The 72,089-nt window shown below is 43.0% G+C and overlaps 2 protein-coding genes across 2 annotated transcripts; one reads left to right on the forward strand and one right to left on the reverse strand.

Moving 5' to 3' along the window:
- The first annotated feature begins 322 nt into the window (after positions 1-322).
- Positions 323-30,781, forward strand: dzip1l (DAZ interacting zinc finger protein 1 like). Its single transcript, XM_036978907.2, has 17 exons — positions 323-583; positions 3,256-3,539; positions 3,769-4,061; positions 10,174-10,258; positions 11,562-11,686; positions 16,299-16,460; positions 17,102-17,236; positions 19,740-19,802; positions 19,887-20,027; positions 20,159-20,189; positions 21,603-21,695; positions 21,786-21,919; positions 25,872-26,094; positions 26,321-26,450; positions 27,660-27,925; positions 28,150-28,292; positions 30,231-30,781. The coding sequence occupies exons 2-17, from the start codon at positions 3,314-3,316 to the stop codon at positions 30,402-30,404; spliced, it is 2,424 nt and encodes an 807-aa protein (XP_036834802.1). The 5' UTR covers positions 323-583; positions 3,256-3,313; the 3' UTR covers positions 30,405-30,781.
- A 2,048-nt stretch (positions 30,782-32,829) lies between these two features.
- On the reverse strand, positions 32,830-46,032 carry LOC110524856 (claudin-18). The gene is made up of 5 exons (XM_021604809.3): positions 45,412-46,032; positions 34,772-34,936; positions 34,442-34,586; positions 33,542-33,661; positions 32,830-33,296 (listed from the first exon to the last, which is right to left on the reverse strand). The coding sequence occupies exons 1-5, from the start codon at positions 45,629-45,631 to the stop codon at positions 33,161-33,163; spliced, it is 786 nt and encodes a 261-aa protein (XP_021460484.1). The 5' UTR covers positions 45,632-46,032; the 3' UTR covers positions 32,830-33,160.
- Positions 46,033-72,089: the final 26,057 nt, after the last annotated feature.

Genomic DNA, 72,089 nt, shown 5'->3' on the forward strand with positions numbered 1-72,089 from the left:
AGGTTGTAGTTATACACGTGCTGCGTTCAATCAGTTAGCAAGTCAAACATTTCTGAGTTTCCTAGTTCCGACTGGTACTTGAACGCGGCATAATGGTACTTGAAACTCGAAAAGTTAAAAAATTCCGAGCTCTAGAAAGACGCGTGAGTTCCCGAGTTGGAATTTCGGGCTGGATGACTGATCTAAATATTTTTTTCCCAGTTGTAGCTCGTTAAAGCCCTAGTTCCCAGTTGTCTTGAACGCGCTGAAATCAGGCCCATAATCCCAAATCGTTCGAGGGACGAGAGTCACGTAGGAGTGACGCCATCTGACGCAAGACAATGGCCCAAAGGGCGTTTCGTTTCCTAGGTAACAGCCGGAGCGTGCCTTGTTACTGCACCTTCCCCTGTAGAAGGCAGCAGGGGGGCAGCCCTCCACCCATCACACCGTTTTTTGGTGCAAACTAGCGAACACCACATGCATTATTCGTGCAAATTAAATTTTTGCAAAGTTATACCTCTAGAAACCTTTTACTGAAATATTGCATATAAATTTACTTCGCAGGAGCAAGCAAGATACCAAAACAGTGCTACGCCAAGGACAGGTAAGCAAGCTAGCTAACTTTGAAACTTTCAATATGCATTTTCCGGTAACTCTTTGCTGTCAGATCTAGATAGCTAGTTACGTCTTGTGCCATTTAGTCCGGTGAGTTTAGCTAACCACAATCCTAGTTGTGTGTATGTGATCCATGCGGGAAATTGAACTCACGACCCCTAATCTAATCTTGATTATTGTCCAGTCGTGTGGTCCAGTGCTGCAAGGACAGACCTATTGAAGCTGCAGTTGGCCCAGAACAGAGCGGGACGTTTTGCTCTTAATTGTAATCAGAGGGCTGATATAAATACTATGCATGCCAGTCTCTCTTGGCTAAGAGTCGAGGAGAGGCTGACTGCATCAATTCTTTATTTTTTCATAAGAAACATTTAATGTGTTGAAAATCCCGAATTGTTTGCATAGTGAATTTAGACATAGCTCTGACACACATACTTATCCCACCAGACATGCCACCAGGGCACTTTTCACAGTCCCCAAATCCAGAACAAATTCAAGAAAACATACAGTATTATATAGAGCCCTTATTGCTTGGAACTTCCATCTCATCTTGCTAAAATAAACAGTAAACCTGGTTTCAAAAAACAGATAAAGCAACACCTCATGCCTCTCCCCTATTTGACCCAGATAGTTTGTGTGTATGCATGCATTGATATGTAGGCTGTGTGCCTTTAAAAAAATGTATGTAGTTCTTTCCTTGAGCTGTTCTTGTCTATTGATGTTCTGTATTATGTTTCATGTTTTGGAAGAGTAGCGGCTGCTTTTGCAACAGCTAATCGAGATCCTAATAAAATACACCCCCCCCCCCCAAAAAAATACCCTTGGCGTTGCTAGCTAGCACCTCCCTCATATCAACTGCCACACACGACCAGTGAAATCCCTCTGGAAAGGAAGGTGGTGTTGTTCTCTCACCTGTTGAAAGGATAGCAACAATCCTGTTTGTTTGTGTTTTGTAAGGTCAGGCTACATTGGAACAATGGATTCTTATGAGCTGATCTGTTTACATCATTAACTCCAAGGAGACAAGTCTATGAAGCTGCACTTGACACCAGTGCTGTGCCGTGTGCAGTCATTCTGCAGTCAGATTAGTGCACCTGTACATAGCCCATCTATAATTTAGCCCAAACAACTACCTCTCCCCCTACTGTATTTATTTATATATTTATTTTTGCTCCTTTGCACCCCCTTATTTATATCTCTACTTTGCACATTCTTCCACAGCAAATCTACCATTCCAGTGTTTTACTTGCTATATTGTATTTACTTTGCCACCATGGCCTTTTTTTGCCTTTACCTCCCTTATCTCACCTCATTTGCTCACATCGTATATAGACTTATTTCTATACTGTATTATTGACTGTATGTTTGTTTTACTCCATGTGTAACTCTGTGTCGTTGTATGTGTCGAACTGCTTTGCTTTATCTTGGCCAGGTCACAGTTGTAAATGAGAACTTGTTCTCAACTAGCCTACCTGGTTAAATAAAGGTGTTCTCAACTAGACTACCTGGTTAAATAAAGGTGTTCTCAACTGGCCTACCTGGTTAAATAAAGGTGAAATAAAAAAATAAAACATTATTCTCCAGGTGTTTATTGATACAAGATGAGTTATTACCCCCAGTTAATGTTTGAGTCCAAGGTGAAGAAGCCTCTATCCAGAGCATCCCAAACATGCTCAATGGGTGACATGTCTGGTGAGTATGCAGGCCATGGAAGAACTGGGACATTTTCAGCTTCCAGGAATTGTGTACAGATCCTTGCGACTTGCATTATCATTCTGAAACATGAGGTGATGGCGGAGGATGATTGGCATGACAATGGGCCTCAGGATCTCGTCACGGTATCTGTGCATTCAAATTGCCATACACTCTGTCTGTCATCTGCCCAGGACAGTTAAAATCGTGATTCATCCATGGAGAACACACTTCTGTGGCCATCGAAGGTGACCATTTGCCCACTGAAGTCGGTTACGACGCCAAACTGCAGTGAGGTCAAGACCTTAGTGAGGACAACGGGCATATGAGCTTCCCAGAGATGGTTTCTGACAGTTAGTGCAGATATTCTTCGGTTGTGAAAACCCACAGTTTCATCAGTTGTCCGGGTGGCTGTTCTTAGACGATCCCACAGATGAAGAAGCCGGTTGTGGAGGTCCTGGGCTGGCATGGTTACACGTGGTCTGCGGTTGTGAGGCCGGGCTGGACGTACTGCCAAATTTTCGAAAATGACCTGGGAGGCAGCTTATGGTAGACATATGAACATTAAATTACCTGGCAACAGCTCTGGTGGGCATCCCTGCAGTCAGCATTCCAATTGCACGCTCCCTCAAAACTTGAGACATCTGTGGTATTGTGTTGTGTGACAAAACGGCGTATTTTAGAGTGACTATTGTCCCCGGCACAAGGTGCACCTGTGTAATGATCATGCTGTTTAATCAACTTGATATGTAACACCTGTCAGATGGATGGAGTATCTTGGCAAAGGAGAAATGCTCACTAACAGGGGATGTAAACAAATTTGTGCACAAAATTTGAGAAATCCGCTTTTTAAGCTTATGGAACATTTCTGGGATATTTTTATTTCAACTCGTGAAACATTGGACCAACACTTTACATGTTGCATTTTATTTTTGTTCAGTGTTAATAGGGTTCTCTTTCTTTCTTTCACAGCAGCATCTCCTCCAAGTGCCACTACCCCACCTCATTCCCTGCCAGAGCCTACACCACCATGCCTGGCCAGTTCAGAACCCCCAGTGACCCTCCTGTGTCCGGCCTCCTCTCTTTCCCCTCCTCCTGGAGCTCTGGCCACCTGCAGCCCCTACGTTTCCGAGCCCGAACTGAATCCATGGACTGGCGGCGCCTCTCTGCCCTGGATGTGGATCACGTGGCCAGGGAGATGGACGTGGTCGTACTGCAGGAGTACATATCTGCTGTCACCTTCTGTGATGTCACAGGTAACAGAGCAGGGTTGGTCCCGGGGTCAATTCCATTTCACTTCAGTCAATTGAAAAGCAATGACTTCAATTGGAACTGTCCTGACTTTTGTCCATTTTTGTGTGTGAACCTCCCATTTAATTAATAATTATTATTATTATATATTTTTTTACTTCATTGCTTATTGGTTTAATGCACCAAACAAGGACTGTTTACATTTAAAATTGACCCCCAACTCCATCCCTGAAGGTGAGAGGTGTCCCTACTGCCGTAGCCCTGCTGACCCGGCCCTTGTCAACCTACTACGTATGTCCCAGCTCAGCACAGAGTACCTGCTGCACTGTCAGGACTACCTGAGCTCCCAGGTGTCTGGGCTAGAGGACCGTCTACAGGGGGTCCTCTCTAAGGCAGACCGAGAGGGAGAGGAGAGGGCCAGGCTGGACTCTGAGCTACAGGCCACTAAACAGGAGAGCAAACTCAGGAAGAAGATGCTAGCCACACAGCAGCTTCTACTACAGGCTAGCTTCAACAACTACCACAAGGTAAACGTTATCTTTGGACCACACCCGGTCCTCCTTTTTACATCTGGACAGACCATCAAATTATATAATTTTATTTCTACCCATCAACTCACTTCTTCTGCGCTTTAATGCTGTCTTGAATTTATTCTTTCCAATTGGCTTGTGATACTTGGGTTTAGTATCAAGTGAGCATATTTCTAAATGTCAGTTTGATGAGCTCACAATGTCGTTAAACCCGTAACTTCCGGCGCCGACAGAGATGGCCGCCTCGCTTCGCGTTCCTAGGAAACTATGCAGTTTTTTGTTTTTTTACGTGTTATTTCTTACATTAGTACCCCAGCTCATCTTAGGTTTCATTACATACAGTCGAGAAGAACTACTGAATATAAGATCAGCGTCAACTCACTATCAGTACGACCAAGAATATGTTTTTAGCGACGCGGATCCTGTGCTCTGCCTTACAAACAGGACAACGGAGTGGATCCCATGCAGCGACCCAAAAAAACGACTCCGAAAAAGAGGGAAACGAGGCGGTCTTCTGGTCAGACTCCGGAGACGGGCACACCGTGCACCATTCCCTAGCATTCTTCTTGCCAATGTCCAGTCTCTTGACAACAAGGTTGATGAAATCCGAGCAAGGGTAGCATTCCAGAGGGACATCAGAGACTGTAACGTTCTTTGCTTCACGGAAACGTGGCTTACTGGAGAGACGCTATCCGAAGCGGTGCAGCCAACAGGTTTCTCCACGCATCGCGCAGACAGAAAAAAACATATTTCTGGTAAGAAGAGGGGCGGCGGCGTATGCCTTATGACTAACGTGACATGGTGTGATGAAAGAAACATACAGGAACTCAAATCCTTCTGTTCACCTGATTTAGAATTCCTCACAATCAAATGTAGACCGCATTATCTACCAAGAGAATTCTCTTCGATTATAATCACAGCCGTATATATATCCCCCCCCAAGCAGACACATCGTTGGCTCTGAATGAACTTTATTTGACTCTTTGCAAACTGGAAACCATTTATCCGGAGGCTGCATTCATTGTAGCTGGGGATTTTAACAAGGCTAATCTAAAAACAAGACTCCCCAAATTTTATCAGCATATCGATTGCGCAACCAGGGGTGGAAAGACCTTGGATCATTGTTACTCTAACTTCCGCGACGCATATAAGGCCCTGCCCCGCCCCCCTTTCGGAAAAGCTGACCACGACTCCATTTTGTTGATCCCTGCCTACAGACAGAAACTAAAACAAGAGGCTCCCACGCTGAGGTCTGTCCAACGCTGGTCCGACCAAGCTGACTCCACACTCCAAGACTGCTTCCATCACGTGGACTGGGACATGTTTCGTATTGCGTCAGACAACAACATTGACGAATACGCTGATTCGGTGTGCGAGTTCATTAGAACGTGCGTTGAAGATGTCGTTCCCATAGCAACGATTAAAACATTCCCTAACCAGAAACCGTGGATTGATGGCAGCATTCGCGTGAAACTGAGGGCGCGAACCACTGCTTTTAATCAGGGCAAGGTGTCTGGTAACATGACCGAATACAAACAGTGCAGCTATTCCCTCCGCAAGGCTATCAAACAAGCTAAGCGTCAGTACAGAGACAAAGTAGAATCTCAATTCAACGGCTCAGACACAAGAGGCATGTGGCAGGGTCTACAGTCAATCACGGACTACAGGAAGAAATCCAGCCCAGTCACGGACCAGGATGTCCTGCTCCCAGGCAGACTAAATAACTTTTTTGCCCGCTTTGAGGACAATACAGTGCCACTGACACGGCCTGCAACGAAAACTTGCGGTCTCTCCTTCACTGCAGCCGAGGTGAGTAAGACATTTAAACGTGATAACCCTCGCAAGGCTGCAGGCCCAGACGGCATCCCCAGCCGCGCCCTCAGAGCATGCGCAGACCAGCTGGCCGGTGTGTTTACGGACATATTCAATCAATCCTTATACCAGTCTGCTGTTCCCACATGCTTCAAGAGGGCCACCATTGTTCCTGTTCCCAAGAAAGCTAAGGTAACTGAGCTAAACGACTACCGCCCCGTAGCACTCACTTCCGTCATCATGAAGTGCTTTGAGAGACTAGTCAAGGACCATATCACCTCCACCCTACCTGACACCCTAGACCCACTCCAATTTGCTTACCGCCCAAATAGGTCCACAGACGATGCAATCTCAACCACACTGCACACTGCCCTAACCCATCTGGACAAGAGGAATACCTATGTGAGAATGCTGTTCATTGACTACAGCTCGGCATTCAACACCATAGTACCCTCCAAGCTCGTCATCAAGCTCGAGACCCTGGGTCTCGACCCCGCCCTGTGCAACTGGGTACTGGACTTCCTGACGGGCCGCCCCCAGGTGGTGGGGGTAGGCAACAACATCTCCTCCCCGCTGATCCTCAACACTGGGGCCCCACAAGGGTGCGTTCTGAGCCCCATCCTGTACTCCCTGTTCACCCACGACTGCGTGGCCACGCACGCCTCCAACTCAATCATCAAGTTTGCGGACGACACGACAGTGGTAGGCTTGATTACCAACAACGACGAGACGGCCTACAGGGAGGAGGTGAGGGCCCTCGGAGTGTGGTGTCAGGAAAATAACCTCACACTCAACGTCAACAAAACTAAGGAGATGATTGTGGACTTCAGGAAACAGCAGAGGGAACACCCCCCTATCCACATCGATGGAACAGTAGTGGAGAGGGTAGCAAGTTTTAAGTTCCTCGGCATACACATCACAGACAAACTGAATTGGTCCACTCACACAGACAGCATTGTGAAGAAGGCGCAGCAGCGCCTCTTCAACCTCAGGAGGCTGAAGAAATTTGGCTTGTCACCAAAAGCACTCACAAACTTCTACAGATGCACAATCGAGAGCATCCTGGCGGGCTGTATCACCGCCTGGTACGGCAACTGCTCCGCCCTCAACCGTAAGGCTCTCCAGAGGGTAGTGAGGTCTGCACAACGCATCACCGGGGGCAAACTACCTGCCCTCCAGGACACCTACACCACCCGATGTCACAGGAAGGCCATAAAGATCATCAAGGACATCAACCACCCGAGCCACTGCCTGTTCACCCCGCTATCATCCAGAAGGCGAGGTCAGTACAGGTGCATCAAAGCTGGGACCGAGAGACTGAAAAACAGCTTCTATCTCAAGGCTATCAGACTGTTAAACAGCCACCACTAACATTGAGTGGCTGCTGCCAACACACTGACACTGACTCAACTCCAGCCACTTTAATAATGGGAATTGATGGGAAATGATGTAAATATATCACTAGCCACTTTAAACAATGCTACCTTATATAATGTTACTTACCCTACATTATTCATCTCATATGCATACGTATATACTGTACTCTATATCATCGACTGTATCCTTATGTAATACATGTATCACTAGCCACTTTAACTATGCCACTTTGTTTACATACTCATCTCATATGTATATACTGTACTCGATACCATCTACTGTATCTGCCTATGCTGCTCTGTACCATCACTCATTCATATATCCTTATGTACATATTCTTTATCCCCTCACACTGTGTACAAGACAGTAGTTTTGGAATTGTTAGTTAGATTACTTGTTGGTTATTACTGCATTGTCGGAACTAGAAGCACAAGCATTTCGCTACACTCGCATTAACATCTGCTAACCATGTGTATGTGACAAATAAAATTTGATTTGATTTGATTTGGTTTGTCCTCCTGACCAATAATTGAATTGCTATTACAGTTGAAGTGGGAAGTTTACATACACTTAGGTTGGAGTCAAATAAAACTCGTTTTTCAACCACTCCCCAAATTTCCTGTGAACAAACTATAGTTTTGGCAAGTCGGTTAGGACATCTATTTTGTGCATGACACAAGTCATTTTTCCAACAATTGTTTACAGACAGATTATTTCACTTATAATTCACTGTATCAACATTCCAGTGGGTCAGAAGTTTACATACACTAAGTTGACTGTGCCTTTAAACAGCTTGGAACATTGCAGAACATTTAGAAGCTTCTGATAGGCTGATTGACATCATTTGAGTCAATTGGAGGTGTACCTGTGGATGTATTTCAAGGCTTACCTTCAAACTTAATGCCTCTTTGCTTGACATCATGGGAAAATCAAAAGAAATCAGCCAAGCCAAAAAATTGTATACCTCCACAAGTCTGGTTCATCCTTGGGAGCAACTTCCAAACGCCTGAAGGTACCACGTTCATCTGTACAAACAATAGTACATATGTATAAACACCATGGGACCACACAGCCGTCATACCGCTCAGAAAGGAGATGCGTTCTGTCTCCTAGAGATGAGCGTACGTTGGTGCGAAAAGTGCAAATCAATCCCAGAACAACAGCAAAGGACCTTGTGAAGATGCTGGAGGAAACAGGTTTAAAAGTATCTATATCCACAGTAAAACGAGTCCTATATCGACATTACCTGAAAGGCTGCTCAGCAAGGAAGAAGCCACTGCTCCAAAACCGCCATAAAAAAGCCAGACTATGGTTTGCAACTGCACATGGGGACAAAGATCGTACTTTTTGGAGAAATGTCCTATTGTCTGATGAAACAAAAATAGAACTGTTTGGCCATAATGGCCATCATTATGTTGGAGGAAAAAGGGGGACGCTTGCAAGCCGAAGAACACCATCCCAACCGTGAAGCACGGAGGTGGCAGCGTCATGTTGTGGGGGTGCTTTGATGCAGGAGGGACTGATGCACTTCACAAAATAGATGACATCATCAGGAAGGAAAATTATGTGGATATATTGAAGCAACATCTCAAGACATCAGTCAGGAAGTTAAAGCTTGGTTGCAAATGGGTCTTCCAAATGGACAATGACCCCAAGCATACTTCCAAAGTTGTGGCAAAATGGCTTAAAGACAACAAAGTCAAGGTATTGGAGTGGCCATCACAAAGCCCTGACCTCAATCCTATAGAACATTTGTGGGCAGAACTGAAAAAGCGTGTGCGAGCAAGGAGGCCTACAAACCTGACTCAGTTACACCAGCTCTGTCAGGAAGAATGGGGCAAAATTCACCCAACTTATTGTGGGAAGCTTGTGGAAGGCTACCTGAAACGTTTGACCGAAGTTAAACAATTTAAAGGCAACGCTACCAAATACTAATTGAGTGTATGTAAACTTCTGACCCACTGGGAATGTGATGAAAGACATGAAAGCTGAAATAAATTATTCTCTCTACTATTATTCTGACATTTCACATTCTTAAAATAAAGTGCTGATCCTAATTGACCGAAGACAGGACATTTCTACTAGGATTAAATGTCAGGAATTGTGAAAAACTGAGTTTAAATGTATTTCACTAAGGTGTATGTAAACTTCTGACTTCAACTGTCAGTGTCATAGTTTCGTTTAAGTAAATGCCCCATGAAATGTTTAAACTCTGCAGTCTGTAAGAATGACAGAAAACACTAAGCCAATATGAAGGCCTGTTCTTCTGACAGCTGACCATCTCTGTACCCTCCACCCTGACCATCTCTATACTGTACCCTCCACCCTGACCATCTCTGTACTGTACCCTCCACCCTGACCATCTCTGTACTGTACCCTCCACCCTGACCATCTCTGTACTGTACCCTCCACCCTGACCATCTCTGTACCCTCCACCCTGACCATCTCTGTACTGTACCCTCCACCCTGACCATCTCTGTACCCTCCACCCTGACCATCTCTGTACTGTACCCTCCACCCTGACCATCTCTGTACCCTCCACCCTGACCATCTCTGTACCCTCCACCCTGACCATCTCTGACTGTACCCTCCACCCTGACCATCTCTGTACCCTCCACCCTGACCATATCTGTACCCTCCACCCTGACCATCTCTGTACCCTCCACCCTGACCATCTCTGTACTGTACCCTCCACCCTGACCATCTCTGTACCCTCCACCCTGACCATCTCTGTACTGTACCCTCCACCCTGACCATCTCTGTACTGTACCCTCCACCCTGACCACCTCTGTACTGTACCCTCCACCCTGACCATCTCTGTACCCTCCACCCTGACCATCTCTGTACCCTCCACCCTGGCCATCTCTGTCCCCTCCACCGTGACCATCTCTGTACCCTCCAAACTATGATATTTTTTCAGTGCCAATGCTGTGAGAAGTCCTTCATCAACTATTCCTACTTACAAGCCCACCTACAGCGCAGGCACCCGGAGCTGACAGACACAGGTCGGTTTCATATCTACACTCCTCAGACTTTTTTTTTTGTACCCGATTTAACTCTTTATTAGTAAGTAGTCAGTCAACACAATGCATTATAAAACACGTTTATCTGGTTAGGAGGTTTGAACAATACTGTGCTATGTGATTTAGAGTACATTTTTCAATCATGATATGTTCATTTAGTAGCCACTTAATCTCTTTTATCCAGAGTGACTTACAGAACTGTGACCATGGAAAGTGGCGCATATGCCCCATGCAGGAATTTAACCTTCGACCTCATGTTGCCTAACTATATCGTGCTCTAATAGTCACTGAGTGGTTGCGTTTCCTACCGTCTGTTGTCCTCTCCTCAGAGTGGCAGATCCCTACTGTCTGTTGTCCTCTCCTCAGAGAGGCAGATCCCTACTGTCTGTTGTCCTCTCCTCAGAGAGGCAGATCCCTACTGTCTGTTGTCCTCTCCTCAGAGAGGCAGATCCCTACTGTCTGTTGTCCTCTCTTCAGAGTGGCAGATCCCTACTGTCTGATGTCCTCTCCCCAGAGTGGCAGATCCCTACTGTCTGTTGTCCTCTCCCCAGAGTGGCAGATCCCTACTGTCTGTTGTCCTCTCAGAGTGGCAGATCCCTACTGTCTGTTGTCCTCTCCTCAGAGGGGCAGATCCCTACTGTCTGTTGTCCTCTCCTCAGAGAGGCAGATCCCTACTGTCTGTTGTCCTCTCCTCAGAGTGGCAGATCCCTACTGTCTGTTGTCCTCTCCTCAGAGAGGCAGATCCCTACTGTCTGTTGTCCTCTCTTCAGAGTGGCAGATCCCTACTGTCTGTTGTCCTCTCTTCAGAGTGGCAGATCCCTACTGTCTGTTGTCCTCTCAGAGTGGCAGATCCCTACTGTCTGTTGTCCTCTCCTCAGAGAGGCAGATCCCTACTGTCTGTTGTCCTCTCCTCAGAGAGGCAGATCCCTACTGTCTGTTGTCCTCTCCTCAGAGAGGCAGATCCCTACTGTCTGTTGTCCTCTCCTCAGAGAGGCAGATCCCTACTGTCTGTTGTCCTCTCCTCAGAGAGGCAGATCCCTACTGTCTGTTGTCCTCTCCTCAGAGAGGCAGATAACCACTGTCTGTTGTCCTCTCCTCAGAGTGGCAGATCCCTACTGTCTGTTGTCCTCTCCTCAGAGGGGCAGATCCCTACTGTCTGTTGTCCTCTCCTCAGAGAGGCAGATAACCACTGTCTGTTGTCCTCTCCTCAGAGTGGCAGATAGCTACTGTCTGTTGTCCTCTCCTCAGAGAGGCAGATAACTACTGTCTGTTGTCCTCTCCTCAGAGCGGCAGAAGAAGAGGCAGGTGGAACAGATGGAGGATGGGATAGAGGAGCTGAGAGAGAGGCTGAAACTGTCCCAGACTAGACTGGACGTAGAGAGGGAAGCAGAGGCCCTTAGGAAACAGCAGGTAACACCGTACACAAGCGTATTGCCTGCCTTGTGAGTGGGAGGGGAAAGAAAATGAATGAAAGGGAGACTTCAGGTGGTTGAAGTCACTCAGTACGATGAGCCATCGTCAGGAAATGAGCTTATCGAGGTGTCAAGCTCATTGAGGAACTCTCCAAGGGCACCTGGTGGGCGATAGATTACAACAATGTTAAGCTTTAGTGGACAAGTGATAGTGACAGCATGGAATTCAAATGAGGAGATGGACGGGTGAGAGAGGAGATGGACAGGTGAGTGAGGAGATGGACAGGTGAGAGAGGAGATGGACAGGTGATTGAGGATACGGACAGGTGAGTGACGATACGGACAGGTGAGTGAGGAGATGGACATTGAGGAACTCTCCAAGGGCACCTGGTGGGCGATAGATTACAACAATGTTAAGCTTTAGTGGACAAGTGATAGTGACAGCATGGAATTCAAATGAGGAGATGGACGGGTGAGAGAGGAGATGGACGGGTGAGAGAGGAGATGGACAGGTGAGTGAGGAGATGGACAGGTGAGAGAGGAGATGGACAGGTGATTGAGGATACGGACAGGTGAGTGAGGATACGGACAGGTGAGTGAGGAGATGGACAGGTGAGAGAGGAGATGGACAGGTGAGTGAGGATATGGACAGGTGAGAGAGGAGATGGACAGGTGGGTGAGGAGATGTACAGGTGTGTGAGGAGATGGACAGGTGGGTGAGGAGATGGACAGGTGAGTGAGGAGATGGAGAGAGAGGAGATGGACAGGTGAGAGAGGAGATGGACAGGTGAGTGAGGAGATGGACAGGTGAGAGAAGAGATAGACAGGTGAGAGAAGAGATGGACAGGTGAGAGAGGAGATGGACAGGTGAGAGAGGAGATGGACAGGTGAGTGAGGAGATGGACAGGTGAGTGAGGAGATGGACAGGTGCATGAGGAGATGGACAGGTGAGTGAGGAGATGGACAGGTGAGAGAGGAGATGGACAGGTGATTGAGGATACGGACAGGTGAGTGAGGATACGGACAGGTGAGTGAGGAGATGGACAGGTGAGTGAGGAGATGGACAGGTGAGAGAGGAGATGGACAGGTGAGTGAGGAGGTGGACAGGTGAGTGAAGAGATGGACAGGTGAGTGAGGAGATAGACAGGGGAGTGAGGAGATGGACAGGTGAGTGAGGAGGTGGACAGGTGAGAGAGGAGATGGACAGGTGAGTGAGGAGATGGACAGGTGAGTGAGGAGATGGACAGGTAAGTGAGGAGATGGACAGGTGAGAGAAGAGATGGACAGGTGAGAGAAGAGATGGACAGGTGAGAGAGGAGATGGACAGGTGAGTGAGGAGATGGACAGGTGCATGAGGAGATGGACAGGTGCGTGAGGAGATGGACAGGTGAGAGAGGAGATGGACAGGTGAGAGAGGAGATGGACAGGTGAGAGAAGAGATGGACAGGTGAGAGAGGAGATGGACAGGTGAGTGAGGAGATGGACAGGTGAGAGAGGAGATGGACAGGTGAGTGAGGAGATGGACAGGTACGTGAGGAGATGGACAGGTGCGTGAGGAGATGGACAGGTGAGTGAGGAGATGGACAGGTGAGTGAGGAGATGGACAGGTGAGAGAGGAGATGGACAGGTGAGTGAGGAGATGGACAGGTGAGTGAGGAGATGGACAGGTGAGTGAGGAGATGGACAGGAGAGAGAAGAGATGGACAGGTGAGAGAAGAGATGGACAGGTGAGAGAGGAGATGGACAGGTGCGTGAGGAGATGGACAGGTGAGAGAGGAGATGGACAGGTGAGAGAGGAGATGGACAGGTGAATGAGGAGATGGACAGGTGAGAGAGGAGATGGACAGGTGAGTGAGGAGATGGACAGGTGAGAGAAGAGATGGACAGGTGAGAGAAGAGATGGACAGGTGAGAGAGGAGATGGACAGGTGAGTGAGGAGATGGACAGGTGAGTGAGGAGATGGACAGGTGAGTGAGGAGATGGACAGGTACATGAGGAGATGGACAGGTGTGTGAGGAGATGGACAGGTGAGAGAGGAGATGGACAGGTGAGAGAGGAGATGGACAGGTGAGAGAGGAGATGGACAGGTGAGTGAGGAGATGGACAGGTGAGTGAGGAGATGGACAGGTGAGTGAGGAGATGGACAGGTGAGTGAGGAGATGGACAGGTACATGAGGAGATGGACAGGTACATGAGGAGATGGACAGGTGCGTGAGGAGATGGACAGGTGGGTGAGGAGATGGACAGGTGAGTGAGGATATGGACAGGTGAGAGAGGAGATGGACAGGTGGGTGAGGAGATGGACAGGTGAGTGAGGAGATGGACAGGTGAGTGAGGAGGTGGACAGGTGAGTGAGGAGATGGACAGGTGACTGAGGAGATGGACAGGTGAGTGAGGAGATGGACAGGTGAGTGAGGAGGTGGACAGGTGAGAGAGGAGATGGACAGGTGAGAGAGGAGATGGACAGGTGAGTGAGGAGATGGACAGGTGAGTGAGGAGATGGACAGGAGAGAGAAGAGATGGACAGGTGAGAGAGGAGATGGACAGGTGAGTGAGGAGATGGACAGGTGAGTGAGGAGATGGACAGGTGAGTGAGGAGATGGACAGGTACATGAGGAGATGGACAGGTGCGTGAGGAGATGGACAGGTGAGAGAGGAGATGGACAGGTGAGAGAGGAGATGGACAGGTGAGTGAGGAGATGGACAGGTGAGTGAGGAGATGGACAGGTGAGTGAGGGAGAAAAGAGAATCTCCACATAGGATACATTAGTAGTCCTGTGTCATCACCTTGACGACCAGATGCTCTCAGACTATGAGAGAAAATGTAGTCAGATGAAGAGAGAGCCGCTGGAGTAGCAGTGTTCTCTGAGGTGATCCATGAGCCTGAGAAGCTGGTTATATTCTCAGAAAAGAAGTGAAACCACTCCCCCTCCAAAACAGGCAGATTCAGGACAGTACTCCCCCTCCAATACAGGCAGATTCAGGACAGTTCTCCCCCTCCAATACAGGCAGATTCAGGACAGTTCTCTCCCTCCAATACAGGCATATTCAGGACTGTACTCCCCCTCCAATACAGGCGGATTCAGGACTGTATTCCTTCTCCAATACAGGCAGATTCAGGACAGTTCTGTCCTGATGTGGGCGTAGATGTGGGTGTAGATGTGGGTGTAGATGTGGGCGTAGATGTGGGTATAGATGTAGATGTGGGTATAGATGTAGATGTGGGTATAGATGTGGATGTAGATGTGGGTGTAGATGTGGGTATAGATGTAGATGTGGGTATAGATATGGGTATAGATGTATATGTGGGTATAGATGTGGGTATAGATATGGGTATAGATATAGGTGTGGGTATAGATGTGGGCATAGATGTGGGTGTAGATGTGGATGTAGATGTGGGCGTAGATGTGGGTATAGATGTGGGTATAGATGTGGGTATAGATGTGGGTATAGATATAGATGTGGGCATAGGTGTGGGTATAGATGTGGGCATAGGTGTGGGCATAGATGTGGGTGTAGGTGTGGGCATAGATGTGGGCGTAGATGTGGGTGTAGATGTGGGTATAGATGTGGGTGTAGGTGTGGGCATAGATGTGGGTGTAGATGTGGGCGTAGATGTGGGCGTAGATGTGGGTGTAGATGTGGGTATAGATGTGGGTGTAGATGTGGGTATAGATGTGAGTATAGATGTAGGTATAGGTGTGGGTGTAGATGTGGGTATAGATGTGAGTATAGATGTAGGTATAGGTGTGGGTGTAGATGTGGGTATAGATGTGGGTATAGATGTGGGCATAGGTGTGGGTATAGATGTGGGCATAGATGTGGGTATAGATGTGGGCATAGATGTGGGCATAGATGTGGGTATAGATGTGGGTATAGATGTGGGCATAGGTGTGGGTATAGATGTGGGCATAGATGTGGGCATAGGTGTGGGTATAGATGTGGGCATAGATGTGGGCATAGGTGTGGGTATAGATGTGGGCATAGATGTGGGCATAGGTGTGGGCATAGATGTGGGTATAGATGTGGGCATAGATGTGGGTATAGATGTGGGCATAGATGTGGACATAGATGTGGGTATAGATGTGGGCATAGATGTGGGCATAGATGTGGGCATAGGTGTGGGTATAGATGTGGGTATAGATGTGGGTATAGATGTGGGTATAGGTGTGGGTATAGGTGTGGGTATAGGTGTGGGTATAGATGTGGGTATAGATGTGGGTATAGATGTGGGTATAGATGTGGGTATAGGTGTGGGTATAGATGTAGATGTGGGCATAGATGTGGTTATAGATGTGGGTATAGATGTGGACATAGATGTGGGTATAGATGTGGGCATAGATGTGGGCATAGATGTGGGCATAGATGTGGGTATAGATGTGGACATAGATGTGGGCATAGATGTGGGCATAGATGTGGGTATAGATGTGGACATAGATGTGGGCATAGATGTGGGTACGTTGCAGACCAACGAGCCGGTGTGGCCACTCATGATGAGTTCAGATTTGTGTTGTTGTTGTGTTCCTCCACCCCCTTCACAGTTACCCATCCCAGATGTATATCTATACTGCTGTGTCTCTCATGAGTGCTTCAATGGGTTTAACCAACAGGAGCTGGAAGATCAGCGAAGGAAAGAGACCTCGGAGAGAGAGAAGATGGAGAGCTGGAAAGAGGAGGAGAGGAAGAAGTTTCATGAGGAAATGAGGGACCTGAAGCAGCTGTTCCTGCAGGAGTTCAGAGATATGGCCAGCAGGAGCTCCTCCATCGAGGCTGTGAGTCCTATTCCCATTTTAAAGGACATGCACGAAAACAGGGGCTTAGTGGCGTGGTGGCGAAAGTGATGTCGAGTCAATCCAAGGTGTAGTGCTTTCCAGCCACTAGATGGCGCCACAGTGTAAAGAAAGAGACGGTTTTCAAAAGCTCAAGCACACACCCCTGCTGCTTGCCTAACACACAAAAACCAGTATCAAGTCATTTTTCCAATGGACTTTGAAGCTATAATCCTTAATGGTGAAACAGTCACATCCGTTTGAGATATTACAACCAACAAGTGAATTACTGCATACAACCAACATGGTTTCTTTGCGCTCTGACATCATCGAACAATCACAATATGTACCGCTATTTAAAATACGCTGCTGTACCCTCCTCTCATCCGTTTCATCATCAAAACAAAAACAAAAACAATAACAAAAACAATAACAGAGCTGCTGAAGCAAACGGTGCCTCTGTTTCCCCCCAAAAAGCAGATGCCATTTTAAAAAAATATATATATATATATTTTTTTTAATTCCTCAATGTATTCTTCTGAAACAAATACTTAATTCCAAACGTGAAAATAAGTTCTGTTTTTTTTTATTTTACTTACTGTGTTGTCTCATGACTTAACAAGATGGGAAAACTCACTTGACAGAAACTACAGGAGCTCCAGACCAGAGAAGAAGTGACTGTTTCTAACCTGGGCTCCTATCAAGAGGAGGAGGAGCTGCAGCAGAGAGAAGAGGCAGAGAAGAGGATGATGATGATGAAGAAGAAGATGTCTGAGCAGGTAAGACAGAAGAACACACCACTACCTGGGCTGTTTTTCCCAGTACTCTTCTGGTAGGTAGGTAGGTAGGTAGGTAGGTAGGTAGGTAGGTAGGTAGGTAGGTAGGTAGGTAAGGTAGGTTAGGTAGGTAGGTAGGTAGGTAGGTTTGTTTGTTTGGTGGCTGACTAAATATTTTTTTGCCCCACTGTACGTACGTACGTTTAGTCAGCCACCAGTATTTAGTCAGCCACCAGTATTTAGTCAGCCACCAGTATTTAGTCAGCCACCAGTATTTAGTCAGCCACCAGTATTTAGTCAGCCACCAGTATTTAGTCAGCCACCAGTATTTAGTCAGCCAGCCACCAGTATTTAGTCAGCCACCAGTATTTAGTCAGCCAGCCACCAGTATTTAGTCAGCCACCAGTATTTAGTCAGCCAGCCACCAGTATTTAGTCAGCCAGCCACCAGTATTTAGTCAGCCAGCCACCAGTATTTAGTCAGCCAGCCACCAGTATTTAGTCAGCCAGCCACCAGTATTTAGTCAGCCACCAGTATTTAGTCAGCCAGCCACCAGTATTTAGTCAGCCACCAACATACATACTGTGGGGCAAAAAAGTATTTAGTCAGCCACCAATTGTGCAAGTTCTCCCACTTAAAAAGATGAGAGAGGTCTGTAATTTTCATCATATGTACACTTCAACTATGACAGATAAAATGAGAAAAAAAATCCAGAAAATCACATTGTAGGATTTTTAATGAATTTATTGCAAATTATGGTGGAAAATAAGTATTTGGTCACCTACAAACAAACAAGATTTCTGGCTCTCACAGACCTGTAACTTCTTCTTTAAGAGGCTCCTCTGTCCTCCACTCGTTACCTGTATTAATGGAACCTGTTTGAACTTGTTATCAGTATAAAAGACACCTGTCCACAACCTCAAACAGTCACACTCCAAACTCCACTATGGCCAAGACCAAAGAGCTGTCAAAGGACACCAGAAACAAAATTGTAGACACCAGGCTGGGAAGACTGGATCTGCAATAGGTAAGCACAGCCAGAAGAGGACTGGCCACCCCACATAGCCTGGTTCCTCTCTAGGTTTCTTCCTAGGTTTTGGCCTTTCTAGGGAGTTTTTCCTAGCCACCGTGCTTCTACACCTGCATTGCTTGCTGTTTGGGGTTTTAGGCTGGGTTTCTGTACAGCACTTTGAGATATCAGCTGATGTACGAAGGGCTATATAAATACATTTGATTTGATTTGATTTAAGCAGCTTGGTTTGAAGAAATCAACTGTGGGAGCAATTATTAGGAAATGGAAGACATACAAGACCACTGATAATCTCCCTCGATCTGGGGCTCCACGCAAGATCTCACCCCGTGGGGTCAAAATGATCACAAGAACGGTGAGCAAAAATCCCAGAACCACACGGGGGGACCTAGTGAATGACCTGCAGAGAGCTGGGACCAAAGTAACAAAGCCTACCATCAGTAACACTACGCCGCCAGGGACTCAAATCCTGCAGTGCCAGACGTGTCCCCCTGCTTAAGCCAGTACATGTCCAGGCCCGTCTGAAGTTTGTCATATGGTCAGATGAAACCAAAATAAAACTTTTTGGTAAAAACTCAACTCGTTGTGTTTGGAGGACAAAGAATGCTGAGTTGCATCCAAAGAACACCATACCTACTGTCAAGCATGGGGGTGGAAACATCATGCTTTGGGGCTGTTTTTCTGCAAAGGGACCATGACGACTGATCCGTGTAAACGAAAGAATGAATGGGGCCATGTATCGTGAGATTTTGAGTGAAATCCTCCTTCCATCAGCAAGGGCATCGAAGATGAAACGTGGCTGGGTCTTTCAGCATGACAATGATCCCAAACACACCGCCCGGGCAACGAAGGAGTGGCTTCGTAAGAAGCATTTCAAGGTCCTGGAGTGGCCTAGCCAGTCTCCAGATCTCAACCCCATAGAAAATCTTTGGAGGGAGTTGAAAGTCCGTGTTGCCCAGCAACAGCCCCAAAACATCACTGCTCTAGAGGAGATCTGCATGGGGGAATGGGCCAAAATACCAGCAACAGTGTGTGAAATCCTTGTGAAGACTTACAGAAAACGTTTGACCTCTGTCATTGCCAACAAAGGGTAAATATCAAAGTATTGAGATAAACTTTTGTTATTGACCAAATACTTATTTTCCAGCATAATTTGCAAATAAATTAATTAAAAAATCCTACAATGTGATTTTCTGGATTTGTTTCTAATTTTGTCTGTCATAGTGTACCTATAATGAAAATTACAGACCTCTCTCATCTTTTTAAGTGGGAGAACTTGCACAATTGGTGGCTGACTAAATACTTTTTTGCCCCACTGTATGTATGTATGTATGCATGTATGTAATCACCAGCTGAGATGTCAGTATGTGGTCCATTAAGACATCTTGCTATGAAATCAGAACAATCGACACAAAGCATAAACTAAAAATCCATGTTGGTACTGGCCTTTTTTCCATCTCTGTCCGTCTCCTTCAGAAGCGTGAGTGGAACAAACGGTTTAAAGAGAGCCAGAACAGGCACGTGTTGGAGAGAGACGAGGTAAGACGCACGTCTGTGCGTGTGTCGGGGGGGGGGTTGGGTTGAATAGCGGACACTAAAGTATTGTCCTCCTGACCTCCTCAGCTTCAGAGTGAGAATGATAGGTTGCAGCTGGCCCTGTCTGTAGAACACAGGTCAGACCGACACAAGCTAGAACAACAGGTCACTACCCTGTCTGCCAGGGTCCAACAGAAAGACCGGCTCATCAGGTCTCAGGAGGATAAGGTATGATCATCAGCTACCAAACGCTATGCTGTTGTTGTTGATGCTGTCCATCTATAATTACTGCAGTACGTTAAGTTGTCGTCTTGGTCAGAGCGTTTTTTATCAGGGTTGTATTACCATCTGTATTACAGATCAACAAGATGTCTAGAAGAACAGTGGCAGGTAATACAATACAAAACACAGGCCTATTTATTCTAGACTTTGTTATTGTATTCAATAAGGGTGGGGGGGGGGGGTGGTCTTGGAGGGTGAGGGTCACAGTTTTTTGGCCTTGTGGGAGATCTGTCGACGTGGCCTTGAGCAGGGCGTTGACCCTGGATGCTTCTGTGTGTCGCTCTGAATGGGAGTCTGTTGTATGACTGGTGTGGTGTAGTTGTTGGATGACTGGTGTGGTGTAGTTGTTGGATGACTGGTGTGGTGTAGTTGTTGGATGACTGGTGTGGTGTAGTTGTTGGATGACTGGTATGGTGTAGTTGTTGGATGACTGATGTGGTGTAGTTGTTGGACGACTGGTATGGTGTAGTTGTTGGACGACTGGTATGGTGTAGTTGTTGGACGACTGGTGTGGTGTAGTTGTTGGATGACTGGTGTGGTGTAGTTGTTGGATGACTGGTGTGGTGTAGTTGTTGGATGACTGGTGTGGTGTAGTTGTTGGATGACTGGTGTGGTGTAGTTGTTGGATGACTGGTGTGGTGTAGTTGTTGGATGACTGGTGTGGTGTAGTTGTTGGATGACTGGTGTGGTGTAGTTGTTGGATGACTGGTATGGTGTAGTTGTTGGATGACTGGTGTGGTGTAGTTGTTGGATGACTGGTGTGGTGTAGTTGTTGGATGACTGGTGTGGTGTAGTTGTTGGATGACTGGTGTGGTGTAGTTGTTGGATGACTGGTGTGGTGTAGTTGTTGGATGACTGATGTGGTGTAGTTGTTGGATGACTGGTGTGGTGTAGTTGTTGGATGACTGGTGTGGTGTAGTTGTTGGATGACTGGTGTGGTGTAGTTGTTGGATGACTGGTGTGGTGTAGTTGTTGGATGACTGATGTGGTGTAGTTGTTGGATGACTGGTGTGGTGTAGTTGTTGGATGACTGGTGTGGTGTAGTTGTTGGATGACTGATGTGGTGTAGTTGTTGGATGACTGATGTGGTGTAGTTGTTGGATGACTGGTGTGGTGTAGTTGTTGGATGACTGGTGTGGTGTAGTTGTTGGATGACTGATGTGGTGTAGTTGTTGGATGACTGGTGTGGTGTAGTTGTTGGATGACTGGTGTGGTGTAGTTGTTGGATGACTGATGTGGTGTAGTTGTTGGATGACTGGTGTGGTGTAGTTGTTGGATGACTGGTGTGGTGTAGTTGTTGGATGACTGGTGTGGTGTAGTTGTTGGATGACTGGTGTGGTGTAGTTGTTGGATGACTGGTATGGTGTAGTTGTTGGATGACTGGTGTGGTGTAGTTGTTGGACGACTGGTATGGTGTAGTTGTTGGATGACTGATGTGGTGTAGTTGTTGGATGACTGATGTGGTGTAGTTGTTGAGATATATATATTATGTTCTATTTTAATGTGATGGTTTTCTGTCAGATACTCCCATCAAACAAACGTTCCAACACTCCACGGAAGAGGAGGAGGAAGAAGAGGAGGAGGAAGAAGAGGAGGAGGAAGAAGAGGAAGAAAGTATGTATGAATCATACTATGAATCATGTATCTTTTTGTTAGTTTTCTTTTTATAGAACAAAACAGTCAACATCCTTCGATATCTCATAGATCTGGAGGATTCTGGTGAGACCAGGAGTAGACTGTTGGAGTCCCTCCGGAGGAACCCCGCCTTGGTGAAGGAGTTCAGACCCATACTAGAGGAAACGCTGGAGGAGAGGCTGGAGAAGATGGGTCTCAGAAAGGTACATGTATTGAATCAATCACTCTAGTCAATTAAGTCAGCAGTTGTCACAAAGTGAAATACAGTGCATTCGGAAATGATTCAGACCCTTTGACTTTTTCCACATTTTGTTACATTACAGCCTTATTCTAAAATTGATTAAATAGTTTTTTTCCCCCCCTCATCAATCGTGGCCAAAAGTTTTGAGAATGACACAAATATTCATTTTCACAAAGTCTGCTGCCTCAGTTTGTATGATGACAATTTGCATATACTCCAGAATGTTATGTAGAGTGATCAGATGAATTGCAATTAATTGCAAAGTCCCTCTTTGCCATGCAAATGAACTGAATCCCACAAAAAAAACATTTCCGCTGTATTTCAGCCCTGCCACAAAAGGACCAGCTGACATCATGTCAGCGATTCTCTCGTTAACACAGGTGTGAGTGTTGACGAGGACAAGGCTGGAAATCACTCTGTCATGCTGATTGAGTTCGAATAAGAGACTAGAAGCTTCAAATGGAGGGTGGTGCTTGGAATCATTGTCCTTCCTCTGTCAACCATGGTTACCTGCAAGGAAACACATGCCGTCATCATTGCTTTGCACAAGAAGGGCTTCACAGGCAAGGATATTGCTGCCAGTAAGATTGCACCTAAATCAACCATATATCGGATCATCAAGAACTTCAAGGAGGGCGGTTCAATTGTTGTGAAAAGGCTTCAGGGCGCCCAACAAAGTCCAGGAAGCTCCAGGACCGTCTCCTAAAGTTGATTCAGCTGTGGGATCGGGGCACCACCAGTACAGAGCTTGCTCAGGAATAGCAGCAAGCAGGTGTGAGTCCATCTGCACACACAGTGAGGTGAAGACTTTTGGATGACAGACTGATATTCAGCAAAAGGTACAGGGATTGGACTGCTGAGGACCTGGGTAAAGTCATTTTCTCTGATGAATCCCCTTTCCGATTGTTTGGGGCATCTGGAAAAAAGCTTGTCCGGAGAAGACAAGGTGTGCGTTACCATAAGTCCTGTGTCATGCCAACAGTAAAGCATCCTGAGACCATTCATGTGTGGGGTTGCTTCTCAGCCAAGGGAGTGGGCTCATTCACAATTTTAAGAAGAACACAGCCATGAATAAAGAATGGTACCAACACATCCTCCGAGAGCAACTTCTCCCAAGCATCCAGGAACAGTTTGGTGACGAACAATGCCTTTTCCAGCATGATGGAGGACCTTGCCATGAGGCAAAAGTGATAACTATGTGGCTCGGGGAATAAAAAAAATGATATTTTGGTTCCATGGAAACTCCCCAGACCTTAATCCCATTTGAGAACGTGTGGTCAATCCAGAGATGCTCGATCGGGTTCAAGTCCAGGTTTTGTCTGGGCTACTCAAGGACATTCAGAGACTTGTCCCGAAGCCACTCCTAAGTTTATCTTGGCTGTGTGCTTAGGGTGTTTCTCCTGTTGGAAGGTGAACCTACACCCCAGTTTGAGGTCTTGAGCTTTCTGGAGCAGGTTTTCATCAAGGATCTCTCTGTACTTTGCTCTGTTCATCTTTCCCTCGATCCTGACTAGTCTCTTGGAAACCCTGCCTATTGAAAAACATTCCCACAGCATGATGCCGCCACCACCATGCTTCACCATAGATGGTGCCAGGTTTCCTCCAGACGTGACGCTTGGCATCCAGGCGAAATAGTTAAATATTGGTTTTATCAGACCAGAGGATCTTGTTTCTCGTGGTCTGAGAGTCCTTTAGGTGCCTTTTTGGCAAACTCCAAGTGGGCTGTCATGTGGCTTTTACTGAGGAGTGGGTTCCATCTGGCCACTCTACCATAAAGGCCTGATTGGAGTGCTGCAGAGATGGTTGTCCTTCTGGAAGGTTCTCCAATCTCCACAGAGGAACTTTGGAGCTCTGTCAGGGTGACCATCGGGTTCTTGGTCACCTCCCTGACCAAGGCCCTTCTCCCCCGATTGCTCAGTTTGGCCAGGTGGCCAGCTCTAGGAAGAGTCTTAGTGGTTCCAAACTTCTTCCATTTAAGAATGACAAAGGCCACTGTGTTCTTGGGGACCTTCAATGCTGCAGATATTTTTTTGGTACCCTTCCCCAGATCTGTGCCTCGACACAATCCTGTCTCGGAGCTCTACGGACAATTCCTTTGACCTCATGGTTTGGTTTTTGCTCTGACATGCACTGTCAACTGTGGGACCTTTATATAGACAGGTGTGTGCCTTTCCAAATTATGTCCAATCAATTAAATTTACCACAGGTGGACTCCAATCAAGTTGTAGAAACATCTCAAGGATGATCGATGGGAAACAGGATGCACCTGAGATCAATTTCGAGTTTCATCACAAAGGGTCTGAATACTTATGTAAATAAGGTATTTCTGTTTTTTTATTTAGACAAAAAAAAATCTTTAAAAAAACTGTTTTCACTTTGTCATTACGGGGTGTTGCGTGTAGATTGAGGATTTTTTTCAAATTGATTCCATTTTAGGATAAGGCTGTATTGTAAACAAAATGTTGGAAAAAGTCAAGGTTTCGGAATGCGCTGTATATAGGGTGTTCTCTCAGTGCTCTAGAATGTAGTGAAATATAAATGTCTAAATGGCATTTTATTTAGCCTATTGTCATCACAAATGACATACAATCAATCATTAGATTGTTCTCTACAATATTATAACCTAAGTATGCTATTACTGAACAGTGTTGATTTAAATATGTTTGTTAGTTTAGACCGCCGAGCTCTTGGTTGTATATCTGTAACCGATGTGAAATGGCTAGCTAGTTAGCGGGGTACGCGCTAATAGCGTTTCAATCGGTAACATCCCTCGCTCCGAGACCTTGAAGTAGTAGTTCCCCTTGCTCTGCAAAGGGCCGTGGCTTTTGTGGAGCGATGGGTAACGATGCTTCGTGGGTGTCAGTTTTTGATGTGTGCAGGTTCGAGCCCAGGTAGGGGCGAGGAGAGGGACGGAAGCTATACTGTTTATACCTCTTTCATATTTCGTCACTGGGAGGTGGTAACAGGTGTTTCTGCACTTTGGACCAATCAAAATCAACTTGATACCGCCGCCATTTATCTTCTGTAGATCTGCGTTTTTTTCCTTCTCTCTAACCCTGGTCAGTCAATGTTGAGGGGCCGTTTCCATGGTGATTTAAAGGGAAAGACTCAGAAGTACATCATTATATATATATTTTTAATGTCAGAGGGAGGATATTTAAATTAATTTTATATTTATATTTAGATATATATATATATATATATATATATATATATATATATATATATATATATATATATATATATATATATATATATATATATATATATATATATAGGCTCAATTTTGATTTGTGTTCCGCCGATTTCGTTTAGAAAAAAGCCCATGTTTTCGCACACCAACCTGCAGCTACTAGCTAGCTTGTGAGTTGACGTTCAAAGTTAACGCCATTCTGCCCACAGAGCAGTGACAGCGTTCTGTTGAGCGCGGCCCATCACTCTAATCATGCTAAATTCTCAAGAGGAAGATTGTCTGTAACTTTTGAACCGTATATGGTAGAGACATATGGGTTGAACTAATGTTTTTCTGATTTAATTCTCTATTGAATGAACATATTTCATTAACATTTAATTAAATAATAATTTTATGTGTGAACACCCTACATGCAAGGAAGTACAAATATGCAAGACTCTTTAAAAAAATAAAATAATCATATATATATATTTTTTACCTGTATTTAACTAGGAAAGTCAGTTAAGAACAAATTCTTATTTTCAATGACGGCCTAGGAACAGTGGGTTAACTGCCTGTTCAGGGGCAGAACGACAGATTTGTACCTTGTCAGCTCGGGGGTTTGAACTTGCAACCTTTCTAGTCCAACACTCTATCTGAAGTAGAAATCTGTCATTTTATTATAACAAATGACCAATGGGAGAAGTGATTTATATCTAAAATCCCTTATGTAACATTCCAGGGAACCAAGGGTATATCCAAGAAGACCTTTAAGAGCCTGAGCACGTTGGTATCTGGTCAGCGACATCAGATGTCCAGACAGAAAGCAGACCTCCTGGAGCTCAGGGAGAGCCTGGCCAGAGAGCTGACGCGCAGAGTGCACGCCCTGCAGAGGAGCCAGGGGATCACCGTACCTAATTTACCCAGACAGGTTACCATACCCAGTACCACCCCTCAGTCCCACAGTAAGAACCAACACCCAGCTCCGTATTGTACCTAACCCTCAGGTCCAAGAACCATGTAACACAGCCTCACCTCCACGGGGATGTGCTTCTCAGTCTCTGCATTCTCACATATACACTCCTGCTCTTAGTACAAAGGTTGGGCTCAATTATATTTCAATTTACTCAATTCAGGAAGTAAACTGAAATCCCCCAGATCTGCTTAGCACACTATCACGTTTGTCTTTAGAGAAGAGGAGTCCTAGCCGGGAGAAGAGTCCAAAAAGCAGACAGACACCAGTGAAGGTGAAGGTCTCCTTGAGGAAAAAGAAGGCTCCACGACCTCAACAGACACCAAGCACTCATAGAAAAAAGAACAGGTATGCCCACAGTATCTACTGAAATACCCCACTGTCATGTTTACAGTATCTACTGAAATACCCCACTGTCATGTTTACAGTATCTACTGAACATACCCCACTGTCATGTTTACAGTATCTACTGAACATACCCCACTGCCATGTTTACAGTATCTACTGAAATACCCCACTGTCATGCCCACAGTATCTACTGAAATACCCCACTGTCATGTTTACAGTATCTACTGAAATACCCCACTTCACTGCCATGTTTACAGTATCTACTGAAATACCCCACTGCCATGTTTACAGTATCTACTGAAATACCCCACTGCCATGTTTACAGTATCTACTGAAATACCCCACTGTCATGCCCACAGTATATACTGAAATACCCCACTGTCATGTTTACAGTATCTACTGAAATACCCCACTGCCATGTTTACAGTATCTACTGAAATACCCCACTGTCGTGCCCACAGTATCTACTGAAATACCCCACTGCCATGTTTACAGTATCTACTGAACATACCCCACTGTCATGTTTACAGTATCTACTGAAATACCCCACTGTCGTGCCCACAGTATCTACTGAAATACCCCACTGTCATGTTTACAGTATCTACTGAAATACCCCACTGTCATGCCCACAGTATCTACTGTACATACCCCACTGCCATGTTTACAGTATCTACTGAAATACCCCACTGCCATGTTTACAGTATCTACTGAAATACCCCACTGCCATGTTTACAGTATCTACTGAAATACCCCACTCTTCTCCTGTACTGTTTTGTACTGTACTTTACTTTCCTGTCCTCTCCTTTCCTGTCCTCTACTTTCCTCTCCTTTCCTGTCCTCTACTTTTCTCTCCTTTCCTGTCCTCTACTTTCCTGTCCTTTCCTGTCCTCTACTTTCCTGTCCTTTCCTGTCCTCTACTTTCCTGTCCTGCCCTCTCCTTTCTTGTCCTCTCCTGTCCTCTCCTTTCCTGTCCTCTCCTGTCCTCCTCTCCTGTCATGTACTGTATTGTACTTACTTTAACCTCCCGAGGAGCCTAACCTAATATGCATTTCTCTTTCAGCACCTCTCCCTAGCTTGGGATTTGTTTTGTAAGAATGTGTTTTGAATAGGTTTCATTTTTATAATTGTGTCTGTTTAATGTTTTATGTTTATATTTCCCACCCCTCTTTAAATGTGTGTTAATGTCAGAAACATGTCTTTCTCTTTCAGCACCCCTCCCTTCAGTTCTGAGGATGAGGCGTCAGGAGAAGACATTCCGTCTGTCACCAGCCCTGACAGTAGATCTGGTGTCTCTGTCACCAGCCCTGGCAGTGGGTATGGCCCCTCTGTGAGGGTGGTGCGGTCTGGATCCAGCTCAAGGCAGAAGTACCCCATGTCTGGTTCTACCCAGGGAGAGGACTGGTCTGGGACAGACACAGAGCTCTCAGAAGGGCCTACAAGTCTAACAGCCCACCGTGGAGCACAAAATCAGACTGGTTTGTTTATTTGGATCTATTTTAGCCCACGATAAGGGCCAATCTTCCTTGAATCCAAAAATGTATCATCTCACTATGTAAACCTTACAGTTCTACAAATTGTATTGTCATTGCATTGCTATACAGTACGTTTTCATTTTGCCCAGGGCTCTAATAATGAGTATTGAAGAAGTATCAGGATTATTTCAGCTGGGTCCCTTGTTTTGTGTTGTCTGGGTCTGTAGTTAAAACCCTGACCAGAAGCTTGGAGAGACAGTTGAGTTCTCCAATGAACAAGCCAGTAGGAGGAACCCGAGTGGTGATGCCACCAGTAGCAGCCAAGGTCTTACCCAAACCCAAACCCAGGACAGCGTTAAAAACCCTACAGGTAAGAAATACAGCTCCTTCAGAAAGGATTCGCACTCTCTTGACTTTTTCCACATTTTGTTGTGTTAACAGTCTCAATTTCAAAATGGACACCTTTTGTTGTGTTAACAGTCTGAATTTCAAAATGGACACCTTTTGTTGTGTTACCAGTCTGAATTCAAAATGGACACCTTTTGTTGTGTTAACAGTCTGAATTTCAAAATGGACACCTTCTGTTGTGTTAACAGTCTGAATTTAAAATGGACACCTTTTGTTGTGTTAACAGTCTGAATTTCAAAATGGACACCTTCTGTTGTGTTAACAGTCTGAATTTAAAATGGACACATTTGTATTTTTTGTCACTGGCCAAAACCCCATAATGTCAAAGTAGAACTATGTTTTTTTTATTTTTAAATGTATGTTTACAAATTAAAAATTGAAAAACTGAAATGTCTTGAGTCAATAATTATTCAACCACTTTGTTATGGCAAGCCCACATACTGTAGTTCAGGAGTCATAATATGCTTAACAAGTCACATAATAAGTTGCGTGGACTCGCACTGTTTGCAAATATTAGTGTTTAACATGATTTTTGAGTAACTACCTCATCTCTGTACCCCACACATACAATACCCCCACACATACAATTATCTGTACAGTCAAGCAGTGAATTTCAAACACAGATTCAAACAACAGGGAGGTTTTCCAACGCCTTGCAAAAGACACATATTGGTAGATGGGTAAACAAAAAAAACAGACATTGAATATCCCTTTGAGGATGGTGAAGTTATTAATTACATTCTGGATGGTGTATCAATACACCCAGTCACTACAAAGATACAGGCGACCTTCCTAACTCAGTTGCCGGAGAGGAAGGAAACTGCACAAGGATTTCACCACGAAGCCAATGGTGACTTTAAAACAATGACAGAGAAAAGAAGGAAGCCTGTACAGAATACAAATATTCTAAAACCTGCATTGTGTTTGCAACAAGGCACTAAAGTAATACTGAACCAATTGCGGAGCCTCCGGGGGGGCATGCAGAGGCCAAATTGAGCTCTGCAAATTGAGCTCCCAAATTTTGTAACAATGTGGAGGGCTCCGTATAGCTCCGCATTGACATGATTGGTTGACGGTAGGTGGGGACGGTACATCCTGTACAGCTCTACGCTGCTCCGCAAAGTACAAGAAGTATGAATGCCCTGACTTCTGCAGAGGTCGTTTCACCGTAATGGCTGCACGGCAAATGCAGACGTCGGATTGGCAATGCAGCACCTGACAGCTCTAGATTGCTACCAAAGGTGCTTCTACAAAGTATTGACTCGTGTGTGTGTGTGTGTGTGTGTGTGTGTGTGTGTGTGAATACTTATGTGAATTTGATATTTCTGTATTTCATTTTCAATACATTTACTAACATTTCTAAAAACATGTTTTCACTTTGTCATTATGGGTTATTGTGTGTAGATGGGTGAATAATTATTATTTTTTTAATCAATTTTGAATTCAGGCTGTAACACAACACAATGTAGAATAAGTTGGCCTCCCGGGTGGCGCAGTGGTTAAGGGCGCTGTACTGCAGCGCCAGCTGTGCCATCAGAGTCCCTGGCATGACTTTCAACCTTCGTCTCTCCCGAGCCCGTACGGGAGTTGTAGCGATGAGACAATATAGTAGCTACTACAACAATTGGACACCACGAAATTGGGGAGAAAAAAGAGGGTAAAAAAATGTAGAATAAGTCAAGGGGTATGAATACTTTCTGAAGGCTCTGTATACTCTAACACTTAAGGTTGTAGATATAATTATTTATCATTTGTTGTAAGCCTTTTATAATGTGTATCAATATACTTGTATTTGTATATTTCCTCTCTCAATACTTCTAGAGCATAGAGCTGTTTCTGTTTCTTGGTGTGATACCTACACGAGTGATTCAATATTCATACATGTTCCATTTTGTCCCAGTTATCGGACGAAGAAAGCGACCTAGAACTGTCTTCCATTGAGGAGCTCCTGTCCCTGCCGGTAGGGGGCCAGTCTCAGTCCCTAGGGGGGCGAGGGAGCACCGAGGTGGGCCTGGGAGGAACTTCAGGAACCAGCGTGTGGAGCTCCTCAACCAGCAGAGCAGGAGGGCTTTAATGCACTTTTCCTGTTTTTTACATTTAGTTAGTGCTATGTATCCTTTATTTATCCAGATGAGTGCCTTTTTTGAGATGGAAATCTATTTTTCAATGGGCGTATGTGATATATGAATGACTATTTTCCAAGTTTTAAAACAATTAGCAGAAGATGCATTCCAACGTGATGAGGAGCTGGCATGTAATACCAGTTATAAAACAATTACAGAATCAAATAACCTTTAGGTTTTATTCCCCAAAAAAATCCAGAATCAAGCTATACTCAGCAAAAAATAGAAACGCAACATGTAAAGTGTTGGTCCAATGTGTCATGAGCTGAAATAAAAGATGACAGAAATGTTCCATATGCGCAATAAAAAGCATATTTCTCAAAAAAAAGTGTATTTCTATCAAATTTTTGGCACTAATTTATTTATCCCTGTTAGCGAGCATTTCTCCTTTGCCAAGATAATCTATCCACCTGACAGGTGTGGCATATCAAGAAGCTGATGAAACAGTATGATCATTACACAGGTGCACCTTGGTCTGGGGACACTCCTAAAATGTGCAGTTTTGTCACACAACACAATCCTACAGATGTCTCAAGTTTTCAGGGAGCTGCAATTGGCATGCTGACTGCACTGCAGGAATGTCCACAAAAGATGTTACCAGAGAATTGAATGTTCATTTCTCTACCATAAGCCGCCTCCAACATCGTTTTAGATCATTTGGCAGTACGTCCAACTGGCCTCACAACCGCAGACCACGTGTAACCACGCCAGCCAAGGACCTCCACATCAGGCTTCTTCACCTACAGGATTGTCTGAGACCAGCCACCCGGACAGCTTTCTGTCAGCAATAAAGACCTTTTGTGGGGAAAAACTCATTCTGATTGTCTGGGCCTTGCTCCCAAGTGGGTGGGCCTATGCCCTCCCAGGCCCAACCATGGCTGCTCCCCTGCCCAGTCATTTGAAATCCATAGATTAGGGCCTAATGATTTTTTTCTCTCAATTTACTGATTTCCTTATATGAACTGTAACTCAGTAACAGTTGGAAAAAGGTTCATGTTGCGTTAATATTTTTGTTCCGTGTATATATAGGTACTTTCTTGGTAGGACTCGAACTATGTTGGTACTTTGAATGTGGTAATGACTTTTAAAAAAAATATATAATCAGGAGATATAGTGCCTTCAGAAAGTTATGGCAAGCCTTAAATAAGTTCAGGAGTAAAGATGTGCTTAACAATTATCACATTATACGTTACATGGACAATAACAGTGTTTAACACGATGCAGGTTTGGGAATATTTGTATTCTGTACAGGCTTCCTTCTTTTCTCTGTCATTGTTTTAAAGTCACCATTGGCCTCGTGGTGAAATCCTTGAGCAGTTTCCTTCCTCTCCGGCAACTGAGTTAGGAAGGACGCCTGTTTCTTTGTAGTGAGTGGGTGTATTGATATACCATCCAAAGTGTAATTAATATCTTCACCATCCTCAAAAGGATATTTAATGTCTGCTTTTTTTTATTTTTTTACCCATCTACCAATAGGTGCTCTTCTTTGCGTGGGGCGGCAGGGTAGCCTAGTGGTTAGAGCGTTGGACTAGTAACCGGAAGGTTGCGAGTTCAAACCCCCGAGCTGACAAGGTACAAATCTGTCGTTCTGCCCCTGAACAGGCAGTTAACCCACTGTTCCCAGGCCGTCATTGAAAATAAGAATTTGTTCTTAACTGACTTGCCTGGTTAAATAAAGGTAAAATAAAAAAAATAAAAAATTTGCGAGGCATTGGAAAACCTCCCTGGTCTTTGTGGTTGAATCTGTGTTTGAAATTCCCTGCTCGACTGAGGGACCTTACAGATAATTGTGTGGGGTACAGAGATGAGGTAGTCATTCAAAAATCATGTTAAACACTATTATTGCAGACAGTGAATCCCATGCAACTTATTATGTGACTTGTTAAGCACATTTTTACTCCTGAACCTAATTAGGCTTGACATAACAAAGGGGTTGAAAACTTATTGACAGTTTGAGCTCTTCATTTTTTAATGAATCTGTAAAAACGTCTAAAAACATAATTCCACTTTGACAATATGGGGCGGTGTGTGTGTGTGTGTGTGTGTGTGTGTGTAGGCCAGTAACAAAATATCAATTTAATCAATTTTCATTGCAAGTGGTGAATACTTCCTGCCACTGTAGGGATTGTATGTTGTTTTGTTTTTAATGATTTTGATATAGCTACTGTTAATATATTTGTATTTTCTAATTTGAAAGGAAATGACCAATATTCATATTTATAACATATTTCCCACTATTTCCACTGTGAATAAATAATGAATAAATAGTTAAATATTTCTACAATTCGATGTGTGAAGAAATGGATTGTTCATTAACCTTTTTTTAAAAATATATTTTATGCTGCGTTTGAAAACAAAAAACAAACAAACATGAAGTTCTGGAAATGTGATTCTTTTAATATAGATGCATTAGAAAATTACAATATTGTCCCCTTAAATGCAGAATAACAAAAACACAGAAATATAAGAGAGCTCCAAGTACAAAAATAATGAATCAAACCTGAATAAGTACTTCCTTCAAAGTTACCCTCTATAGCAACCCTCGATGAAACCTCTATTGCAACCCTCTATGAAACCTCTATAGCAACCCTCTATGAAATCTTCTAAGCCCTTCAGAGCTACATGAGATTGGCATCGATACATTAAAACAGTTTTGCTCCGTTTTCAGAGAACCTCTAAAACCTAACAGTACATAATATTATATTCTTCACACATATTGCTGGTTGGATTGTCTTCCATCCATACTCTGGGCTCTGAAAGAATCGTCATAGGCCGTTCTGGGTCTGGTGTTCGCTTTGTAAACTGTTGTGTGTTGGGAAGCAGGCTTGTAGGCCATCCCATAACTGAGGTAGAAAGTAAAAACAAAATGATTATGGATTCTATTTGTGATTAAGAATTAACACGGGAATATTCAGGAATTACTTGGAAAGTTTGGTCACACTATAACTTTAATGTATAAGACCGTGTGTGAGGCATGTGTTTCATGATTTGAAAGTTCTTTTATGCTTGTTTTTTCTTGAGAATGATGTGATTTTATCGAGGGAATGTTTCTCTGACTCGTGATCTGGTGGAGAAAAATGCAACCTACTTTGGTCTCTTCTCCTCTGGTGGAACCATCCCCCGACAGGCCATGCACATCATAACCCCTCCCACGACCAGCACGGCTCCGCCTATCCACCCCACAAAGAGGGCGGAGCCAAAGGTGTACCTGAGAAACCAAGGAGATACATTGACACGTAAAAAAAAAATTACAAATTGCCATCATCACCTTATAATTGATACCAACTTATGTACCAAGGCTTGCCACCCAAATGCCACACTCTTCCCTACATAGTGTACTACTTTTGACCAGGGCCCACATATTCATTTTATACCACTTGTTCATGTCCACTAATAGAAACAAATGCCGTATCTTATCCCATAAGACACTGGTCAATAGTTGTGCACTATATATGTAATAAGGTGCCATTTTGGACACAACATAAGTGCATTCTTCTCATGCTGCAGTTAAAGGGCCAGTACAGTTTTTATTTTAACTTGATTTTGCCATTTGTTTTGATGATATTTCCACACTATGAGGTTGAAAATAACCCTCCAAAAAATTCTGTAAGAGCTGTTTGAAAAATAATGCCTGGAATTTTTGGCCCAGATCATGACATCACAATCTGATCTGATTTTTTTTTTGACCAATGACCAGTCATCTTTTATTTGCATATGTATCCTCCTACTTTAAAGGGGCAAGCTGGGTAGGCTCTAGAGTCCAGACGATCCTATCCACCAATCAGGGCTGTGTACGTAAATATATTTACATTTGTATTGACACGCCCACAAGATTAGACCGAGCGTTTTCAATTACACAAATGATACAAAAATATATTTGGAGTTAATCTATTAAAAAAATAAAAAAAATAAACACACACACTGATTTATTAGACTACAGTGACAATTAAAACAATGAATAAAAGACTGTTTGAGGGCTTTAATGTACCTGGGAGTGAGAGATCCTCCCATTCCTCCTAATCCTCCCCCCAGTACTCCTCCTCCTCCATATCCACCATCTGCATAGGTGGTGAACCGGAAGCTGCTAACGATTAGGTTGGCAAAGACCGACACTCCAGCAATGCCACAAACACCTAAGGAGGATGGAAATTACATTGTCATTTTCAGATCACAGAAATGTGTCTTTTTGGCTTTAAACCCAAATTAGAATCAGAAAGATTTTGCTTGCCAGTTATGAACATCAATACCAAAACATCACCAAAACATTACCACAACATCACCACAACATCACCACAACATTACCACAACATCACCTCACCTCCGAGCAGAAACATGACCCCAGAGGTCAACGTCATGGTAGCCTTGACGCTGTCCTCCATGTTCCCCATCTTCAGACACTTGAGGGCAAAGATGGCGACCAGACAACCGATGGCTCCCAGGACCATCCCCACTATCATCAGGGCCCGCACAGCTTGGAGCATAGCTGCAGGTCAAACCAAAACACACAGTCAGATAGACTAGTCTACAGGTCAAACTAAAACACACAGTCAGATATAGACTAGTCTACAAGTCAAACTAAAACACACAGTCAGATAGACTAGTCTACAGGTCAAACCAAAACACACAGTCAGATAGACTAGTCTACAGGTCAAACCAAAACACACAGTCAGATAGACTAGTCTACAGGTCAAACTAAAACACACAGTCAGATAGACTAGTCTACAGGTCAAACCAAAACACACAGTCAGATAGACTAGTCTACAGGTCAAACTAAAACACACAGTCAGATAGACTAGTCTACAGGTCAAACTAAAACACACAGTCAGATAGACTAGTCTACAGGTCAAACCAAAACACACAGTCAGATAGACTAGTCTACAGGTCAAACCAAAACACACAGTCAGATAGACTAGTCTACAGGTCAAACTAAAACACACAGTCAGATAGACTAGTCTACAGGTCAAACCAAAACACACAGTCAGATAGACTAGTCTACAAGTCAAACTAAAACACACAGTCAGATAGACTAGTCTACAGGTCAAACCAAAACACACAGTCAGATAGACTAGTCTACAGGTCAAACCAAAACACACAGTCAGATAGACTAGTCTACAGGTCAAACCAAAACACACAGTCAGATAGACTAGTCTACAAGTCAAACTAAAACACACAGTCAGATAGACTAGTCTACAGGTCAAACTAAAACACACAGTCAGATAGACTAGTCTACAGGTCAAACCAAAACACACAGTCAGATATACTAGTCTACAGGTCAAACTAAAACACACAGTCAGATAGACTAGTCTACAGGTCAAACCAAAACACACAGTCAGATAGACTAGTCTACAGGTCAAACTAAAACACACAGTCAGATAGACTAGTCTACAGGTCAAACCAAAACACACAGTCAGATAGACTAGTCTACAGGTCAAACTAAAACACACAGTCAGATAGACTAGTCTACAAGTCAAACTAAAACACACAGTCAGATAAACTAGTCTACAGGTCAAACCAAAACACACAGTCAGATAGACTAGATAAACTAGTCTACAAGTCAAACTAAAACACACAGTCAGATAAACTAGTCTACAGGTCAAACCAAAACACACAGTCAGATAGACTAGATAAACTAGTCTACAAGTCAAACTAAAACACACAGTCAGATAGACTAGTCTACAGGTCAAACCAAAACACACAGTCAGATAGACTAGATAAACTAGTCTACAAGTCAAACTAAAACACACAGTCAGATAGACTAGTCTACAGGTCAAACCAAAACACACAGTCAGATATACTAGTCTACAGGTCAAACTAAAACACACAGTCAGATAGACTAGTCTACAGGTCAAACTAAAACACACAGTCAGATAGACTAGTCTACAAGTCAAACTAAAACACACAGTCAGATAGACTAGTCTACAGGTCAAACTAAAACACACAGTCAGATAGACTAGTCTACAGGTCAAACTAAAACACACAGTCAGATAGACTAGTCTACAGGTCAAACCAAAACACACAGTCAGATAGACTAGTCTACAGGTCAAACTAAAACACACAGTCAGATAGACTAGTCTACAAGTCAAACTAAAACACACAGTCAGATAGACTAGTCTACAGGTCAAACCAAAACACACAGTCAGATAGACTAGTCTACAGGTCAAACCAAAACACACAGTCAGATAGACTAGTCTACAGGTCAAACTAAAACACACAGTCAGATAGACTAGTCTACAAGTCAAACTAAAACACACAGTCAGATAGACTAGTCTACAGGTCAAACTAAAACACACAGTCAGATAGACTAGTCTACAAGTCAAACTAAAACACACAGTCAGATAAACTAGTCTACAGGTCAAACCAAAACACACAGTCAGATAGACTAGATAAACTAGTCTACAAGTCAAACTAAAACACACAGTCAGATAAACTAGTCTACAGGTCAAACCAAAACACACAGTCAGATAGACTAGATAAACTAGTCTACAAGTCAAACTAAAACACACAGTCAGATAGACTAGTCTACAAGTCAAACCAAAACATACAGCCAGATAGACTAGTCTACAGGTCAAACCAAAACACACAGTCAGATAGACTAGTCTACAGGTCAAACTAAAACACACAGTCAGATAGACTAGTCTACAGGTCAAACCAAAACACACAGTCAGATAGACTAGTCTACAGGTCAAACCAAAACACACAGTCAGATAGACTAGTCTACAGGTCAAACTAAAACACACAGTCAGATAGACTAGTCTACAGGTCAAACCAAAACATACAGTCAGATAGACTAGTCTACAAGTCAAACTAAAACACACAGTCAGATAGACTAGTCTACAGGTCAAACTAAAACACACAGTCAGATAGACTAGTCTACAGGTCAAACTAAAACACACAGTCAGATAGACTAGTCTACAGGTCAAACTAAAACACACAGTCAGATAGACTAGTCTACAAGTCAAACCAAAACACACAGTCAGATAGACTAGTCTACAGGTCAAACCAAAACACACAGTCAGATAGACTAGTCTACAGGTCAAACCAAAACACACAGTCAGATAGACTAGTCTACAAGTCAAACTAAAACACACAGTCAGATAGACTAGTCTACAAGTCAAACTAAAACACACAGTCAGATAGACTAGTCTACAGGTCAAACTAAAACACACAGTCAGATAGACTAGTCTACAGGTCAAACTAAAACACACAGTCAGATAGACTAGTCTACAGGTCAAACTAAAACACACAGTCAGATAGACTAGTCTACAGGTCAAACTAAAACACACAGTCAGATAGACTAGTCTACAGGTCAAACTAAAACACACAGTCAGATAGACTAGTCTACAGGTCAAACTAAAACACACAGTCAGATAGACTAGTCTACAGGTCAAACTAAAACACACAGTCAGATAGACTAGTCTACAGGTCAAACTAAAACACACAGTCAGATAGACTAGTCTACAGGTCAAACTAAAACACACAGTCAGATAGACTAGTCTACAGGTCAAACTAAAACACACAGTCAGATAGACTAGTCTACAAGTCAAACCAAAACACACAGTCAGATAGACTAGTCTACAGGTCAAACCAAAACATACAGCCAGATAGACTAGTCTACAGGTCAAACCAAAACACACAGTCAGATAGACTAGTCTACAGGTCAAACTAAAACACACAGTCAGATAGACTAGTCTACAAGTCAAACCAAAACATACAGTCAGATAGACTAGTCTACAGGTCAAACTAAAACACACAGTCAGATAGACTAGTCTACAAGTCAAACCAAAACATACAGTCAGATAGACTAGTCTACAGGTCAAACTAAAACACACAGTCAGATAGACTAGTCTACAGGTCAAACTAAAACACACAGTCAGATAAACTAGTCTACAGGTCAAACCAAAACACACAGTCAGATAGACTAGTCTACAAGTCAAACTAAAACACACAGTCAGATAGACTAGTCTACAAGTCAAACTAAAACACACAGTCAGATAGACTAGATAAACTAGTCTACAGGTCAAACCAAAACACACAGTCAGATAGACTAGATAAACTAGTCTACAGGTCAAACCAAAACACACAGTCAGATAGACTAGTCTACAGGTCAAACCAAAACATACAGCCAGATAGACTAGTCTACAGGTCAAACCAAAACATACAGTCAGATAGACTAGTCTACAGGTCAAACCAAAACACACAGTCAGATAGACTAGATAAACTAGTCTACAGGTCAAACCAAAACACACAGTCAGATAGACTAGATAAACTAGTCTACAGGTCAAACCAAAACACACAGTCAGATAGACTAGTCTACAGGTCAAACCAAAACATACAGCCAGATAGACTAGTCTACAGGTCAAACCAAAACACACAGTCAGATAAACTAGTCTACAGGTCAAACCAAAACACACAGTCAGATAGACTAGATAAACTAGTCTACAGGTCAAACCAAAACACACAGTCAGATAGACTAGTCTACAGGTCAAACCAAAACATACAGTCAGATAGACTAGTCTACAGGTCAAACCAAAACACACAGTCAGATAGACTAGTCTACAGGTCAAACCAAAACACACAGTCAGATAAACTAGTCTACAGGTCAAACTAAAACACACAGTCAGATAGACTAGTCTACAGGTCAAACCAAAACACACAGTCAGATAGACTAGTCTACAGGTCAAACCAAAACACACAGTCAGATAAACTAGTCTACAGGTCAAACTAAAACACACAGTCAGATAGACTAGTCTACAAGTCAAACTAAAACACACAGTCAGATAGACTAGTCTACAGGTCAAACCAAAACACACAGTCAGATAGACTAGTCTACAGGTCAAACCAAAACACACAGTCAGATAGACTAGTCTACAGGTCAAACTAAAACACACAGTCAGATAGACTAGTCTACAGGTCAAACTAAAACACACAGTCAGATAGACTAGTCTACAAGTCAAACTAAAACACACAGTCAGATAAACTAGTCTACAGGTCAAACTAAAACACACAGTCAGATAGACTAGTCTACAAGTCAAACTAAAACACACAGTCAGATAAACTAGTCTACAGGTCAAACTAAAACACACAGTCAGATAGACTAGTCTACAGGTCAAACCAAAACACACAGTCAGATAGACTAGTCTACAAGTCAAACCAAAACATACAGTCAGATAGACTAGTCTACAGGTCAAACTAAAACACACAGTCAGATAGACTAGTCTACAGGTCAAACTAAAACACACAGTCAGATAGACTAGTCTACAGGTCAAACTAAAACACACAGTCAGATAGACTAGTCTACAGGTCAAACCAAAACATACAGTCAGATATACTAGTCTACAAGTCAAACCAAAACATACAGTCAGATAGACTAGTCTACAGGTCAAACTAAAACACACAGTCAGATAGACTAGTCTACAGGTCAAACCAAAACACACAGTCAGATAGACTAGCCTACAGGTCAAACTAAAACACACAGTCAGATAGACTAGTCTACAAGTCAAACCAAAACACACAGTCAGATAAACTAGTCTACAGGTCAAACTAAAACACACAGTCAGATAGACTAGTCTACAGGTCAAACTAAAACACACAGTCAGATAGACTAGTCTACAGGTCAAACTAAAACACACAGTCAGATAGACTAGTCTACAAGTCAAACTAAAACACACAGTCAGATAGACTAGTCTACAGGTCAAACCAAAACACACAGTCAGATAGACTAGTCTACAGGTCAAACTAAAACACACAGTCAGATAGACTAGTCTACAAGTCAAACTAAAACACACAGTCAGATAGACTAGTCTACAGGTCAAACCAAAACACACAGTCAGATAGACTAGTCTACAGGTCAAACTAAAACACACAGTCAGATAGACTAGCCTACAGGTCAAACCAAAACACACAGTCAGATAGACTAGTCTACAGGTCAAACTAAAACACACAGTCAGATAGACTAGTCTACAGGTCAAACTAAAACATACAGTCAGATAGACTAGTCTACAGGTCAAACCAAAACACACAGTCAGATAGACTAGTCTACAGGTCAAACTAAAACATACAGTCAGATAGACTAGTCTACAGGTCAAACCAAAACACACAGTCAGATAGACTAGTCTACAGGTCAAACTAAAACACACAGTCAGATAGACTAGATAAACTAGTCTACAGGTCAAACCAAAACACACAGTCAGATAGACTAGTCTACAGGTCAAACTAAAACACACAGTCAGATAGACTAGTCTACAGGTCAAACTAAAACACACAGTCAGATAGACTAGTCTACAGGTCAAACCAAAACACACAGTCAGATAGACTAGTCTACAGGTCAAACTAAAACACACAGTCAGATAGACTAGTCTACAGGTCAAACTAAAACACACAGTCAGATAAACTAGTCTACAAGTCAAACTAAAACACACAGTCAGATAGACTAGTCTACAAGTCAAACCAAAACACACAGTCAGATAGACTAGTCTACAGGTCAAACTAAAACACACAGTCAGATAGACTAGTCTACAGGTCAAACTAAAACATACAGTCAGATAGACTAGCCTACAGGTCAAACCAAAACACACAGTCAGATAGACTAGTCTACAGGTCAAACCAAAACACACAGTCAGATATACTAGTCTACAGGTCAAACCAAAACATACAGTCAGATATACTTGTCTTTATTTGGTACTTACTGTAGGTGACTCGTTATTGTGTGTATCCTATAAGTACTGCTTTCCTTTGTTTCTACTAAGCTAACATTTGGAATGGTTTTAAGAAGGTCATACCATGGCTCATTTAGCTCTTTTAGGACCCCTGTAGGTCTCTGTACGTCCCCTGTAGGTCTCTGTACGTCCCCTGTAGGTCCCCCCTGTAGGTCTCTGTACTTACCCTGTAGGTCCCCCCTGTAGGTCCCCCCTGTAGGTCTCTGTACGTCCCCTGTAGGTCTCTGTACGTCCCCTGTAGGTCTCCCCTGTAGGTCCCCCCTGTAGGTCTCTGTACGTCCCCTGTAGGTCTCCCCTGTAGGTCCCCCCTGTAGGTCTCTGTACGTCCCCTGTAGGTCTCTGTACGTCCCCTGTAGGTCTCTGTATGTCCCCTGTAGGTCCCCCCTGTAGGTCTCTGTAGGTCTCTGTACGTCCCCTGTAGGTCCCCCCTGTAGGTCTCTGTACGTCCCCTGTAGGTCCCCCCTGTAGGTCCCCCCTGTAGGTCTCTGCACGTCCCCTGTAGGTCCCCCCTGTAGGTCTCTGTACGTCCCCTGTAGGTCCCCCCTGTAGGTCCCCTGTAGGTCTCTGTACGACCCCTGTAGGTCTCTGTACGTCCCCTGTAGGTCTCTGTACGACCCCTGTAGGTCTCTATACGACCCCTGTAGGTCTCTGTACGTCCCCTGTAGGTCTCTGTAGGTCCCCTGTAGGTCTCAATTGATAAAAATATATAATTTTCTGATCAAATATAGAATATGGCCTTTACTGCTATAGCCCATAGAAATGTATGAAATAACACATTCATTAATTGCAAAACAGACATTCAAAAAAATAAATCACAAGGAATAAAGTTTGGAAGTGTCTGTCCTATATCTAGGAGATATTTTTTTTAAAAAGTTCAGGAGAAAAATGTTAGTGTTGTTTGGAAACATATTTATTAACCCATATTATTTTTGAGGAAAACTACTTCCATAAAAAATTGTTTTAACCGGTAACGGGTTACCTTCAGACAAGTCCCATGACACTTGTGGGGACTGTAGAACACCATCGTGTTTGTGAGAGTCTCCTCTTTCCATGGTGGGGGGGTCATATTCGTTGTTAGGCCAAATCGTTCGGACGCTACAGACATTTTCGCGAGAAGACGCGAATTTCAGGATGTCTCGTGACAAACAGAGCTGTAGCTCTGCCACAGTCCACTGCAGATGTGAGAAGACCCGAGTTTCAGGATGTCTCCTGACAAACAGAGCTGTAGCTCTGCCACAGTCCACTGCAGATGTGAGAAGACCCGAGTTTCAGGATGTCTCCTGACAAACAGAGCTGTAGCTCTGCCACAGTCCACTGCAGATGTGAGAAGACCCGAGTTTCAGGATGTCTCGTGACAAACAGAGCTGTAGCTCTGCCACAGTCCACTGCAGATGTGAGAAGACCCGAGTTTCAGGATGTCTCGTGACAAACAGAGCTGTAGCTCTGCCACAGTCCACTGCAGATGTGAGAAGACCCGAGTTTCAGGATGTCTCGTGACAAACAGAGCTGTAGCTCTGCCACAGTCCACTGCAGATGTGAGAAGACCCGAGTTTCAGGATGTCTCGTGACAAACAGAGCTGTAGGTCTGCCACAGTCCACTGCAGATGTGAGAAGACCCGAGTTTCAGGATGTCTCGTGACAAACAGAGCTGTAGGTCTGCCACAGTCCACTGCGGATTTGAGAAGACCCGAGTTTCAGGATGTCTCGTGACAAACAGAGCTGTAGGTCTGCCACAGTCCACTGCAGATGTGAGAAGACCCGAGTTTCAGGATGTCTCGTGACAAACAGAGCTGTAGCTCTGCCACAGTCCACTGCAGATGTGAGAAGACCCGAGTTTCAGGATGTCTCGTGACAAACAGAGCTGTAGCTCTGCCACAGTCCACTGCAGTTGTGAGAAGACCCGAGTTTCAGGATGTCTCGTGACAAACAGAGCTGTAGGTCTGCCACAGTCCACTGCAGTTGTGAGAAGACCCGAGTTTCAGAATGTCTCGTGACAAACAGAGCTGTAGGTCTGCCACAGTCCACTGCAGATGTGAGAAGACCCGAGTTCCAGGATGTCTCGTGACAAACAGAGCTGTAGCTCTGCCACAGTCCACTGCAGATGTGAGAAGACCCGAGTTTCAGGATGTCTCGTGACAAACAGAGCTGTAGCTCTGCCACAGTCCACTGCAGTTGTGAGAAGACCCGAGTTTCAGGATGTCTCGTGACAAACAGAGCTGTAGGTCTGCCACAGTCCACTGCAGTTGTGAGAAGACCCGAGTTTCAGGATGTCTCCTGACAAACAGAGCTGTAGCTCTGCCACAGTCCACTGCGGATTTGAGAAGACCCGAGTTTCAGGATGTCTCCTGACAAACAGAGCTGTAGCTCTGCCACAGTCCACTGCAGATGTGAGAAGACCCGAGTTCCAGGATGTCTCGTGACAAACAGAGCTGTAGCTCTGCCACAGTCCACTGCAGATGTGAGAAGACCCGAGTTCCAGGATGTCTCGTGACAAACAGAGCTGTAGCTCTGCCACAGTCCACTGCAGATGTGAGAAGACCCGAGTTTCAGGATGTCTCCTGACAAACAGAGCTGTAGCTCTGCCACAGTTCACTGCGGATTTGAGAAGAATTACATAGACGGATGTGGTGGATTAAAACGCAGCCCGTGCTTAAACAAATATCTCTGGTGCGTCTATCAACTCTAGGGTATTTTTTTTTTAAAAGATTGAACTGATCTAGTAAAGTTGTTTAAATCAACACAACTAGATTTTGTGAAACAAAAACAAATATCTCTGGTGCGTCTATCAAAATCTAAATTTTGTGAGGAAAAAAAAACAAACAAATTTGACCATTTATTGATCATGGCCTTTTCATCATGGCCTCTATTCTTTAAAATGAACCACCTTATTACTAAACTATATTTTGTTTCGCAGGAAGATAATCTCCCTTCCTGTTTTTAACAAGCACTGTTAAAGATCAAACACTGCTGAAGAAACTAGATTAGAAATGCTCAAAATGGTTGGTTTCAAAGTCAAGTGAAAGAAACAAATGTTTGTTTTATTCCATTAATGAATGTGTACTTAGAAAAACAAATGTAATATATTGTTTAGACAGAGCCACACCTTTGAGATGTACTCAACATATAAAACTTAATCGAGATGAGAAATAATGGTTCTGTAAACCCCAGATGGCTGTGGCAGCAGATATCAAAAACTGGCCCAATGCAACCAGCATAAAGCCGATAAAATAATCTTTGTGGCGGCCATTTTAGGTTCCTTTTTTGTTCGATGTCAAACCCCTCCTTGTCTTCATGATGTAAATGAAGTCATGAAATGGCTGTCTATCCTCTGGTTCTTATCACTATGTACTCTTGAACAGGGAACGAACCTTATCAGGTGTTTGCAAATCATTTTCATGAGTTGCTGTCACAGTTTCGGGCAACGGTTGTACTTTCAGTAAGAGTTTCCACGCTTACGTGACTAACGAAGGGTGTGCCTCGCTTGACCTTCTTTTCATATGTGGTTCTCGGGGAACAAAATTCAAACTATTTAGCCATTTCCCCAATCACTACAAACCCTACAATATTAACCTACTTCTTATTTATGATCCTGAGTCTATCCCCACAGTGGTGTGACTCTTACTGATCCATCAATATTACCATCTATTCATACGTTGTGTAAATTAACCTAGCATAAACTAATATCCTACTTTTCCTGGCTTTCTTGGCTTTTTTTGTGTGTGTAATAAAATGGAAATTTGTCCAGCATTCAATGAACTATTGAACTGGATCCATAGTAAACTAAACTATCACAGTAAATCGACGAGTTACTATTTACATGTTGAGTCAAAGAGCTTGTGTCATGTCAACTTGTTGCTCTGGTCACTACAGAGGCTGCCGCAACTGTATGAGGACAATGGCGTTCGTCGTACCTGGTTGACAATGGTGAACGTTTTTTTTTTTTAAATATGGAAAACTCTAGCACGTCAGTGATCTTGATGCCAACCATTTAATGGATCTAATTCTCCGTTTTGGTCTCAGTCAACCTTTAATCAGAATATTTGGTATAGTGTTTATTTATTGATTTTACTAGGCAAGTCAGTTAAGAACAAATTCTTATTTTTGATGACAGTCTAGGAACAGTGGGTTAACTGCCTGTTCAGGGGCAGAACAACAGATTTGTACCTTGTCAGCTCGGGGGTTTGAACTTGCAACCTTCTGGTTACTAGTCCAACGCTCTAACCACTAGGCTACCCTGTCGTACCTGGTAGCCCCAGGATGGTGAAGTAGGGTCGGCACTCTGTGAATCCGGAGCTCTGCCGGACACAGGATCTCCAGAGTCCTGAGTAGGAGAAGATGGCGGTCACAGGGTTGTCGTACAGGTCCTCCGTTGCCCACTGGTCCATCCCAGTGGCGGCTATAATCCCACCCACACCCAGTAGGCTCAGCACAAAGCCCATCACCTGGCACAGGGTCGCCGCCATGATGCAGAATGCCTCTCTCTCTCTCTCTCTTCTGTCTCGGTGGGAAACCAACTCCTACCTCTCTGTCTCTCTGGTGAAGCTAACGTTCAACGCTATCACAACCTTCTTCTTTCTTCTCTCGGTAGGCAAAAAAATAACAAAAAAAAAGAAGGAACCTTAGCTACTGCAGAGTCTCTCAGCTTCTGATTGTTTCTAATGCCACAGTGCCAACACCGAGACGGGGCTTTTTGACTCGCTGTGTTTGAAGTGAATCGGATACTGGCAGGCTTGACCTCATGAAAGACTGTTACATCTGTCCTTCTGTGTTTGCCCACTGCTGCCAAGTCATCGCCTACGTCCCGAATGCCACCCAATTCCCTTATATGGTGCACTTCATTTGACCATGATCTCTGGGCAAAAGTAGTTCACTATATAGCAAATAGGGTGGCATTTGGGACGTACCCCTTACAGTTGGGAGGGGCGTAGGAGGTTACGGGAGGTGTAACGGTCACACAGGAAGCTAAGAGGTTGACCAATACTTTGATAACAAGACTACGTATTCCATTTCTGAATTGATACTCCACATTTAGCCCAGGGGGGGTCCACTCATTACATCAGTGTGGGGTGGGTCCACTCATTACATCAGTGTGGGGGGGTTTCCTCTCATTACATCAGTGTGTGTGTGTGTGGGAGGGGGGGGGGGGGGGTCCTCTCATTACATCAGTGTGTGTGTGTGTGTGGGGGGGGGGGGGTCCTCTCATTACATCAGTGTGGGGGGGGTCCTCTCATTACTTCAGTGTGTGTGTGTGGGGGGGGGGGGGTCCTCTCATTACATCAATGTGGGGGGGGGGGTTTCCTCTCATTACATCAGTATGTGTGTGTGTGTGGGGGGGGTCCTCTCATTACATCAGTGTGTGTGTGTGTGTGTGTGGGGGGGGGGGGGGGGGGTCCTCTCATTACAGGAGTTTCTCAAACTGATCTGAGAACCTAGAAGTCAAATGAACACTCAACCTACAGTATTTAACATGTTGCATATTTGATGTCTATACTTTGTAGCTAGCAGCATGAAGTCAGATATTTCTCTATACAAGCAGTTTTTATTAATTTTTTAGATTCATGCCTTAAACTTAAGGATACACAGTAAGTATCTAACGCATCCTCGATGCGGATAGAAAAGCATTTGCTACTTTGGTTCTGTGTTTTGTGTCTGTTTCTGTCCCTTTTTAATAATGATACCCGATGACTCTATTGACACACAGTAGTTCTGTATCACCACCAGCCAGCCAGCCAGCCAGCCAGTCAGTCAGCCAGTCAAGCTAAGGTAAATAGAAAATACTGATATGATTGTATCGTTGTGGAGAACTGAAACCAATTTGACAAAGGCTGATATCTTGAAAAGAAATGTCAGGCACCTGCGTTCGAGAGAGACACAAAATATCGGTAATTTCAGGTCATTTAATATAACATCCAAAAGATGAAATGGATTTATTCAACGGAATATGCCGGTTCCTGACAGAAAAATATCTGTTATAGTAGCACAAATTCAATTTTGAAAAATATTTTTTTAACTTTGCTAGAAGTACGTTATATATTTAATATGATAGAAAGTGACAGAAAGAATGATGGCTATACCTGAAAGCTATACCGGCTCATTCTAACAAACAGAAAGGCCAATGTCTCTTTGTAGTTTATGAAAATGTGAGAGTCAACAGAGATATGCTGTGAGACTGTATTGTAGTGGAATGGCCTTCTCAGGTCGTTAGAACTCTAATCAGTTAGATAAAAAGATTAGATGGGGGGTTCGCCCAGAGAAATGGAGCAGATATGGTGCCTGTAGTAGACCACCTCAACGGTCTGATAAGACATGAAGAGAACACAAGCATTTTTCTCATTCCTGGGAACAGGGTTCAATAAATACTAAGCTATAATATTTAATAAAAGTTGTTTTATAGTTTTAGAATAATGGAATTTAGGTGTCATGGATCCCTCTGGGAACTTTCATTACATACACCTGGCTCCTATTGTCACGACTTCCACCGAAGGTGGTTCCTCTCCATGTTCGGGCGGTGCTCGGGCGGTGCTCGGGCGGTGCTCGGCAGTCGTAGTCGCCGGCCTACTAGCCATCACCGATCCATTTTTCTTTTTCCATTTGTTTTGTCTTTGTTTCTCTCACACCTGGTTTTCATTTGCTTTAATTCCTGTTTCCCCGCTTAGTCTTGTGTGGGATTATTTTCATGTTGCTTGTGGAGGCTTTCCTCAGTTCATTCACGTGTGTTTATTATAGTAAGTAGCGTTGTTTTTTTTCTCCTTCCGTGAGTAACTGTGAGTTCCCATTGTCTTGGGTGGTTTTTTTTTGTGTTTGTACCTGTACCTATTAAAAAACGCTAGATTGACATCTCTGCTGTCCTGCGCTTGACTCCTTACCTACCTTCAGTACGAAAGCACAACACCTATTCCCACTGATTGTATTTGTATACAGTGAGGGAAAAAAGTATTTGATCCCCTGCTGATTTTGTACGTTTGCCCACTGACAAAGAAATGATCAGTCTATAATTTTAATGGTAGGTTTATTTGAACAGTGAGAGACAGAATAACAACAACAAAAAAATCCAGAAAAACGCATGTCAAAAAAGTTCAAAATTGATTTGCATTTTAATGAGGGAAATAAGTATTTGACCCCTCTGCAAAACATGACTTAGTACTTGGTGGCAAAACCCTTGTTGGCAATCACAGAGGTCAGACGTTTCTTGTAGTTGGCCACCAGGTTTGCACACATCTCAGGAGGAATTTTGTCCCACTCTTTGCAGATCTTCTCCAAGTCATTAAGGTTTCAAGGCTGACGTTTGTCAACTCGAACCTACAGCTCCCTCCACAGATTTTCTATGGGCTTAAGGTCTGGAGAATGGCTAGGCCACTCCAGGACCTTAATGTGCTTTTTCTTGAGCCACTCCTTTGTTGCCTTGGTCATGTGTTTTGGCTCATTGTCATGCTGGAATACCCATCCACGACCCATTTTCAATGCACTGGCTGAGGGAAGGAGATTCTCACCCAAGATTTGACGGTACATGCCCCCGTCCATCGTCCCTTTGATGCGGTGAAGATGTCCTGTCCCCTTAGCAGGAAAAACACCCCCAAAGCATAATGGATCCACCTCCAAGTTTGATGGTAGGGATGGTGTTCTTGGGGTCATAGGCAGCATTCCTCCTCCTCCAAACACGGCGAGTTGAGTTGATGCCAAAGAGCTCCATTTTGGTCTCATCTGACCACAACACGTTCATCCAGTTGTCCTCTGAATCATTCAGATGTTCATTGGCAAACTTCAGACGGCCATGTATATGTGCTTTCTTGAGCAGGGGGACCTTGCGGGCGCTGCAGGATTTCAGTCCTTCACGGCGTAGTGTGTTACCAATTGTTTTCATGGTGACTATGGTCCCAGCTGCCTTAAGATCATTGACAAGATCCCCCCCGTGTAGTTCTGGGCTGATTCCTCACCGTTCTCATGATCATTGCAACTCCATTAGGTGAGATCTTGCATGGAGCCCCAGGCCGAGGGAGATGGACAGTTCTTTTGTTTTTCTTCCATTTGCAAATAATCGCACCGACTGTTGTCACCTTCTCACCAAGCTGCTTGGCGATGGTCTTGTAGCCCATTCCAGCCTTGTGTAGGTCTACAGTCTTGTCCCTGACATCCTTGGGGAGCTCTTTGGTCTTGGCCATGGTGGAGAGTTTGGAATCTGATTGATTGATTGCTTCTGTGGACAGGTGTCTTTTATACAGGTAACAAACTGAGATTAGGAGCACTCCCTTTAAGAGTGTGCTCCTAAACTCAGTTTGTTACCTGTATAAAAGACACCTGGGAGCCAGAAATCTTTCTGATTGAGAGGGGGTCAAATACCTATTTCCCTCATTAAAATGCAAATCAATTTATAACATTTTTGACATGCGTTTTTCTGGATTTTTTTGTTGTTATTCTGTCTCTCACTGTTCAAATAAACCTACCATTAAAATTATAGACTGATCATTTCTTTGTCAGTGGGCAAACGTACAAAATCAGCAGGGGATCAAATACTTTTTTCCCCTCACTGTATATGAGCCCTTTGGTTTCCATTGGGAGGTTGATTATTGTTACAATGTCCGTTGGTGCGTTTGAGTACCTGTGCTGTGTGTTTTGGGCTTTCGTGGCCTTGTGGATTGCGCAGATGATTACGGTGTTATTTATTCGAGATACTCCTCACTCTTTTGTTTGGGGTTTCAACCCTGTGTTTTCGTTACGTGTTTGTTTGGTCTTCGTCCCCATGCCTTTACACGGCTCGCCGTAATTTGGGTTTAATTAATAAAAAATCCTATTACGCATTCCTGCTTCTGTCTCCCGATCTTTCACACCAACGTGACATTAGGCCGTATTCAAGTAGTATACCAGTAGTAGTATTTTGTACATATTCACACAGCAACCTTACTACTTAGTGTTATCACTGTCCGTAGAGTGGCACTGTAGTTCTTGCAGCAGAGTAGACTATGGCTTTATCCCAAATGCACTCTATTCCCTACAGATGTAGGATCGTCTCTTAAAACTTGTAGTGCATTTGAGGTTTAAAAAGGCCTATGATCATAATCCATATGATAATTCACTTTTCCCAGTTGCTGCAGGATTATTTTCTTGTTGTAGCACACACAAATTATGATCCTACATCTGTAGATAGTGTACTACTTTTGACAAGGGCCAACAAGATCTCACTTTTTTTTTTTTTTTTACCAATTTCACTTCAGATTCTGACGTCCAAACATCACATTTCCAAGTGTGACACCCTCAAATCAAATCGGTTGCTCCTGCTGCTCCTCATCATTCTGTTCTGAAGTTAAGGTTTTGGATAGGGTTACAACCTTAAGTTGAGTGAAGGGTTAAGGTTTGGGATAGGATTAAGTTTTAAAAAAAATGTGTCTACCACTGATATTGAAGACACGACCTTCGGTTCTGGAGTCATGTGATTACAACCATCCATCCACCACTGTCTACAATACCCTAGCAAACCCATGCCTAGTCGATGGTAATTGCGCTCACTGCTGCCCCTAGTGGTCGGGTTTTGAAAGCATTTCCAGACGTCCTGAGGACATGGACAGACGTCCAATTTCGAAGTCATCTGGCGGCTTTATCAGCCCACTGTCATTTTACAAGTGCTGTTGTAGAAAAGTTTTCAGGGCTGTAACTTTTTAGGGGGCATTTTTACCTTTACGCCGAGTTTCCATTTCATTAGTGAATTTTGACTTCCATTAGTGAGGCCACAGAGAAAAGGAAGGAACACAAAAACACACCTCTCTCTTGTTGAAAATGATGAAAGGCTGCCCTGGGAAATGGTGGTAAAATAGGTGCATTTATTTACTTCAAACTACCCTCCTTTTACCGTCAGATGCCTGCCTTGACCTCCTCGACTGAGTTCTAAATGGCACCCTATTCCCTTTTTAACATGGGCCCCCCGGGGTATAACATGGACCCTGGTCAAAAGTAGTGCACTTTATATGGAATAGGGTGTCATTTGGGGAAAGCAGAACTCCTTCTCAAATGGCTTCTTGTTCTGACAGCAATCACTTTACTACCAGCCTTTCACCACTAGAGGGCAGAGCTGGAGCAGGCTGTCTCCAACCAGGCTGTCTCTCCACCGTCACAGCAGGGGAGACGTTTGCAGAGAGCGTGATAAGAACGCCTTCATTCACGCAAAGAGGCCTTGAGCGGAAATGTGCCATTTGCATTTCTCAACGGGCCTCAGGAACTTTTAGAGAATGTGAACAGGTCAGAAGGAGGACAATTAGGATTTCAGAACACATTTGACAATTCTGTCAAATAGAGGCCATAAAGAGAGAGGGAGAGAGAGAGAGAGAGAGAGATAGAAGGAGAGAGAGAGAGAGAGAGAGAGAGAGAGAGAGAGAAGGAGAGGAACGGAGTCTCACACCTCACCGTTCTGTTCCATTTTGAAGAATGACTGAAAACTTCTAAAATCCCTGAGCAATTAACCAATCGGAGTCTAGCAGGACGGTGTGACAGAGTGCACACATCATTGGCCGACAGGCGTGCATCCGTTATGCATTCAGTGGGGCGAGATCTAAATTAGAGAGTCAATTAACCAGGCTAATAGCCCTCTCCAATTTAATCCGAGAGACAATGAGGATTGAAGAAGATGCTTCATTAAAGACAATGCAATATCATCTATTCTGCCACGATTCCGAGGGCCGCCGCTCGTCTCCTTGTTGCCACTTCAATTAGCCCACTGCTTTCTATGATTAAGTGCCTATAATTATTTTTCAATTACGGCTTTGATCTGGTATGTACTGTATACAGCTACTTGGCGCCGCTGAAAGAATGAGGATGAGGCAGTAAATTAGTTCCCGTCTGTTTTGGCGTTGAGGGGGGGGGGGGGTGCATGAGAGATTAAGTTTGCTGGACCTCCGGGACAGAGAGACGGTAGCCACTCTACCTCGGCTGAAACTTGCTAAAACAAAACTGTTCTGGAAAAAAAAAAGAACTGGGCTTCTGTTAGTTCTTTCCCTGCTTGGTAGGAGGGTTAGAATCTGTCAGGTTTCTGTGCACCAGGCACGCAATATCAGCACGATACACATTGACTTGCTCCGAGTAGGCCTAGATCTTGGTTTAGCATGCAGACATACCTAGCAACAGAGACTTACAATAGCCTACATGTCGGCCTTTTCGGGGACCTGGCTATTGTTGACAGATAATCCTCTACAAAGAGTGTAACTGACTATGGCTTTGTAAGATGTCTACTATCGTTTAAAAGTTTGGGGTCACTTAGAAATGTCCATGTTTTTTTTTAAAGAAAAACACTTCTTTTTTTGTCCATTAAAATAACATAAAATTTATCACAAATACAGCGTAGACATTGTTAATGTTGTAAAGGACTACTGTAGCTTCATTTACAACATTAACAATGTCAACACTTTATTTCTGATCAATTTGATGTTATTTTTTTTGCTTTTCTTTAAAAAACATGGACATTTCTAAGTGACCCCATACTTTTGAACGGTAGTGTAGTTCTGGTACCTAACAAAAACAGAGGAGGAGCTCAACAACAACAACATGTCAGCAGCAACGGAACAGAGTTCCTGATCTGTTTGTGCACGACAAGATACTTAGCAGTACTTAATTCCACTATTTACCTGAGCTGAGGTTGATCAGAAGAGTAAGGGGGATGTAGAGGTGTCAGGCTAAACCACAGTCAACCAGCCTGGGTTAATTATGTCTATACAGCTGCAGGTTTAGAGACAGGTGGGGAGGAGGAGGAGGCGGAGGATGTGGAGAGAAGAGGATGTGGAAGTGGAGAGGTAGAGATGAGGAGAGGTGGAGAGGAGATGGGAGGAGGAGGGAAGAGAGGAGTGGAGAAGAGAGGAGATGGATAGGAGGTGGAGAGGAGGAGGAGAGGGGGAGGCGGAAAGGAGAAGTCGAGAGGAGAGGAGGTGGAGAGAAAATGAGGAGGTGGAGAGGAGAACATGAGGGGGAGAGGAGAGGAGGAGGTGGAGAGGAGGAGAGGAGGAGGTGGAGAGGAGGGAGAGAGGAGGGAGAGAGGAGGAGAGGAGGAGGTGGAGAGGAGAGGAGATAGAGAGGAGGGAGAGAGGAGGAGAGGAGGTGAGGGTGGAGGTTGAGAGGAGATAGAGAGGAGGAGGAGAGGAGTTAGAGAGGGGGAGAGGAGGTGAAGAGGGGAGGTGGAGAGGGGGTGGAGAGGAGGTGGAGAGGAGGTGGAGAGGAGAGGAGAGGTGGAGAGGAGGAGAGGAGGTGGGGGTGGAGGTTGAGAGGAGGAGAGGAGGAGGAGAGGAGTTAGAGAAGGTGAGAGGAGGTGGGGGTGGAGAGGAGGTGGAGAGAGCAGGAGAGGAGGAGGAGAGGGGGAGGTCGAGAGGAGGTAGAGAGGGGGAGGTGGAGAGGAGGTGGTAGAGAGGAGGGAGAGGAAGCGAAGAGGGGTGGTAGAGAAGTGGTGGGGGTGGAGAGGATAGGTGGAGAGGAGGAGAGGAGACGTGACAGCCCTGCTTTGTGTTGGAAGCTTTAAGTACTAGGCTGCACCATGCCCTTTGGGCCCTATCTGACACACACAGAGACTCACGGACTACCTGTCCTGCACTGCTGTCCTCACAACCAGGACACACAGTCTACCTGTCCTGCACCGCTGTCCTCACAACCAGGATGCAGTATGCCACTTCAGGGCTTATCTGACAGACTTCATCTACCTGCAGTCTTGTGCTCACAAACCATGGAGGGAGGAAGTGTAGAGTACTTTCCTGTTTTACCTTTCTGTGCAAGGGACTGTGAGTGAGTGACAGCCCAGGGCAGATTATTGCCCTGAGTGGAGTCCTGCTGTGCTAGATAGCAGAGAACAAATGTAACCTCCGTGGTTGACAGGAGAATATGGTAGGTCAGCATTCTACATCCAAGCAGTCCTTTACAAAACCCTGCTTTGGGAGAACCTTGTTGTAAAGCTCTTCGTATTCTTGCCAAGGATATGAGCGTTTTACATAAGCTTTCACAAATGTCAAAATATCAACAAAATATGTATTTTAAAAACTTGCTAGCTCACTTTATATATATATATATATATATATATATATATATATATATATATAAACATAGAAATACAAAACCTAGACATACAAACATAGAATGCCCACCCACATCACACCCTGACCAAACAAAAAAATAGAAACATACAAAGCAATCTATGGTCAGGGCGTGACAGAAGGGATTAATAAACAATCAAATTAAATAAAAAAATACATATATATATATATATATTTACAGTGCCTTGCGAAAGTATTCGGCCCCCTTGAACTTTGCGACCTTTTGCCACATTTCAGGCTTCAAACATAAAGATATAAAACTGTATTGTTTTGTGAAGAATCAACAACAAGTGGGACACAATCATGAAGTGCAACGACATTTATTGGATATTTCAAACTTTTTTTAAAAATCAAAAACTGAAAAATTGGGCGTGCAAAATTATTCAGCCCCCTTAAGTAAATACTTTGTAGCGCCACCTTTTGCTGCGATTACAGCTGTAAGTCGCTTGGGGTATGTCTCTATCAGTTTTGCACATCGAGAGACTGACATTTTTTCCCATTCCTCCTTGCATAAAGATCGAGCTCAATGAGGTTGGATGGAGAGCATTTGTGAACAGCAGTTTTCAGTTCTTTCCACAGATTCTCGATTGGATTCAGCTCTGGACTTTGACTTGGCCATTCTAACACCTGGATATGTTTATTTTTGAACCATTCCATTGTAGATTTTGCTTTATGTTTTGGATCATTGTCTTGTTGGAAGACAAATCTCCGTCCCAGTCTCAGGTCTTTTGCAGACTCCATCAGGTTTTCTTCCAGAATGGTCCTGTATTTGGCTCCATCCATCTTCCCATCAATTTTAACCATCTTCCCTGTCCCTGCTGAAGAAAAGCAGGCCCAAACCATGATGCTGCCACCACCATGTTTGACAGTGGGGGTGGTGTGTCCAGCTGTGTTGCTTTTACGCCAAACATAACGTTTTGCATTGTTGCCAAAAAGTTCAATTTTGGTTTCATCTGACCAGAGCACCTTCTTCCACATGTTTGGTGTGTCTCCCAGGTGGCTTGTGGCAAACTTTAAATTACACTTTTTATGGATATCTTTAAGAAATTGCTTTTTTCTTGCCACTCTTCCATAAAGGCCAGATTTGTGCAATATACGACTGATTGTTGTCCTATGGACAGAGTCTCCCACCTCAGCTGTAGATCTCTGCAGTTCATCCAGAGTGATCATGGGCCTCTTGGCTGCATCTCTGATCAGTCTTCTCCTTGTATGAGCTGAAAGTTTAGAGGGACGGCCAGGTCTTGGTAGATTTGCAGTGGTCTGATACTCCTTCCATTTCAATATTATCGCTTGCACAGTGCTCCTTGGGATGTTTAAAGCTTGGGAAATCTTTTTGTATCGAAATCCGGCTTTAAACTTCTTCACAACAGTATCTCGGACCTGCCTTTTGTGTTCCTTGTTCTTCATGATGCTCTCTGCGCTTTTAACGGACCTCTGAGACTATCACAGTGCAGGTGCATTTATACGGAGACTTGATTACACACAGGTGGATTGTATTTATCATCATTAGTCATTTAGGTCAACATTGGATCATTCAGAGATCCTCACTGAACTTCTGGAGAGAGTTTGCTGCACTGAAAGTAAAGGGGCTGAATAATTTTGCACGCCCAATTTTTCAGTTTTTGATTTGTTAAAAAAAGTTTGAAATATCCAATAAATGCCGTTCCACTTCATGATTGTGTCCCACTTGTTGTTGATTCTTCACAAAAAAATACAGTTTTATATCTTTATGTTTGAAGCCTGAAATGTGGCAAAAGGTCGCAAAGTTCAAGGGGGCCGAATACTTTTGCAAGGCACTATTGTATTGTATGTAGGCTTATATATGTATATAAAAATAAAAATAAATAAAAATACATATATATATATAAATGTAAATACATATAAAAAAAATACATATATATATATATATATATAACTATTTATTTTATTTAATTGTATTGTTTATTAATCCCTTCTGTCACGCCCTGACCATAGATTGCTTTGTATGTTTCTATTTTTTTGTTTGGTCAGGGTGTGATGTGGGTGGGCATTCTATGTTTGTATGTCTAGGTTTTGTATTTCTATGTTTTGGCCTGGTATCAAATCAAATGGTGTGGTTCCCAATCAGAGGCAGCTGTCGATCGTTGTCTCTGATTGAGAACCGTACTTAGGCAGCCTGTTTTCCCACTGTTAGTTGTGGGTGGTTATTCTCTGTTTAGTGTTTGTTGCACCTGTCAGAACTGTTTCGGCTATTCTTTTTGTTATTTTGTATTCAGTGTTCAGTCAGAATAAATAATAGGAACACGTACCACGCTGCACCTTGGTCTTCACCTTCTTCTAATGAATGTCGTTACACCTTCACCACCCACCGCTCTTCGGAGGACAATTATCTTTTAGGTTTTTTTTTACAGCTTTTCTGCTGCATAGACATACATTTGACATACATTTTACATACACATTTTACACATACATTTGACATACATTTTACACATACATTTGACATACATTTTACACATACATTTTACACATACATTTTACACATACATTTGACATACATTTTACACATACATTTGACATACATTTTACACATACATTTTACACATACATTTTACATACACATTTTACACATACATTTGACATACATTTTACACATACATTTTACACATACATTTTACACATACATTTATACATACATTTTACATATACATTTTACACATACATTTATACATGCATTTTACATATACATTTTACATACACATTTTACACATACATTTATACATACATTTTACATATACATTTTAAACATACATTTATACATGCATTTTACATATACATTTTACATATACATTTTACATACACATTTTACACATACATTTATACATACATTTTACATATACATTTTAAACATACATTTATACATGCATTTTACATATACATTTTACATATACATTTTACATACACATTTTACACATACATTTATACATACATTTTACACATACATTTTACATATACATTTTACATACACATTTTACACATACATTTTATATATACATTTTACACATACATTTTACATATACATTTTACATATACATTTTACACATACATTTTACACATACATTTATACATACATTTTACACATACATTTTACATATACATTTTACATACACATTTTACACATACATTTATACATACATTTTACACATACATTTTACATATACATTTTACACATACATTTTACACATACATTTTATATATACATTTTACACATACATTTTACATATACATTTTACATATACATTTTACACATACATTTTACACATACATTTATACATACATTTTACACATACATTTTACATATACATTTTACATACACATTTTACACATACATTTATACATACATTTTACACATACATTTTACATATACATTTTACATATACATTTTACATATACATTTTACACATACATTTTACATATACATTTTACACATACATTTTACATATACATTTTACACATACATTTTACATATACATTTTACACATACATTTATACATACATTTTACACATGCATTTTACATATACATTTTACATATACATTTTACATATATATTTTACACATACATTCTACATATACATTTTACACATACATTTTACACATACATTTTACATACATTTTACACATGCATTTTACATATACATTTTACATATACATTTTACATATATATTTTACACATACATTCTACATATACATTTTACACATACATTTTACATATACATTTTATATATACATTTTACATATACATTTTACACATACATTTTATATATACATTTATACATACATTTTACACATACATTTTACACATACATTTTATATATACATTTATACATGCATTTTACACATACATTTTACATATACATTTTATATATACATTTTACATATACATTTTACACATACATTTCATATATACATTTATACATACATTTTACACATACATTTTACACATACATTTTACATATACATTTTACATATACATTTTACACATTTGAAACATTTTACAGATCGCCCGGGCAACGAAGGAGTGGCTTCGTAAGAAGCATTTCAAGGTCCTGGAGTGGCCTAGCCAGTCTCCAGATCTCAACCCCATAGAAAATCTTTGGAGGGAGTTGAAAGTCCGTGTTGCCCAGCAACAGCCCCAAAACATCACTGCTCTAGAGGAGATCTGCATGGAGGAATGGGCCAAAATACCAGCAACAGCGTGTGAAAACCTTGTGAAGACTTACAGAAAACGTTTGACCTCTGTCATTGCCAACAAAGGGTATATTACAAAGTATTGAGATAAACTTTTGTTATTGACCAAATACTTATTTTCCACCATAATTTGCAAATAAATTCATAAAAAATCCTACAATGTTATTTTCTGGATTTTTTCCCCTCATTTTGTCTGTCATAGTTGAAGTGTACCTATGATGAAAATTCCAGGCCTCTCTCATCTTTTTAAGTGGGAGAACTTGCACAGTTGGTGGCTGACTAAATACTTTTTTGCCCCACTGTACATTTTACACATGCATTTTACATATACAGTGAGGGGAAAACAGTATTTGATCCCCTGCTGATTTTGTACATTTTTCCACGGACAAAGAAATGATCCGTCTATCATTTTAATGGCAGGTTTATTTGAACAGTGAGAGACAGAATAACGACAAAAGAATACAGAAAAACGCATGTCAAAAATGTTATAAATTGATTTGCATTTTGATGAGGGAAATAAGTATTTTCTAGGGTGGGCTCCAAAATGACTGGAAACCCTGACTGGCAATGCGCAAATAATGCTTAAACAAATATAAACAATATAATTATAGAAATAAACTCTAAATACCAACATGTGAGAATTACGATACTTTATTGATGTTTCAATGGAACCAACCAAAATAATTGATTGATTTACTTTAAAAATCAATGTCCTCCATATCAAGGTTTCACAATTAATGGCACCCTTAAAGATTATTGTAAATAACATCTACCAAAATTAAACCACAAATTAAATTCCACTTAAGTTTATTTAAGTCTTAAGGAACTATATTGAGCCATTACATCACTTCCTGTTTCACTAGGGTATAAAAATGAGGTAACACACATGCAATATCCCGCTGTCATCCAACATCATGAAGAAAACAAAAGAACTGGCTGTTCAAAAGAGACAGATGGTCGTAGACCTTCATAAATCTGGTCATGGCTACAAGAAGATCCACAAACGATTGAATATAACACTGAGCCCTGTCAGGGCAATTATTAGAAAATTCAAAAGATATGGAACAGTTGAAAACCTCATGGGTAGAGGACGCAAATGCATTTTGCCCCCCAGGATAGGGAGGAGGATCGTGAGAGGCACAACAAAATCCCCAAGAATCAGTGTGAAAGAATTGCAGGCCTTGGTGGCGTCTTGGGGTCACCAGGTCTAAAAAAGCACCATCAGACACCAACTCCACATCCGCAGGCTCTTTGGAAGGGTTGCCAGAAGAAAGCCCTTAATGACCCCAAAACACAGACGCAAACGCTTGGAGTTTGCCAAACGTCATTTAAATTATGTTTGGAAGAAGGTGCTCTGGTCAGATGAGACCAAAATGGAACGTTTTGGTCAGATACAGCATCGGCATGTTTGGCATCGAAACAGAGATACAAGGAGAGGCACCTCATACCCATGGTGAAACAGCGATGCATACAAGGAGAGGAACCTCATACCCACGGTGAAACAGAGATACCAGGAGAGGCACCTCATACCCACGGTGAAACAGAGATACAAGGAGAGGAACCTCATACCCACGGTGAAACAGAGATGTATACCAGGAGAGGCACCTCATACCCATGGTGAAACAGAGATACAAGGAGAGGCACCTCATACCCACGGTGAAACAGAGATACAAGGAGAGGAACCTCATACCCACGGTAAAACAGAGATACAAGGAGAGGAATCTCATACCCACGGTGAAACAGAGATACAAGGAGAGGCACCTCATACCCACAGTGAAACAGAGATACAAGGAGAGGCACCTCATACCCATGGTGAAACAGAGATACAAGGAGAGGCACCTCATACCCATGGTGAAACAGAGATACAAGGAGAGGCACCTCATACCCATGGTGAAACAGAGATACAAGGAGAGGCACCTCATACCCATGGTGAAACAGAGATACGAGGAGAGGCACCTCATACCCACGGTGAAACAGAGATACAAGGAGAGGCACCTCATACCCATGGTGAAACAGAGATACAAGGAGAGGCACCTCATACCCACGGTGAAACAGAGATGCATACAAGGAGAGGCACCTCATACCCACGGTGAAACAGAGATGCATACCAGGAGAGGCACCTCATACCCACGGTGAAACAGAGATAAAGGGAGAGGCACCTCATACCCACGGTGAAACAGAGATGCATACAAGGAGAGGAACCTCATACCCACGGTGAAACAGAGATACAAGGAGAGGAAACTCATACCCACGGTGAAACAGAGATACAAGGAGAGGCACCTCATACCCACGGTGAAACAGAGATGCAAGGAGAGGCACCTCATACCCACAGTGAAACAGAGATACAAGGAGAGGCACTTCATACCCACGGTGAAACAGAGATTCGTACAAGGAGAGGCACCTCATACCCACGGTGAAACAGAGATGCAAGGAGAGGCACCTCATACCCACGGTGAAACAGAGATACAAGGAGAGGCACCTCATACCCACGGTGAAACAGAGATACAAGGAGAGGCACCTCATACCCACGGTGAAACAGAGATGCAAGGAGAGGCACCTCATACCCACGGTGAAACAGAGATACAAGGAGAGGCACCTCATACCCACAGTGAAACAGAGATGCAAGGAGAGGCACCTCATACCCACGGTGAAACAGAGATACAAGGAGAGGCACCTCATACCCACGGTGAAACAGAGATGCAAGGAGAGGCACCTCATACCCACGGTGAAACAGAGATACAAGGAGAGGAACCTCATACCCACGGTGAAACAGAGATACAAGGAGAGGCACCTCATACCCACGGTGAAACAGAGATGCAAACAAGGAGAGGCACCTCATACCCATGGTGAAACAGCGATGCATACAAGGAGAGGAACCTCATACCCACGGTGAAACAGAGATACCAGGAGAGGCACCTCATACCCACGGTGAAACAGAGATACAAGGAGAGGAACCTCATACCCACGGTGAAACAGAGATGTATACCAGGAGAGGCACCTCATACCCATGGTGAAACAGAGATACAAGGAGAGGCACCTCATACCCACGGTGAAACAGAGATACAAGGAGAGGAACCTCATACCCACGGTAAAACAGAGATACAAGGAGAGGAATCTCATACCCACGGTGAAACAGAGATACAAGGAGAGGCACCTCATACCCACAGTGAAACAGAGATACAAGGAGAGGCACCTCATACCCATGGTGAAACAGAGATACAAGGAGAGGCACCTCATACCCATGGTGAAACAGAGATACAAGGAGAGGCACCTCATACCCATGGTGAAACAGAGATACAAGGAGAGGCACCTCATACCCATGGTGAAACAGAGATACGAGGAGAGGCACCTCATACCCACGGTGAAACAGAGATACAAGGAGAGGCACCTCATACCCATGGTGAAACAGAGATACAAGGAGAGGCACCTCATACCCACGGTGAAACAGAGATGCATACAAGGAGAGGCACCTCATACCCACGGTGAAACAGAGATGCATACCAGGAGAGGCACCTCATACCCACGGTGAAACAGAGATAAAGGGAGAGGCACCTCATACCCACGGTGAAACAGAGATGCATACAAGGAGAGGAACCTCATACCCACGGTGAAACAGAGATACAAGGAGAGGAAACTCATACCCACGGTGAAACAGAGATACAAGGAGAGGCACCTCATACCCACGGTGAAACAGAGATGCAAGGAGAGGCACCTCATACCCACAGTGAAACAGAGATACAAGGAGAGGCACTTCATACCCACGGTGAAACAGAGATTCGTACAAGGAGAGGCACCTCATACCCACGGTGAAACAGAGATGCAAGGAGAGGCACCTCATACCCACGGTGAAACAGAGATACAAGGAGAGGCACCTCATACCCACGGTGAAACAGAGATACAAGGAGAGGCACCTCATACCCACGGTGAAACAGAGATGCAAGGAGAGGCACCTCATACCCACGGTGAAACAGAGATACAAGGAGAGGCACCTCATACCCACAGTGAAACAGAGATGCAAGGAGAGGCACCTCATACCCACGGTGAAACAGAGATACAAGGAGAGGCACCTCATACCCACGGTGAAACAGAGATGCAAGGAGAGGCACCTCATACCCACGGTGAAACAGAGATACAAGGAGAGGAACCTCATACCCACGGTGAAACAGAGATACAAGGAGAGGCACCTCATACCCACGGTGAAACAGAGATGCAAACAAGGAGAGGCACCTCATACCCATGGTGAAACAGAGGTTCAAGGAGAGGCACCTCATACCCACGGTGAAACAGAGATTCGTACAAGGAGAGGCACCTCATACCCACAGTGAAACAGAGATTTGTACAAGGAGAGGCACCTCATACCCACGGTGAAACAGAGATGCAAACAAGGAGAGGCACCTCATACCCACGGTGAAACAGAGATGCAAGGAGAGGAACCTCATACCCACGGTGAAACAGAGATACAAGGAGAGGCACCTCATACCCACGGTGAAACAGAGATACAAGGAGAGGCACCTCATACCCACGGTGAAACAGAGATACAAGGAAAGGCACCTCATACCCACGGTGAAACAGAAATACAAGGAGAGGCACCTCATACCCACGGTGAAACAGAGATTCATACAAGGACAGGCACCTCATACCCACGGTGAAACATGATGGTGGGTCACCTCATACCCACGGTAAAACAAAAATGCATACAAGGAGAGGCACCTCATACCCCCGGTGAAACAGAGATGCATACAAGGAGAGGTACCTCATACCCACGGTGAAATATGGTGGTGGGTCAGGGATGTTTTGGGGCTGTTTTAATTCCAGAGGTTCAGGGGCACCTCATACCCACGGTGAAATATGGAGGGGGGTCAGTGATGTTTTGGGGCTGTTTTAATTCCAGAGGTTCAGGGGCACTGGTTAAGATTGGTGGCATAATGAATTCCACCAAGTATCAGGCAATTTTGGCTGACAATCTGGTTGCCTCTGCCAGAAGGCTGGGACTTGGCCGTATGTGGACTTTCCAACAAGACAGTGACCCAAAACATACCTCAAAATCCACACAGAAATGTTTCTGTGACAACAAAATCAATGTTCTGCCATGGCCATCTCAGTCGCCAGACCTCAATCCAATGGAAAACCTGTGGGCTGAGTTGAAGAGGGCAGTTGATAAGCGCAAACCCCAAGAATGTGAAGGATCTTGAAAGGATCTGCATAGAGGAATGGTCCAAAATCCCTCCAAATGTGTTCCTTAACCTTGTCAAACATTACAGGAAAAGACCATGCTGTTATCTTTGCCAGAGGTGGATGCACTAAGTACTAAATGACGAGTGCCAATAATTATGAAACCTTGATTTTGGTGAAATGTATTTTGTATTAAATAATTGTATGATTTTGGTTGGTTCCACTGAAACATTAATAAAGTCCAGTATTTCTCACATGTTGGTATTTTGAGTTCATCTCTATACTTATATTGTTTATATTATTTTAAGTATTGTTTGTGCGGTGCCAGTCAGGGGTGCCAGTAATTTTGGAGCCCACTGTATATACATTTTACATATTCATGATATATACATTTTAGATACACATTTTATATATACATTTTACACATACATTTCACATATACATTTTATATATACATTTCACATATACATTTTATATATACATTTTACATATACATTTTACAAATACATTTTACGAGCTCACTTTTTGCTTTAGGAGCAGGGGAATGAGATGTTTTTATGTACTGGGTACAAGTCAAAGGGCCAATCTGCAGTTCCTACAAACATTTTAGGATTTCTAAAAATAAATGATGTATACCCATTGATTCTTGAAGAATATAACTTATTAATGCCTTGTGAGCTTAGTTCAACTGTTGTACCCCATCAGAACCCAAAACATAAACTTGTTTTACTCCAATGTCTGTAAACAAAGTGAACAAACATGGTTAAATATCATGGATGATCAGTCCTTGGTCTGTATAGGTTAGAATTATAATGGAAGGTCAGTCCCTGGTCTGTATAGGTTAGAATTATAATGGATGGTCAGTCCCTGGTCTGTATAGGTTAGAATTATAATGGATGGTCAGTCCCTGGTCTGTATAGGTTAGAATTAGAATGGATGGTCAGTCCATGGTCTGTATAGGTTAGAATTATAATGGATGGTCAGTCCCTGGTCTGTATAGGTTAGAATTATAATGGATGGTCAGTCCCTGGTCTGTATAGGTTAGAATTATAATGGATGGTCAGTCCCTGGTCTGTATAGGTTAGAGTTATAATTGATGGTCAGTCCCTGGTCTGTATAGGTTAGAGTTATAATGGATGGTCAGTCCCTGGTCTGTATAGGTTAGAATTATAATGGATGGTCAGTCCCTGGTCTGTATAGGTTAGAATTATAATGGATGGTCAGTCCCTGGTCTGTATAGGTTAGAATTATAATGGATGTTCAGTCCCTGGTCTGTATAGGTTAGAATTATAATGGATGGTCAGTCCCTGTTCTGTATAGGTTAGAATTATAATGAATGGTCAGTCCCTGGTCTGTATAGGTTAGAATTATAATGGATGATCAGTCCCTGGCCTGTATAGGTTAGAATTATAATGGATGGTCAGTTCCTGGTCTGTATAGGTTAGAATTATAATGGATGGTCAGTCCCTGGTCTGTATAGGTTAGAATTATAATGGATGGTCAGTCCCTGGTCTGTATAGGTTAGAGTTATAATGGATGGTCAGTCCCTGGTCTGTATAGGTTAGAATTATAATGGGTGGTCAGTCCCTGGTCTGTATAGGTTAGAATTATAATGGATGGTCAGTCCCTGGTCTGTATAGGTTAGAATTATAATGGATGGTCAGTTCCTGGTATGTATAGGTTAGAATTATAATGGATGGTCAGTCCCTGGTCTGTATAGGTTAGAATTATAATGGATGGTCAGTCCCTGGTCTGTATAGGTTAGAGTTATAATGGATGGTCAGTCCCTGGTCTGTAAAGGTTAGAATTATAATGGATGGTCAGTCCCTGGTCTGTATAGGTCAGAATTATAATGGATGGTCAGTCCCTGGTCTGTATAGGTTAGAATTATAATGGATGGTCAGTCCCTGGTCTGTATAGGTTAGAATTATAATGGATGATCAGTCCCTGGTCTGTATTGGTTAGAATTATAATGGATGGTCAGTCCCTGTTCTGTATAGGTTAGAATTATAATGGATGGTCAGTCCCTGGTCTGTATAGGTTAGAGTTATAATGGATGGTCAGTCCCTGGTCTGTATAGGTTAGAATTATAATGGATGGTCCGTCCCTGGTCTGTATAGGTTAGAATTATAATGGATGGTCAGTCCCTGGTCTGTATAGGTTAGAATTATAATGGATGGTCAGTCCCTGGTCTGTATAGGTTAGAATTATAATGGATGATCAGTCCCTGGTCTGTATTGGTTAGAATTATAATGAATGGTCAGTCCCTGGTCTGTATAGGTTAGAATTATAATGGATGGTCAGTCCCTGGTCTGTGTAGGTTAGAATTATAATGGATGGTCAGTCCCTGGTCTGTATAGGTTAGAGTTATAATGGATGGTCAGTCCCTGGTCTGTATAGGTTAGAAATATAATGGATGGTCAGTCCCTGGTCTGTATAGGTTAGAATTATAATGGATGGTCAGTCCCTGGTCTGTGTAGGTTAGAATTATAATGAATGGTCAGTCCCTGGTCTGTATAGGTTAGAATTATAATGGATGGTCAGTCCCTGGTCTGTATAGGTTAGAATTATAATGGATGGTCAGTCCCTGGTCTGTATAGGTTAGAGTTATAATGGATGACCAGTCCCTGGTCTGTATTGGTTAGAATTATAATGGATGGTCAGTCCCTGGTCTGTATAGGTTAGAATTATAATGGATGGTCAGTCCCTGGTCTGTATAGGTTAGAATTATAATGGATGGTCAGTCCCTGGTCTGTGTAGGTTAGAATTATAATGGATGGTCAGTCCCTGGTCTGTATAGGTTAGAATTATAATGGATGGTCAGTCCCAGGTCTGTATAGGTTAGAATTATAATGGATGGTCAGTCCCTGGTCTGTATAGGTTAGAGTTATAATGGATGACCAGTCCCTGGTCTGTATTGGTTAGAATTATAATGGATGGTCAGTCCCTGGTCTGTATAGGTTAGAATTATAATGGATGGTCAGTCCCTGGTCTGTATAGGTTAGAATTATAATGGATGGTCAGTCCCTGGTCTGTATAGGTTAGAGTTATAATGGATGGTCAGTCCCTGGTCTGTATAGGTTAGAATTATAATGGGTGGTCAGTCCCTGGTCTGTATAGGTTAGAATTATAATGGATGGTCAGTCCCTGGTCTGTATAGGTTAGAATTATAATGGATGGTCAGTTCCTGGTATGTATAGGTTAGAATTATAATGGATGGTCAGTCCCTGGTCTGTATAGGTTAGAATTATAATGGATGGTCAGTCCCTGGTCTGTATAGGTTAGAGTTATAATGGATGGTCAGTCCCTGGTCTGTAAAGGTTAGAATTATAATGGATGGTCAGTCCCTGGTCTGTATAGGTTAGAATTATAATGGATGGTCAGTCCCTGGTCTGTATAGGTTAGAATTATAATGGATGGTCAGTCCCTGGTCTGTATAGGTCAGAATTATAATGGATGGTCAGTCCCTGGTCTGTATAGGTTATAGTTATAATGGATGGTCAGTCCCTGGTCTGTATAGGTTAGAATTATAATGGATGGTCAGTCCCTGGTCTGTATAGGTTAGAGTTATAATGGATGGTCAGTCCCTGGTCTGTATAGGTTAGAATTATAATGGATGGTCAGTCCCTGGTCTGTATAGGTTAGAATTATAATGGATGGTCAGTCCCTGTTCTGTATAGGTTAGAATTATAATGGATGGTCAGTCCCTGGTCTGTATAGGTTAGAATTATAATGGATGATCAGTCCCTGGCCTGTATAGGTTAGAATTATAATGGATGGTCAGTTCCTGGTCTGTATAGGTTAGAATTATAATGGATGGTCAGTCCCTGGTCTGTATAGGTTAGAATTATAATGGATGGTCAGTCCCTGGTCTGTATAGGTTAGAGTTATAATGGATGGTCAGTCCCTGGTCTGTATAGGTTAGAATTATAATGGATGGTCAGTCCCTGTTCTGTATAGGTTAGAATTATAATGGATGGTCAGTCCCTGGTCTGTATAGGTTAGAATTATAATGGATGAGCAGTCCCTGGTCTGTATTGTTTAGAATTATAATGGATGGTCAGTCCCTGGTCTGTATAGGTTAGAATTATAATGGATGGTCAGTCCCTGGTCTGTATAGGTTAGAATTATAATGGATGGTCAGTCCCTGGTCTGTATAGGTTAGAGTTATAATGGATGGTCAGTCCCTGGTCTGTATAGGTTAGAATTATAATGGGTGGTCAGTCCCTGGTCTGTATAGGTTAGAATTATAATGGAAGGTCAGTCCCTGGTCTGTATAGGTTAGAATTATAATGGATGGTCAGTCCCTGGTCTGTATAGGTTAGAATTATAATGGATGATCAGTCCCTGGTCTGTATAGGTTAGAATTATAATGGATGGTCAGTCCCTGGTCTGTATAGGTTAGAATTATAATGGATGGTCAGTCCCTGGTCTGTATAGGTTAGAATTATAATGGATGGTCAGTCCCTGGTCTGTATAGGTTAGAATTATAATGGATGGTCAGTCCCTGGTCTGTATAGGTTAGAGTTATAATGGATGGTCAGTCCCTGGTCTGTATAGGTTAAAATTATAATGGATGGTCCGTCCCTGGTCTGTATAGGTTAGAATTATAATGGATGGTCAGTCCCTGGTCTGTATAGGTTAGAATTATAATGGATGGTCAGTCCCTGGTCTGTATAGGTTAGAATTATAATGGATGATCAGTCCCTGGTCTGTATTGGTTAGAATTATAATGAATGGTCAGTCCCTGGTCTGTATAGGTTAGAATTATAATGGATGGTCAGTCCCTGGTCTGTATAGGTTAGAGTTATAATTGATGGTCAGTCCCTGGTCTGTATAGGTTAGAATTATGATGGGTGGTCAGTCCCTGGTCTGTATAGGTTAGAATTATAATGGAAGGTCAGTCCCTGGTCTGTATAGGTTAGAATTATAATGGATGGTCAGTCCCTGGTCTGTATAGGTTAGAATTATAATGGATGATCAGTCCCTGGTCTGTATAGGTTAGAATTATAATGGATGGTCAGTCCCTGGTCTGTATAGGTTAGAATTATAATGGATGGTCAGTCCCTGGTCTGTATAGGTTAGAATTATAATGGATGGTCAGTCCCTGGTCTGTATAGGTTAGAATTATAATGGATGGTCAGTCCCTGGTCTGTATAGGTTAGAGTTATAATGGATGGTCAGTCCCTGGTCTGTATAGGTTAGAATTATAATGGATGGTCCGTCCCTGGTCTGTATAGGTTAGAATTATAATGGATGGTCAGTCCCTGGTCTGTATAGGTTAGAATTATAATGGATGGTCAGTCCCTGGTCTGTATAGGTTAGAATTATAATGGATGATCAGTCCCTGGTCTGTATTGGTTAGAATTATAATGAATGGTCAGTCCCTGGTCTGTATAGGTTAGAATTATAATGGATGGTCAGTCCCTGGTCTGTGTAGGTTAGAATTATAATGGATGGTCAGTCCCTGGTCTGTATAGGTTAGAATTATAATGGATGGTCAGTCCCTGGTCTGTGTAGGTTAGAATTATAATGGATGGTCAGTCCCTGGTCTGTATAGGTTAGAATTATAATGGATGATCAGTCCCTGGCCTGTATAGGTTAGAATTATAATGGATGGTCAGTCCCTGGTCTGTATAGGTTAGAATTATAATGGATGGTCAGTCCCTGGTCTGTATAGGTTAGAGTTATAATGGATGGTCAGTCCCTGGTCTGTAAAGGTTAGAATTATAATGGATGGTCAGTCCCTGGTCTGTATAGGTTAGAATTATAATGGATGGTCAGTCCCTGGTCTGTATAGGTTAGAATTATAATGGATGGTCAGTCCCTGGTCTGTATAGGTTAGAATTATAATGGATGGTCAGTCCCTGGTCTGTATAGGTTATAGTTATAATGGATGGTCAGTCCCTGGTCTGTATAGGTTAGAATTATAATGGATGGTCAGTCCCTGGTCTGTATAGGTTAGAGTTATAATGGATGGTCAGTCCCTGGTCTGTATAGGTTAGAATTATAATGGATGGTCAGTCCCTGGTCTGTATAGGTTAGAATTATAATGGATGGTCAGTCCCTGTTCTGTATAGGTTAGAATTATAATGGATGGTCAGTCCCTGGTCTGTATAGGTTAGAATTATAATGGATGGTCAGTCCCTGTTCTGTATAGGTTATAGTTATAATGGATGGTCAGTCCCTGGTCTGTATAGGTTAGAATTATAATGGATGGTCAGTCCCTGGTCTGTATAGGTTAGAGTTATAATGGATGGTCAGTCCCTGGTCTGTATAGGTTAGAATTATAATGGATGGTCAGTCCCTGGTCTGTATAGGTTAGAATTATAATGGATGGTCAGTCCCTGTTCTGTATAGGTTAGAATTATAATGGATGGTCAGTCCCTGGTCTGTATAGGTTAGAATTATAATGGATGATCAGTCCCTGGCCTGTATAGGTTAGAATTATAATGGATGGTCAGTTCCTGGTCTGTATAGGTTAGAATTATAATGGATGGTCAGTCCCTGGTCTGTATAGGTTAGAATTATAATGGATGGTCAGTCCCTGGTCTGTATAGGTTAGAGTTATAATGGATGGTCAGTCCCTGGTCTGTATAGGTTAGAATTATAATGGATGGTCAGTCCCTGTTCTGTATAGGTTAGAATTATAATGGATGGTCAGTCCCTGGTCTGTATAGGTTAGAATTATAATGGATGAGCAGTCCCTGGTCTGTATTGTTTAGAATTATAATGGATGGTCAGTCCCTGGTCTGTATAGGTTAGAATTATAATGGATGGTCAGTCCCTGGTCTGTATAGGTTAGAATTATAATGGATGGTCAGTCCCTGGTCTGTATAGGTTAGAGTTATAATGGATGGTCAGTCCCTGGTCTGTATAGGTTAGAATTATAATGGGTGGTCAGTCCCTGGTCTGTATAGGTTAGAATTATAATGGAAGGTCAGTCCCTGGTCTGTATAGGTTAGAATTATAATGGATGGTCAGTCCCTGGTCTGTATAGGTTAGAATTATAATGGATGGTCAGTCCCTGTTCTGTATAGGTTAGAATTATAATGGATGGTCAGTCCCTGGTCTGTATAGGTTAGAATTATAATGGATGGTCAGTCCCTGTTCTGTATAGGTTATAGTTATAATGGATGGTCAGTCCCTGGTCTGTATAGGTTAGAATTATAATGGATGGTCAGTCCCTGGTCTGTATAGGTTAGAGTTATAATGGATGGTCAGTCCCTGGTCTGTATAGGTTAGAATTATAATGGATGGTCAGTCCCTGGTCTGTATAGGTTAGAATTATAATGGATGGTCAGTCCCTGTTCTGTATAGGTTAGAATTATAATGGATGGTCAGTCCCTGGTCTGTATAGGTTAGAATTATAATGGATGATCAGTCCCTGGCCTGTATAGGTTAGAATTATAATGGATGGTCAGTTCCTGGTCTGTATAGGTTAGAATTATAATGGATGGTCAGTCCCTGGTCTGTATAGGTTAGAATTATAATGGATGGTCAGTCCCTGGTCTGTATAGGTTAGAGTTATAATGGATGGTCAGTCCCTGGTCTGTATAGGTTAGAATTATAATGGATGGTCAGTCCCTGTTCTGTATAGGTTAGAATTATAATGGATGGTCAGTCCCTGGTCTGTATAGGTTAGAATTATAATGGATGAGCAGTCCCTGGTCTGTATTGTTTAGAATTATAATGGATGGTCAGTCCCTGGTCTGTATAGGTTAGAATTATAATGGATGGTCAGTCCCTGGTCTGTATAGGTTAGAATTATAATGGATGGTCAGTCCCTGGTCTGTATAGGTTAGAGTTATAATGGATGGTCAGTCCCTGGTCTGTATAGGTTAGAATTATAATGGAAGGTCAGTCCCTGGTCTGTATAGGTTAGAATTATAATGGATGGTCAGTCCCTGGTCTGTATAGGTTAGAATTATAATGGATGATCAGTCCCTGGTCTGTATAGGTTAGAATTATAATGGATGGTCAGTCCCTGGTCTGTATAGGTTAGAATTATAATGGATGGTCAGTCCCTGGTCTGTATAGGTTAGAATTATAATGGATGGTCAGTCCCTGGTCTGTATAGGTTAGAATTATAATGGATGGTCAGTCCCTGGTCTGTATAGGTTAGAGTTATAATGGATGGTCAGTCCCTGGTCTGTATAGGTTAGAATTATAATGGATGGTCCGTCCCTGGTCTGTATAGGTTAGAATTATAATGGATGGTCAGTCCCTGGTCTGTATAGGTTAGAATTATAATGGATGGTCAGTCCCTGGTCTGTATAGGTTAGAATTATAATGGATGATCAGTCCCTGGTCTGTATTGGTTAGAATTATAATGAATGGTCAGTCCCTGGTCTGTATAGGTTAGAATTATAATGGATGGTCAGTCCCTGGTCTGTATAGGTTAGAGTTATAATTGATGGTCAGTCCCTGGTCTGTATAGGTTAGAATTATAATGGGTGGTCAGTCCCTGGT

Source organism: Oncorhynchus mykiss, chromosome 5 (assembly GCF_057628025.1).
Source record: "Oncorhynchus mykiss isolate SJ-2025 chromosome 5, ASM5762802v1, whole genome shotgun sequence".
NCBI classification, from domain to species: domain Eukaryota; kingdom Metazoa; phylum Chordata; class Actinopteri; order Salmoniformes; family Salmonidae; genus Oncorhynchus; species Oncorhynchus mykiss.

Coding starts and splice junctions, on each gene's coding strand:
- LOC110524856 (XM_021604809.3), bottom strand. CDS start 45,631: ATGGCGGCGACCCTGTGCCAGGTGATGGGCTTTGTGCTGAGCCTACTG. Junction 34,587..34,771: donor GGTCATGTTTCTGCTCGGAG/GTGAGGTGATGT, acceptor CATCCTCCTTAG/GTGTTTGTGGCATTGCTGGA. Junction 33,297..33,541: donor CCAGAGGAGAAGAGACCAAA/GTAGGTTGCATT, acceptor TTTCTACCTCAG/TTATGGGATGGCCTACAAGC.
- dzip1l (XM_036978907.2), top strand. CDS start 3,314: ATGCCTGGCCAGTTCAGAACCCCCAGTGACCCTCCTGTGTCCGGCCTC. Junction 4,062..10,173: donor GCTTCAACAACTACCACAAG/GTAAACGTTATC, acceptor ATATTTTTTCAG/TGCCAATGCTGTGAGAAGTC. Junction 10,259..11,561: donor CCCGGAGCTGACAGACACAG/GTCGGTTTCATA, acceptor TCCTCTCCTCAG/AGCGGCAGAAGAAGAGGCAG.